The 72,089-nt window shown below is 30.0% G+C and overlaps 1 protein-coding gene across 3 annotated transcripts; it reads left to right on the forward strand.

The window, feature by feature from the left end:
- The first annotated feature begins 831 nt into the window (after positions 1–831).
- On the forward strand, positions 832–56,388 carry l(2)dtl (WD40 domain-containing protein denticleless). Of its 3 annotated transcripts, none has more exons than XM_035359261.2 (15): positions 832–1,015; positions 1,665–1,744; positions 11,064–11,103; positions 13,240–13,329; positions 14,407–14,589; positions 15,292–15,351; positions 21,065–21,159; positions 26,099–26,175; positions 28,930–29,036; positions 29,146–29,247; positions 31,349–31,461; positions 33,440–33,529; positions 34,824–34,932; positions 38,546–38,670; positions 52,126–52,263. In XM_035359261.2, the coding sequence occupies exons 1-14, from the start codon at positions 952–954 to the stop codon at positions 38,623–38,625; spliced, it is 1,290 nt and encodes a 429-aa protein (XP_035215152.2). In that variant the 5' UTR covers positions 832–951; the 3' UTR covers positions 38,626–38,670; positions 52,126–52,263. The 3 variants fall into 3 exon arrangements, with proteins under 3 accessions (XP_035215152.2, XP_035215150.2, XP_035215151.2); XM_035359259.2 differs by lacking the exon at positions 38,546–38,670 and adding an exon at positions 56,188–56,388 and having other exon boundaries at positions 837–1,015; positions 52,126–52,682; XM_035359260.2 differs by lacking the exon at positions 38,546–38,670 and adding an exon at positions 56,188–56,388 and having other exon boundaries at positions 837–1,003; positions 52,126–52,682.
- Positions 56,389–72,089: the final 15,701 nt, after the last annotated feature.

Consider the following 72,089-nt stretch of genomic DNA (forward strand, 5'->3'; position numbering starts at 1 on the left):
TGAGAAATATATTCAATCAGGATTAATTTCAGATAAGGATTTGATGCATTGTGCTGTGTAATTTTACAAATCCAAATTGAGATGTGTCAATCAAATCCAATCTCTCCAGGTGATCATTCAATCTTCGGTTGATAGATGTTTCAAAAAATTTTCCAACTGTAGGTAGGAAGCTAGTGAGTCGGTAACTAAAGGTCGGAGCTTTCTCTGACGTGATGACAATTCTGTGCTTCCACTAGGAGGGGAAATAACAATTACGGATACAAGCATTAAATATATTAGCCAGGAGTACAAAACTTGTACTATTGCCTGGTTACTAATTCCATCATAACCTTTAGATTTTTTGACTTTTAACTATTTGACAATTTGCTGAATTTCTCCTGGTGAAACGCTTGAAATAAAATTGATGTTTTCTCTGTCATCCAGATGCAAAACAGTTGAGTTAATTTCTTCTTCATGCTATAAATCAAAAGGTGAATTAGGTTGAAAGGTAATTTCTAGCGCGTTAGCTAAAACATTAGCTATGTCAGCTTCAGAGTGATATATAGTAATCATGTGATTGAAAAGAGGTGATTTGTTCGCTCCTTCTGCATAGAGCTTGCAATTTTCCATTAAGTGTCTGGGTCTGCTTCTATATTATCAATAATTTGTTCCCATCAGTCCTTACGGTAATTATGAATATGAGTGGAAATTTTACAGGTGTGGTAGTTTATTTCATGCTTAGTAGCAGGTAAGTAAATGTGGTAGTTTATTTCATACTTAGTAGCAGGTATGTAAAAGTATTTGCCGAAGAATGGGAAGGCGCTGTTCTAGCTCTGGTGGCAATGTGAACGAAAATATTCCTTACAGTTGGCAACAAGAGAATTAGAGCGGGCTATTCTGTTTTTCGTTTCAATGTTAATGTAAATTGTTCTTAAATATTTGAATTTTTCTTAATTGTATCATTTATTTAGAATGTTACTTCTTCCATTCTTGAATTGTCGACAAATTGGAGTGACTTCTCAAGGTACCCATGCATGTATGTTGGACAGTTGTAATTTCAATTTAGCTATTAGTATTTTTCAAAATGAGGAGTTATTTTAAAAACATGATCTGTACATTTAAATGAAATTTTATTTGGTTGTTTAATTTTTATTAATAAAATATCATTATTGTTTATTATATTTCATATGAAATGTTATGTTAAATTTTATATGAAATGCTAAATGTAAGCCAATACTTTTTGCTTACAATTATAATACTTTTTGCTTTCATTTGTTTACATTTTTTCTTATTTCACATGAAGTGTTAAATGTAAGCCAATACGTTTTCAATGAATTGTAGTGCTGAATTTAAGCATTACAGTTTAACAAATGTATGCTAATATATTTAAGACTTAGTTTCCTGTTTAAAATATTTACTTAAAAAAATCTTTTGCAATTTGAACTTCTCTCTTTTTGTTTTTAAACTTCATTTTAATTAGAGTTTTGAAACTTTTCTTGAAATATTTGAATCATTGTAGATTGTACATTTGCTGTGTATGGATAAAATAAAAGTAATGATTTCTAATACATTTTCAATTTTGTATTTAGAAATTTTTCTTAAATAACCAGATAACTCTAAATAGTTTTTCTTTTCTGACTAAATTATTGAAATTGTTCTTCTGATATGCGATTTGTTATTTGTAGCTTATAACAGATTGAATTCAGACAATATTCTATCCAGACTTGTTTGCTTAAGAAAGGATGTCTATACTATAACTGGAGAAGTAGGAAATCTCAGTTTTTTCTTATTAATTTTTATATTTACTTTCATTTTCATTAATGTATGAGAAAGTTTTGCAATATAATTGTAAATAATATGAAAAGAATGCATTTAATAATAGTATTTGCAGTAGGAATAAAGAAATAAGGATACTTTCAGATTATCCTTATCTCCAGTTTCATAATTTGGAAGAATTATATTTTTCATGCGTTTTGCAGTACATATAAGATGATGTATTCGAGTAGATGTGGATTTACATGCTCTATTAAACCATTGTTTCACTGAGCAATATCTGCCGGGTGTAAAAAATGTAAATATTGGCTGTATAATATTTTTTTTTTTTTTTTTTCCCCCTCAAAATTTTTTCTGGTAAAAGTTTACAATTGGGTGCCTCTTGTTTTTTGGCAATTCTTTTTTGATTCCAAGATCAGCACCAGGAAGGCACAATTTCAAGATAGCCATTAGACAAAATCGAAATAAAAAGTCAAAGAATTGCACAAACTGTGTCCATGTATACATCGATCTATTTTCACTTAAAAAAATCAAAGAATTGCACAAACTAGGTATTGTGAACTGCCTTAACTTTGTCTATGTACACATCAATCTATTTTCATTAAAAAAAATCAAGAAGCTAAAATAAGTTAAAACTATCATGGTAACCAAAAATGAGGTTTCATTGCCAAAATTTAACAAAATTTGTCGCTTATCGAATAGGCACCCAATTCTACACTAGAGCCTTTTTTATTTCTCAGAAAATGCTTTTTTTATTATTATATACGAACAGAATAGGGGGCTAATCTTTGGAATATGGTAACACGTAGTTTGGCGACATTTTGGTAAGGCGATAAAGATTACTAGCAGGCGAAAATTTTGCGACCAACCCTGCTACAGCAACCTGCTAGTTTTTTTTTTTTTTGGATTCCATTTTGTTTTCACGAAGTAAAGGCATGTTTTTTTTTTTTTTTTTTTTTTTTTTTTTTTTTTTTTTTTTTAACTCAGCATTTTTATACAACATTCTGCTAGCCGAATTACGCTTAATGCTAGAACTTTTATGGAACAAAAGTGCTTAATCATGATGGAAGATTACGTGTGAAATTGAGAGAAAGTGCAGAATCGCCCACTGCTTGCCGTGTTTTTAAGAATTGCACATACACGGTATCATCCATGTACACGTCGACCTATTTTCACTTAAAAAAAAATTCTAGAATTGCACAAAAATGGCATTGCTCACACTCTTGACTTTATCCATGTACACTGCTAAAGTCCTAGCTAGTAACCTCTTTCGGTTCAATCCTAGTATCCGGTGCACAAGGGATTTGGCGACTTTATGATGAGCAGTAAACGGGACATATACGATGAATAGTTAAATGGGTCATTTTGGTGTTGGCGATAATTTCAAAATCGTGCCAAGACTGCACCGTATACTAGGATTTTACCCCTTTATCGCCTTACCAAAATGTAGCCAAAATACCGGTTACCATATTCCAAAGATTAGCAAAAAAAAAAAAAAAAGAACCTTTAACTTCGTGAAAACAAAATGGCATCCAAACAAAAACTAGCTGGGTTGGTCATGAAATTTTCGCCAAAAAAATCACCAAGTTACCATAATCCAAAGATTAACCGAATAGGGTTATAGTGTAGAAGATGGTGCCCATCGGATTAGTGCCAAACATTAATGCTATTACCAGTTTTCTGGTAACCCTGAATAGACTTCGGTGAATCTTTACATTATGGTAACTTGGCGATTGTTTGGCGAAAATTTGGTGACCAACCCTGCTACAGCAACCTGCTAGTTTTGTTTTGGACGCCATTTTGTTTCATGAAGTAAAGGCATTTTTTTTTTTTTTTTTACTCAACATTTTTTCCAACAATCTGCTAGCCGAATTACGCTTATACTAGAACTTTTATGGAACAAAAATGCTTAATCATGACAAAGATTAGGCACGAAATTGGGAGAAAGTGCAGAATTGCAAATTGCTTGCCACGTTTTTAAGAATTGCACATACACGGTATCCATGTACACATCGACCTATTTTACTTAAAAATAATCCCAGAATTGCACAAAAATGGCATTGCGCACACTCTTGACTTTATCTATGTACACATCGACCTATTTTCACTTAAAAAGTCAAAGAAAATTGACAAAAATCCAATTCTTCTCTTTTAAAAAGGCGCTAAACAAATAAGTGGGTGATTCTGCACTTTAGCAGTGAAATTCTTTCTAAGTGCTTATTAGCTAAAATCACGACCAGAATTTTCCGGAAAATGTCGCATTACATATCTCATGATCTCTCATTTCTCTGAGACAAAATAATCTGTGATTCGAACTGTGTACTTCTCAGATTATTGCTAGTAACCTTTATCACCTTACCAAAATGTCGCCAAACTACCTGTTACCATATTCAAAAGATTAGCCTAGGCTTCTGTTTCTGGCACCATCTCCTTAATTGCAATGGTAGTAATTTTTTGTGACCCAACTTGTGTATTTCTTACTTCGTAAGTTTAATCTGATTGGATCCTCCGAGTTTAGCGATGAGGTGTGATACGTAAAAGTAGTACACATTTAATGTGCCCTATGTGTATCACATAGACCTCTTTTAGTAGTTGCGTGTGGGGATATTTTTTAAAATTTAACCACTGTTCATTCGCACTTAGCAGCTGAAAAAGGTAGTTAAAAAACTATCAAAACTAGTACTGCAAAGAGTTTTTAAAAATTTACGCTGATTCTTAATGTTGGACTTTGTTTTTGAAATAAAAGGTATTTTGGTACTTACGTATTATCGCAACCAGGTTGGCGCGATTTGTAAGTTTGAGTAAAAAAGTATGAATAGAAAGAAAATGTACATTTATTAATTACAGATAATTTTTAATACAGTTTTTGGTTGATCTTTACATTACGGTAACTTGGCGATTTTTTGGCGAAAATTTGGCGACCAACTCCCCTACAGCAACCCTCTATTTTTTTTCCCCGCCGCCATTTTGTCTTCACGAAGTAAAGACATGTTTCTTTTCTTCTTATCTACTGAACACTTCTTCCAACAATCTACTAGCCGAATTACACTTATGCTAGAAATTTTATCAAACAAAACTGCTTAATCATGACAAATATTCACTGCAAAATTCAGAAAAAGTGCACAATACCATACACCTTACGCGTTTTTCAAAATAACACATACACATAAACCATGTACACGCCGACTTATTTTTACTTAAAAAAACATCCCAGAATTGCACAAAAATGGCATTGCGCACACTCTTCACTATATCCATGTACACTGCTTTTTTCTCATAAATTCGAAAAATTTCACGAAAATACATGACAATTTTCTCAATCTTTAAACCCGGTAAAAAGAACATATATGAAATTACCTGATCGCGAAAAAGTATTTACCCTTTCCAAATATGAACATTTCCACATATAAAATAAATAATATATCCAAAAACTTTTACCTCTAAATCATCTATTACATTATACACGTCACCAACGAATTCATACATGAAGCATTACAAATATTTAGTATCAAATATTTAAATTATTTCCATGCACGTTTATTTCAACTTAAACGTAAACCAAATTCCTACAAGCATAAAATTCACAAAATAACTATCATTTCATTAAAATATCACTGAACCATGTACACGTCGACTTATTTTTACTTAAAAAAACATCCCAGAATTGCACAAAAATGGCATTGCGCACACTCTTCACTATATCCATGTACACTGCTTTTATCTCATAAATTAAAAAAATTTCACGAAAATACATGACAATTTTCTCAATCTTTAAACCCGGTAAAAAGAACATATATGAAATTACATGATCGCGAAAAAGTATTTACCCTTTACAAATATGAACATTTCCACATATAAAATAAATAAAATATCCAAAAACTTTTACCTCTAAATCATCTATTACATTATACACGTCACCAACGAATTCATACATGAAGTATTACAAATATTTATTATCAAATACTTAAATTATTTCCATGCACATTTATTTCAACTTAAACATACACCAAATTCCTACAAGTATAAAATTCACAAAATAACTATCATTTCATTAAAATATAATTAAATTCAAAAACACCACTTAAAATATACATGAGCACATACATTCAATTAATAAAAATTACCTTACAATCCTAATTACTTTAAACTAAATCATTGCTAATAACAATTTTCCCAATAATACCAAATTCCTTTCCACCTTACATTTCCAACAATGCATAAAAATAATTAAAAATACTAACTTACCTAATCTCCTTCAGAATCTTCATTACGTGGTGGATACACTTTTCTTCATTCTCTTTCAGAATCTTTAAAATCATACTTATCTTTCAAAGCAAGATACCAGGTAAAATAAATAACATAATAAAACATGTTTATTTCTCTCTCACACAACCTTAAAAAACATTTCTTACTATCCTTTTCAATACCACTAAATACCCATTTCGAATTCACTTTACTTACGGCCATGGGATCCAAAAATTCACAAACACTATTTCACACAACACAGAATAAAGCCAAATACAAAATTTCCAGATTTTTTCCCGATTTCCCCCCTTTTCCGATTAAAGAACCGTAATTCGTCCATTAATATCACATGACATATCCCATGATCTCGCATTTCCCCCACACAAAATAATGCGTAATCGGAACTCAGTACTGCTCACATTATTACCAAAGTCCCAGGTAGTAACCTTTATCGCCTCCAAAATGTCGCCAAACTACCAGTTACCGTAATGTAAAGATCAACCCAGTTGGTTATATTATTTTGTTTTAAAATATAAAATAGCAATTAAACCCTTCCGGTTTCGAATTTGAATAAGTTGCAGAATTATTTTTTCGGCGGAAATCTTTTGGCTATTGCTTTTAGTACTGATTGAAAACCGTCTTCGCCATTAACAGCTTGAGCTTGGCGCCATATAAATTTGATAAGGTATGAGTAAAGATGATGATGGGCTGTTCCTCTCTTTTTTTTGTTGCGCCATTTGGCTGAGCCCCACATGCGCTCTACATGTTGTGTGTGAACGCCCGTGTTGAGATCCACAAAGTTATATTTGTGATTAACAGTTCCATGCAGAAATCCACCATTTTCGAATTCACTTGTATTGTATCCTTTCCAGCAATCCGAATAAATGATGCTTCCTTCCTTGATATTTTCACAAATTTTTTCCACGAGGGTAACGGCGCTTCTGGTAGGTACAGTAACCAAAAAAGTAATTCTGCAAAAAATTAATTAAAGTATTTCAGGGCATTCAATCTAACCAGTAAGAAAAATAATTTCTTTACGAAAAACTACGCATAACACGTAGGGTTGCCATAAGTAGGGTCCCCAGATTTGGCGATTTATGCGAATTTTGGCCTGGTTGCATTAATACGTAAGTACCGGTATTTTAAATAAATTAAAAATTTTGCTTACTAAATATTTTTAAAAATATGCATAAATAATAATAGTAATATTGCAAAAGGAAAAGGATTTAAATATATATTTATTTTCTATCTGCAATCTAAAGTTTGGTACCTGCAAAACATTTTTCGGCTACACTTTGTAATACAAATATCTACAGCTAAATTTAAAATTGTTATTCGATGTAATTTTTGATGGTCTAAATACGGTATTGTTGGAAACTAATTATGCTGAACAATCGTAACTGCAAAATGTCTTGCATCTATTTAAAAAAAAATTATCAGATGCCCATGATGTTAAATGAAATTCACGTGTTTCACATTGTTTGCAAGACAGTACACACCTGTGAGAAATTCTAGGCTTATTGTATCTTGTTTTAAATTTTATCGCATAGCACTGAAATATTAACTTGCAGCCAGAAATTTCAACACAAATATTGTATGTAAAATATCAGTTTATGTAAAAATAGTTTATCAATCCTTCTAGCATATGTAAAAAAAGCAACACTAAAAGTGGAATGATAATTTTTCTATTTTTCTTTGTTTTTACCTGTTAAGAGTTTTCTTTTTTTACATACAGTTTGTTAAAAAATGTGATTTCTGATATAAAAAATAAGTTTTCAAAGAGTGTTTTAAAATTTGTTAAGCTATTCCAACTCTAAAAATAATTGGAACTTTATTTATTAATTTTATTTAGATATTTTAAGGTACTTTCTGATTATCTCCCCTCCAATTTTAAGTGTAAAAGCTGCTGTGTTTTTGATGAATTATTTTAGTGCATGTGTAACAGCAGAAATTTATATATGCCTATAACATACATTTGTATTTTGTGCTTTGTGTTTAATTTATATATAATACAGTCAAAAGTCGTTAATTCGGACACCCATAATCCGGATCTCAAAGCTACAAAATTTCTTACATGCGTCGCGTTTACATGTGCGCGTAAGACCTTTATGGCTGCGAATATGTGTGTGCATAAAACGTTTACGCATGCGCGTTTAATGTATAACGGACGGTATAAGCTAAACTAAAATTATCTAATTCAGTTAATGTTGCAGATTGCGTTGTTCCTTAATCTTCGAATTGGATCCGGCTTATTATTTTTTGCAGACTGTTAGAGCAATTTTATAAAAGTAAGCTTGACCTTTCAATTATATCAAATAGAATTTCCGATATATATTTGCTAATATGTAAAGGATCTAAAGCAAAAGTATGTTTTGAAATCCTAAACCTGTTTATCAATTTCACACTCATCGGCGGGGGGAACGCCGCGGCACGCAATGAATTGGAAGTTGATCTGTCAGCATTATCCTTATCTTCAGAGCAGATGTTTTTATTTTATTTGGCTTATAATTCCTTACTAAATGTAGTATTTCATCTCGATGTACTCCGTCATTGATATGATTTAAAACAAGTTCCTCCTCATTATAATTCGCTTCCGATAGTGAAGAAAGTGACAGAGGTTATTGAAAACGAAAAAATTTCGATTGACAAATTAGTCGGTATTCTCGACACAGCAATTATAGGACTTGAACAGTGGAACTCTGTAACTAAACAAGAAATTATGTCGGTTGATCTTTACAACATGGTAACTGGTAGTTTGGCGACATTTTGGAGGCGATAAAGGTTACTACCTGGGACTTTGGTAATAATGTGAGCAGTACTGAGTTCCGATTACGCATTGTTTTGTGTGAGGGAAATGAGAGATCATGGGATATGTCATGTGATATTAATGGACGAATTATGGTTCTTTAATCGGAAAAGGGGGGAAATCGGGAAAAAATCTGGAAATTTTGTATTTGGTTTATTCTGTGTTGTGTGAAACAGTGTTCGTGAATTTTTGGATCCCATGGCCGTAACTAAGGAAAAGTTTATCGGACACGTAATCAAGATTCTGAAGAAGATGAGGTAAGTTAGTATTTTTAATTATTTGAGGATATTATTTTTATGCATTGTTCTAAATGTAAGGTGGAAGTAAAGGAATTTGGTATTATTGGGAAAATTGTTATTAGCAATGATTTAGTTTAAAGTAATTAGGATTGTAAGGTAATTTTTATTAATTTAATGTATGTGCTCATTTATATTTTAAGTAGTGTTTTTGAATTTAATTATATTTTAATTAAATGATACTTATTTTGTGAATTTTATGTTTGTAGGAATTTGGTATACGTTTAAGTTGAAGTAAACGTGCATGGAAATAATTTAAATATTTGATACTAAGTATTTGTAATGCTTGCTGTATGAATACGTTGGTGACGTTTATAATATAATAGATGATTTAGAGGTAAAAGTTTTTGGATATTTTATTTAATTTATATGTGGAAATGTTCATATTTGGAAAGGGTAAATACTTTTTCGCGATCAGGTAATTTCATATATGTTCTTTTTACTGGGTTTAAAGATTGAGAAAATTGTCATGTATTTTCGTGAAATTTTTCTAATTTATGAGAAAAAAGCAGTGTACATGGATATAGTGAAGAGTTTGCGCAATGCCATTTTTTTGCAATTCTGGGATGTTTTTTAAGTAAAAATAAGTCGACGTGTACATGGTTTAGTGATATTTTAATTAAATGATAGTTATTTTGTGAATTTTATGTTTGTAGGAATTTGGTATACGTTTAAGTTGAAGTAAACGTGCATGGAAATAATTTAAATATTTGATACTAAGTATTTGTAATGCTTGCGGTATGAATTCATTGGTGACGTGTATAATGTAATAGATGATTTAGAGGTAAAAGTTTTTGGATATTTTATTTATTTTATATGTGGAAATGTTCATATTTGGAAAGGGTAAATACTTTTTCGTGATCAGGTAATTTCATATATGTTCTTTTTACCGGGTTTAAAGATTGAGAAAATTGTCATGTATTTTCGTAAAATTTTTCGAATTTATGAGAAAAAAGCAGTGTACATGGATATAGTGAAGAGTGTGCGCAATGCCATTTTTGTGCAATTCTGGGATGTTTTTTTAAGTAAAAATAAGTCGGCGTGTACATGGTTTATGTGTATGTGTTATTTTGAAAAACGCGTGAGGAGTATGGTATTGTGCACTTTTTCTCAATTTTGCAGTGAATATTTGTCATGATTAAGCAGTTTTGTTAGATAAAATTTCTAGCATAAGTGTAATTCCATTAGTAGATTGTTGGAAGAAGTGTTCAGTAGATAAAAAGAAAAGAAACATGTCTTTACTTCGTGAAGACAAAATGGCGGCGGGAAAAAAAAAAAAAAAAAGTAGAGGGTTGCTGTAGGAGAGTTGGTCGCCAAATTTTCGCCAAAAAAACGCCAAGTTACCATAATGTAAAGATCAACCATTATGTCTGTTTAAAAGAATTAAAAATGAAGTATTATCACATGAAACGAAGCAACTTAAACAACTTACATTGAAAGAAATGTTTAATAAAGCAAACAAATAAATATTAAGCTTTTTCTTTTTGTAAATTTTGATACCCTTTAGATCATAATTATTCTTTATTTCATAAATTACGGTTTCATATTTTTAATTTTGTAATTTCTGCATGCCATTATACCAGATTTAAACTGATGATCTATAATCCGGAATCGCCGAAGTCCCAACGAGTCCGGATTAACGACTTTTGACTGTATCTGTAATTTAAATTGTACACTATAGTTATTTGAAACTCTATTTGCTGTCTGTAAAAATGTAAACAGTTGCCAAATAGATTTTTCCCCCTCTTGTAAAATTTCTTGTTTTTCTGAAAATGCTTCTGTTTTGTTATGTAAGAACATAGCTGTACCTATAAGCTCTAAAGATAGCCAAACAAATGTTTTTTGTTAATGAGATGACAACTTTTCAAAGGGTTTGTGGAGAATTAGAAAGTATCTTTTTTAATATCATAAAATTTAAAATTTCTTTGTAAAATATGTATATTAATAATGTGATCATTTTATAGGAATCCGAAGTTCCACCTTTTGCTTGCAAATTTAGGAAAGGTATAGTTCTAATATTTTCTTCTTCTTCTTCTTTTTTTTGGGGGGGGGGTTAATATTTTAATTTTTTCAATTTCGAAGATATTTGAAAAAAATCAAGTATTCAAGTCTGAGACATTTGAGGCCCGGTGGTGCAGTGGCTAGAGCATCGCGCAGCAGCACCACAGGTTCGGGGTTTGAACCCCAGGCTGGGCAAGGTCGACTCAGCCTTTCATCCATTGATTTCTATCCCTTGGGTAGATAAAATGAGTACCAAGTTCGCTTGGGGACTAAACACTGGGGGTCCTGCGACAAGTTGACCAGGGCATATGGTTACGCACCCCGGGGCCCACTGTCAAGAAAGCAGATTTCGGGGCTATGCAGGCCTTGGCCCATTAGGACTGTTTGCGCCACTGAGTTTATTTTAGTTTGAGATATTTGTCTTAGAAAATAGCATCATGAAAGGGTTTATATATATTAATTCTGCAAATCTTTTAATGAATGAAATCCTTTTCCTAAAATAGAAGTATTTGAGATTGTATAGCTTTTAATTATCTGAACATGTTAAAATAAACCTAATTCCCTTGAATTTTTTTTTTAAAGGATAATGATTTCATTATTTTTTTGCTTTTAAATGAAGAAAATAAGATCATCTTAAATTTGATTAACTTTAAAAAATTTACTTGATGAAATTCAAAAAGTTTATAATCATAACTGTAAAGGACTCAAAATATATTTTACGAGTTATGGTAAAATGTATAGTAATAAAATTTTTTGAATGTTTTGAAAGCAGCTATATCTGCTATTCACTTGAGAATCATGCATATTATTACTATATCAAAATCCCATTTTTATATGTATAATGAAATGTGATATTAAATATTGGTACTATTTGAAAATTATTTTTAATTATTCCTGATATTAAGTATATCACAGAAAAAACATTATTGTTGATAATTAATGATTGAAAATTGAATATCGGAATAGCTAGAAGCATTCAGTATTCATGGAATCCTAGGATAGCCATTAATCAACAGAATGCAAAAATAATCTATGTAAATATAATTTTAGAAAAAAAATATGCAATTAAATGTTGTATTACATAATTAAATTTACTTAACATAAAAGTAAAAAGCATGGAAGGAATATGATAATTCAAGTTTGATTTCTGGTCTAAATTACTTTTTTTTAGTATTTGGCAATTTATTTGTTTTAGTTTATCATTTTATTTTTCTGTATGTAAAACATTCAATTCTTAGAAAATTGATTATGGATAATTCCCCCCCTTCTGTAACATTCTTATATTGTTTTAGGTAGGTTACTTTATTTGCCAATGCGATGTTGATTTGAATCTCGGTGGCTTTTATTTTTTTTCCTCTTTTTTTTTTTTAATTGAAGGATTTGATGATATGGGATATAATAATCAGACAAATAAATAAGAAAATACTGCAGTAAAGGAACAAATTTATAAATTCTGACATGCAAACATATATGTCACCAGGCCTTTTGTGCACAGTTACGTTAACTGTATTTCGAGAATAATGTTGCAATTTTTTTTTACAATAATATTTCTTTCCTTAATCCTGCTTTTTCTGTTGAAGATAAATTGAAAATCTAGGTCTTAAAAAAGGGTGCAGACAATGAAGTCTAGGTCTTAAAGACTGGTATTTATTATTGAAAATCTAGATCTTAAAGAAGGGTGCAAACAATGTAAAGAAGGGTACAGATTCATTAAAATAAGTTGGATAAGAATTAGCTAGCTAATGTTAGCTGGAAGATAGAAAGCATGAAAAAAAGATAATTTGTATTACCAGACCAATTATTGATTAATATTAATAACTGATTTTAATCTAACAACAGTTTTCGTTTTCTTTGTTATAAATGGGAGATACTATAAAGAATACTATTCATTATTAAATCTTGGTCATTCCTTTACTTTAAAAAATACAGTAGGGTATTAAAATTAACAAAATTAAAGTATCTTTGAGCTAAATGCTGAAATTATGGATAATTTTAATCATTAAGTATCCAGTCTAAAACTCTTCATTTTTCCTTATAAAATATTTTTTGATTTAGCCATTTAAATTGCAATTAGTAATTCATATTTTTTTAGTATGTGTGTTGAGAACAGTTAGTTTATATGGTTATTTGTTTTTACAGATAAAGATTCTGATTTGTTAGCTGTTGCATCTGAAGATGGTGACATTCTATTCTATGATACTAACAGTAAAGAGCAGAAATGTGTAAAATGTGAGCTCAATATGCGGTAGACTGGTATTTTTTTTATATAGAAAATTTTTTTTTTTTAAACCATTGTTCCAAACTAACATTGAATTACCTTTATTTGTGTATTTTCATTCGTTTAATATCAAATTTAGTCGGTGTGCATTTTGAAATACATAATGTGTATGTATTAAATTTTATATTGCTAGAATTCTTCTAGAATAATAATGTATTAATCATTTTAAATGCTTTGCTATCCAGTTTATTTAGAAATAATTCTTTTAGCTTGTATTTTATATTACAAAAATTTTCTTGCTGTTTATTAAATGTCACTGTGAACTAAATTGTTCTTTTCTCTATGGCTTAAGTACAGACTATGAAATTTTCAGAATACTTTATTTTTCTAAGTATAAAAATGGAATATTAATTTTTAAAGCTTTTATATTAAATATTTCAGCTAGGCAGTCTGCAACTAAAAACTGTAATTCATACTTCGGATATTGACTTACTTATCTCCTTCGAAGTGCTTCATTTTGTTCATCATTTTCTGAATGCCTTTTTTGTAATGACATTTGAAAGCTTTTATAAATCTTGGTGTAAAGGCTGAATGTTAGAAGTTGTATTTGCAAGAACAGACACAAATGTTGGATGGACTAAAAAATGGACATTATGGATGAACTATGAAAGGCTTTTTTAGGTATAAAGTCAGATATTCTGATACTGAAGAATCTATATTTTGCCAATTTGAGTTCTATAAGTGGTGGAGATTAGTTTAATAAACTGTGGTTTTTTTATTGGTAGTATGTATTTGTTTTGGTTCTGGAAATTTGAATGAGCAGCTGAATTTATTAACCAGTGAGTTTAATAAGTGGTGGGTACTGAAAATTAAAAAAAGTCTAACATTATTTGTGAAGCAATTACACAAAATTATTTTATGATGTAACTAAATTCACTTTTATGTAATTTTTTTTCTATTCATATTTTTTTTATTAAACAAAATGTTTGGATTGCTACATTCTTGTTTTTGGACAATATTTTATCAAAGTTATTTATACCTTCTGATTAAATGCAAAAGTTAAATGAAAATTTCCTGCAACCTTCCAGGTTTATCTGCTCATCGTAATGCAATATTTGATATATGTTGGCTTCCTGACAGACCTCATTTACTGACAGCATCAGGTGACCATAAAGCTGCTTTGTGGGATGTTTCTTCTTCTAGACTTATTACCTCGTTTAGGAAACATACAGCTTCAATTAAATCAATAGATGTTTGTCCTGAACAAAGTGGTAAGTTTAAAAGTTTTCTGTATTGAGTGTTTTATATTTTCTTTAAAAATAAATGTATGTAGGATGTTTCACTTTTTTTAGTGAATATACATACATGAGTCAAAATAAAAATTACAGGAAAAATACTGCATTTAATCAAATCTGCTTCATATTAGTTTCTTTCTACAACATGTATGTATTATTTCATAGTGGGTTTCTGAAATAAATCCCCCCCCCACTTCTAAAAAATACTGAACCTTTTAGTTTTTTTTTCAGAATCAATGACTATTTTATATCCCAATAGTAAAAAATGTTCTAATTTCAATGTGAAAACACTACATTATGAAAATGCAGACAATCAGATAGTAAGAAGTTAACTTGAAGGAAACTAAATTATAACAGATTTATGTTCTATAGGTGCAAAGAGTTAACATTAGTCAGATTTTGCTAAGAATGCAGTAGATAAAACTTTCATAGATTAAAGTAATTATCTCTGTAAAGTTTGTTTCACTGAAAAAAACAAAGAATAAGTCCTTCAATCAAAATCTCCGGTACCTAAATTGCAGTTAAAGTTACTAGCAATAGATAATGCATCAGTACCTAAAACTTTTCTATTTTTCTTTTTTAGCTTTTGATTTCAAACTGAATTTATCATAATTGTATTTAACTGGTTGCTTTTATTTAGAATTTATATTTGAAATAATTTAATGCTTTCTATTCTAGCAATTTTTGTCACTGGATCAAGAGATGGAGTTATTAATGTCTGGGATACAAGGGAAAAAAGTAGGTGTATTATTACTTTAGGGCAATACATATTTCTTTCACTGTTAAATAAAGCATTATTGATTAAAGTATATATTTTAGATGTTATGCATCTATGATTATATTAAGAGAATACATTATCTAATTTTTCCAGAAAATTTGAAAAAGGAACTTCGAAAATGCATTTTTAAGTTTTTTTTTCTCATTCTTAAGAGCAAGCTTTGAAAAAAGCTCATGCTACTTTTTGTCAGTAGATTGCACTGACTATTGCACTGTCAGAATTACAGGTTGCTACCTTTGGCAGGATTCTCGTCAAGGCCAAATGGAATTTTTCATCAAACAGAGTTAAATTTAATGACTGGGATAACCATAGCAACACCTCATAAGTGTGAAAGGAGTCTTAAGCTATGTTAGAATAGAATATTGTAGAACAAAAAAAGCCTTTTTGTTGGAGTAAGTTTCAAGGCAGAAAGAAAATATATTCAGTGATCATCTTAAAAAAATTATTATTATTCACTTGTTCCATGTTAAGCATTGCAAGGAATCATTATTTTCTATTTGTTCATTGCCTGCTGTTGATTTAGTAAATTTCATTTGCAATATTTAAAGTTGATGATTCACTTTTTGATAGGCATATAAACTTCAGGATATCGATTATTAATAATTAAAAGTTCCTTTTTCTTCTTTTTTCTAGAAAACATTGGTATAATTTTGTATTCTTGTCATATTTAGGAATTTGATCATTGAAGTATTGGACATTTTAAAATTTCTATCTCATAAAAAATAGTCAACCTTCATGTGTCATAATATCTTTAAACATGAATGATTCGATTGACACCTGTGAAACTGACTAGTCTTTCTAAAAACATAAACAAACACTAGTATTGAAAATCATTTCTTTAAAACAGTAATCTCCTTAGAAAATCAAATCATTTGACAATATGGATGATCCTCTTAGAGTATATTCTGTTCTGTAAATTGTTTCAGTTTAAATGATAAATGAATGATTGAAGATGATATTTTTGTCATCTTTACAGTAAAATAATAACAATATAAAATATGTCATGTCTGACATCACAAGAATTAGAGAAATGAAGACGAAATTTACATATATAATAAAAATTATTAATTAAATTAATGATATGACATGTGAATACATTGTATATTTAAGTCTTGATTTTTGCTTTTAAACCCTTCGTTAACAGTTGAAAGAAGGCTTACTATTTTCACTTGAATAGGAAACCTAAAATTCAACTCTTCAAAATAGGAAGTATTGCCAAGCTATGTGATATAGCACTTTTAATAAGGAATTAGCTGCCTGATCCATTGGTATGCAGTAAACATTGGTTAATGTGCCATAATGCCTATAAGTAGTTATACTGCAAACTATGCATTAGCTTAATTTTTACATGTATTAAAACAATTTTTAAGATCCATCAGTGGCAAGTTTGAAAGGTTTCAGATTTTAACAGTCACCCAAAAAGATTTGTTAAGGTTTTTTATGCTCTCGCTGAGCTCATAATTTACCAGTCTACTAGTGTACTCACTGCTGCTATTTCTTTCTTTCTTTTTTTCTTTTAAAGCTTTATTATTAAGCATAATTTTCTCTGCACTTGCACTACATACAGTTCAAAAACAAAACAACAAAAAATTTTAAAATAGTAGCATATGTTTAGTACTCCCAATATTGTGTTAAGTGTTGGCATAAATTTTTTCTGCCTTTTCCCAGTTTATTATATCAGTATTCAGTTTTCTTACTAAGATCGCTATACAAAACATTTTTTGTCTTTTTATTATTAATGTTTTATCTGTTTATTTATAAAATATCACATTCTTGACACGCTACATAAAATTTGATTCAACAGCAAAATCACAAAATATTTAAAAACAGCGTATCTTAACTCTCTGGCTGCTCAATTTGTGGACCGAAACCACTTCAAAAATTGCATATTTTTTTTGCATATTTTGAATCTATATTTATTGGAGAATTGAAAAATGCATTTTTACTTTCTAGAAAATATTTTGTACATGGATTTTTATAATGAGAAACTAAGTTGTCAGAAAAAACAATTTCAGATGTTATCACACCCCAAAAAATCTTTTTTAATATTTCAGTGGAATTACAGTTAATTTCTATTTATTGCATAATATAAAAAGTAATATTTATTGCATAATATAAAAAGTAAAATGTGTAAAATTTAAGAAAATATAAAGCGCTGAGGAAAAAATACCTTAGAAATGCAGTTTAGTCTGATAGAGTTCAAAACAGGGTTCAAGGCAAAGTCCAACTTCACAGTTTTTGTACCAGATTCAATAAATCTAACCAATCTAATTATTAATCTAATTAATAATTTAATTAAATAATCAAGATAATTGCTGAACGTTTTCTTGCAGCCATTTCTGTAAGAAAAAAAAGAGGCAAAAAGTGAAGTTTGAGTGCTCACGTGCCTTCAAATGCCACAATTTAGTAGACAACTAACAATATCTGTTGGCCAAAACATAGACTAAACGCTTAATACTGTATATAATTTATTTTAATGCTTAAACGGGGGAAAAACAGGATGCGCTCCTCAATAAAGGAAGAAAAACATATGCCTGCGGCATAAACAAATTTTGCTACATTTGAGTTGCCCGTGGAAATCTCGGGATGATCAGCCAGAGGGTTAAGAACTGCCAACAGACAGTTTCGCATGCTGGAGATAAAAGTGTTTAATTCCATGCTGTGAAGGGGCCAATACATGACTTACAATCAAACATAAGGAATTCCTGAATACAAATTATAGTGGATAAAATGTTTACTTGACATGTTGCTAGTTGAGCTTACAAGAAATGAGCATGTATTAGGTATTATGTATACTTTTAAAATCTGTGCATGTCTGTCTGTTTGTTTAGGGCATTATCTCCCCCAGAAGGGCAGGGAGTTGAGTTTTGAGAGAGGTACCCCTGGATTCCAAAAACGCGTGGGAAGCCATTTCGACCATTTTCATCTTTGTAAGACTTTAATTATCCAATATGTTAGTTAAAAACTCTAAAAACATTAATTTTCATCCTCATTTTTCCGAATAGAAACAGTCTCGCTTCCTGGAGATAAAAATCTACTTTTTTGAAAAGTGTTGCCACTGCTCGCTTTCAAATCATAGAATTTCTTTAAAAACATTTCAAGTTTTACAAAATATGAAAATAGCATTCTCAAACATTAAATGTATTATTTCCGATTCCAAAAATTCATGGAAAGCCATTTCAACCATTCTTATCTTCGTACAACTTTAATCAATTGAGATACTAATTAAAAACTTTGAAAATGCTAATTTTTGCTCACATTTTTTGAGTGGCAACATTCTTGCACACTAGAAATAAAAATCTGGTTTATTTCGAAAAGTGTTGCCACTGCTTGCTTTCAAATCCTAGAGTTTGTTAATAAGAAAATTGTAAGTTTTACAAAATATGAAATAAAAATAACATTGCCAAACTATATATTTTTATTGGTTAGACTTGACTTTAGGCTACCCCTTGTATTATCACGAAGTTGTTTCATTTACCGCCAAGTTGTTGTTCTGTTTATTGCCTAGTTGCTTCCTTTATGGCAACCTGAGTAGTTGATTTGTTATGGAAACCCTATTATGACGTAATCGTTTGCATTATTCAGGGAAATCTTGAATCTTGGGATGTTTTGTAAGGGCTTTTGTGTGTGGTTAGGAAATATATTGCTTGTTTCATTGTTTAGAAGGTAGAATGGCTGAATGTAGTAAGATTAATTTGAAGTTTCTGTACAATTTGGAATGAAAGGGGGAAAGAGCATTAATTGACTGGTGTGTGAATGAAGGTTTACTTAGTAGCCATTTTTGGGATAGTCCGGAATACGTAGGATATTTTTGACTCTTATTTTTGTGAATTTATGTGGCGACGCCGATATACAGATTCTAGATCAGATAATTTTAGGAAGTTTTTGGGTGCTGTTAAGGAATTTTGTGTGCCACAGAGGTAAGTGGATATTTGCTTTGTGTAATGCTTAAATGCATAATCCCTTTTAATGTTACTTTATTGTTTGGTTTAAAATGTAGTTTATTGAGATTATGTATTTTTTGTTTGCCTCTAGAACTGAGTGCTCCCTTGACTTTTTAAGTAAAAATATATTGATGTGTACATGGACAAACTCAAGGGAGTGTGCAAAGCCTACTTTGTGCAATTCTCTGATGTTTTTTGAAGTGAAAATATGTCGATGTCTACATGGATATCGAGTTTGTGCAATTCTTTGTCTTTTTATTTTGGCTTTATGTAGTGGTGATTTTTGACGCAAAAATCGCTGCTACACAAGCCAAAATAACAAGTCAAAGACCTGCACAAATTCGGTATCCATGTACCACCGAAAATCGCTAAGTTTCGCCAAGGGGTACCCTAAAATATACTTTTACCTTTTTATTATATAAAGTCATATTCTGACGTTGAAGAAAGCCTGTTAGTCTGGCTGAGTAAAAATAGGCGGCCAGTGCAACTCTGATTCAAAATCCGGTGATATCCACGTCCAGTGCTGATAACGACCACATGTTTCTGAGACTCCGTTGCCGATGCTTTATTTTTCTTCTGTTTTCCCCTTTCTAGTAATTTCGTTCTCCTGATGAGGAGGGACCTTTAGCTGCCCTCGAAATCGATTGTTTTAATATATGTACGCTAAATACAAGGTTGTTATTGCGATTTTAATTATATCTAGGTTGCTTATATTTGTGCGTGTAATCGTACTAGATGCCCTCCACAATTGGTTTATTTTTCCAGAATAGCATTTTGGCCTCCAAGTTAATGTGATGATATTTTTTTAATAGATTTTCAGTTTTATTTTGTTTTACTTTTGTGAAGGAGGAATGTAAATTAAGTACTAGGTAAATTTGTAAATCATGGATCAGTTTTAATTATTACATCTATCTAAAATAATTTTGTTTCATATTTGCACTAAATCTTTTATTTTGATTTACTGAGAAATGGTTGAATTGCTTATTACGGTTTTCTTGCCCCAAGAGATGGAATTAGGTAGGATAGTTTTTTTTTCCTTTTAAACTTTGGAATAACTTTCTCACAGTAAATTATAAATCTCCATTTTATTTCTAAACCTTTTAAGTCCAAAGGGGCTATTTGCCCAGAAGGACTATTAATTTTGTGTTAGCATTTTGCATTGATTCACTACAAGCATTGTTTCACTTTTCAGATTGTTGCCACCAAGTATTATCACCTTGTATTATATTTAAAGAAATTAAATAATGAAGAATCTGCATAAATGTATGTATGTTTCTCGCATTTTGATAAAACAACAGTACCTAGAGCCATAAAATTTTGAATAGCATAACCCTCCTGTGAATATGGGCATCTGGAAGCCCAAATTTGAAATTTGGAATTTGTTTTATTATCGATTTCATATTTTGTAAAACTTTAATGAATTTTTGATTAACAAACTCAAGGATTTCAAAGTGAGCAATGGCAACATTGCACATTTTTATCTCCAGTGCATGTGACTGTGTATTCTAAAGTTATGCTTATTTTAAAAATTATTTTGTGATATTGCTCTTGAATAGAATTTTATGGTTTAAGTGCAAAGATCAGAATATTTAATAAATAAAGGTCACACAAAATGTTAAAAAAAGGCCCCTTTGGATGTAATTTAAAATCTGAAATCTTTCAAATTTTTTTATTTTTAATTTTTTTCATAAAATTGTTTTTAATTTGAAATTTTTTATTCTTTATACAGAATGCACTATGCTTTATGACAAACCTGTCATCACTATTGAGAATGCGCACTGCAGGAAAACATTTCTTCCAATTAAAGGAAAAAAACACTCTTGTGTAAGCAAATTTTAACTTAAGTTTTAAGCTATATTCTTTGTTGAAATTTAAAATATTTTATAGAATTTTGAATTTACTTTTGCATGAACATTCTTTTATATTGCTGATAACTTTACAGTTGTTTGCAAATTTGTGTATGCTGAGGGACATTCACAGTTCCTCTTCCCATGTATATGGTGTATGTTGTAGAGAATAAACACATAGTTGAAAATTTATGTATGTATATTGGAAAAAGCATATTTTTTAATATAGTTTGTTTTACAAAAATATTATATTGCATAATACAAAACTAGAATACTTTTTACTTGAAGAGAACTAGAATCTTAACCACTGTTTCCATTTACTTAGAAATATTACTGTTGCCACTCATAAATAAATACATAAAAAAATCACTTCTCAATACCTGCCCTTAATTTTTATTTCCTTTATTAAATTCAGAAAGTTAAATCAAATTTATATTCTTATGCTTGTATTTTTAGTCAACAAAAACATTTGCTTTTAAATTTAATAAAGGTTTTATTATCCTAAGTACTTAAATTTGTTAAACTTCACTTTACTTAATGGTTTCTTAAACATAATTGCTGTGCTTTTTTTTTTTTTTTTTTTTTTTTTTACAAATGGCGGGCACTTGCCTGTAACAGCATTGGCCACTACTAAGCGGTGACCATTTTATTGTGGAGGCACCTAATAGGCAGCCACCATTACTTCCTATGAAGGGACAGGCAATTTTACATCGATGCCTTCTCTGGGATTCGAACCCAGGCCCTTTGGTATCCCAGTCAGTATCCCCTAACTACTTTACTGTCTGGGCGGCATTTGCTGTGCTATTGTCAGAAGTTAAAAGAACTTGTTAATGTTATATTCCTTAAGTTTTTCTGGTAAATAATAATACTTCAGTATGTTTACATCTGTTAAAATGTTTTGAATCAATTTAATTCAACTTTGATTGTTTTGATTATCAGTAATTAAATTACAATAGTTTTATTGGTTATTTCTTCCGAAAATGTTTTATATTTAAAAATTTTAAATTGAGTTAAAGAACTTTTATATTAAAAGATTTCTTTAACCCAGTTTACTGTTGCTGTATACTTAACTTCTATAGTTAATAAAGCAACTATTGGTTGTTTCCTTATTGCATAACTCAAGGATTTCCCACGTATTCAGTAGTGCTTTTGCATCTTTCTTTATAACTTGTATAATTTGCATCATAGGAAATTTCTAAGGTGTCTGTGTTAAATCTAAATTTAAGATATAATCAATAAGTTCAGCGCCCTGTACTTTTTTCCTGGTTGTGGCAATGAATATGTGGTTATTGCAAGTCTGAAATTAAAATAAGCTGGTTGATGAATGAGAAAGAATCTGTTCATTGTCATTGAAAAAAGCATCTGTTGCTTATTATTTGCCATTAATTGCTTAATTTTATGCTCAAATTTATCATTGAAAAATAATTATAATTATTATTTAATTATAATTAAATTATAATTTTAAATAGGTTTCAGTATTTATTCATTATTAATAATTAGGCATATTTTAAAAGGAAACATAATAATAATGAAAAAATTATTTAAAAATATTGAAATTTATTTATAAACTAATACAAATATTTCTAAAACAAAAGAGTGGAAATATTAATTCTTATGTCATTAACAACACTTTATCATCAAACCCAAAAGTGACACTGAATAAAATTTAGATTTGAATGCTCAGCTAAATTTTTTAAAGTTTTTTATGTTATGTTGTAGCATTATTCATAAATTTTATATAATATTCCTGTGATTAACCCCTTATCGTTTGGTTCATTCATTCTACTTTATCAAATTTCCTCTTTTATTTTGAGTAATAAGAGAGATGCTGATTTTACTTGGGTGTTTATTTATTATATTTATGAATAAACACATTTTTGGAATTTCAGGGCTTATTTGGAATATTATAATTGTAATGATAATGCTTAAATAAATTTAAAAAATAAGCAGTAAATGATCTCCTCGGTTACCTTGATGTGAATCACAAAATCGTTCAAACAATGCATTTAGCCTGAAAGTAATGTTTTTGTTAACCTCTTCGTGACGGCATGTTGGTGAACTAAAAACCCTCTACTGCAGACGTGTGTGTCATATATGCATCAGTCCCAAATGTCACTAGCAGCCGGATGATGCACTGGTGCATCAGCGCTTGAATTGATCTTCCAGACGGGTGTGACATTATATGCATTTTCAAACATGCATGTTCTTTTTGAATTTTTTAAAATCACTAAATGGCACTCTGTGTCCACTACAGTTAGCTTATTTGAACATATGCATTGTTGATCTTGTGTCCATGAAGTACTTTCTGATTCTGGCGAATTGTTTAGATGTACAAACAGATAATATAAAGTAAACAAAACCCAGCTGACATGCAACTGGCGTCGCATGGTATAGTTTCTGATGCTTCAATTCCCTCCCCCCCCTTCAAAGATTGGAAGTAAAGCTGTGATTTTAGGAACTCGGGTTTGTATACAGTTTGCATCTTCTTTAGAGAGCAGACATAAGTTTTTTGCACTGATAAGAGAGTTAAACTATTAGTGCAATGTCTAAGAGAAAGAAGTCTTTAATGAAAAAAGAGTATATTCGAATTGTAAAGCCCGTCAGTGTCCGTTCGAACCCGTAAAGGACAATTTTGAAACAGAAAACTAGATTTAAGCGAGAACAGCAATTTTGATACCGAAATTTTCTCAGAGACTGACTTGGAAGTTTGTTTTGCTTTCACCTCGCAATCCAACGGAGCAGTGGCTACTCCATCACGAGCTCGATCTGTTAGGTAATTGAAGATTTATGAATTTACAGGAATTACGGAATTCATAGAATGAAATTGACTTTTCAACATTTTTTTCACTTAATCTAATGAACATAATAGTTGAAGAAATTAATAATTTCTATGAACAAAAGATGATGAAAATCATCTTCATCCAAAATCAACATACTTGTGCAGATGTGCCTAAAATGAGGGGATTCATATTATTAATTATTTTGCTGGGATGGAATTAAAAAGTTTGACCTGAAAATGTGTTTCATAACTAATGAAAGAGACTAAATTATCACACACTGTTTCCTTTCTGAATCATTTATACTATTATATTTACTCATATATTTTGCTATTTTTTCCATATGTTTAGATATAAATTTAAATAAGTTTTTTACAACATTTCACCAAAATGAGTTAAATATTTTATTTTGTTTGATGTTAATTAAAATTTCTTCACAATCTCTTGATATTCTGTATTTATGATTATATTACTGTTATATATATCATTACAGAAAAAAAATTGATTAAAAAATATTTTTAATGAATTATTTTTAAAGTTAGGCTTAGCAATGTGAAATATTATAATAATTATAATCTTACTATTGCAACAACTCACAGTCTCCAAGGTGAGTTGCACTAAGCAACATGCTCTCACGTAAAAGGATTAACTGCTGATGCATGTATGATAGACTTGTTGTGAAAGATAAAAGAATGATGAAATAATGCATATTAAGATGAAATAATGCATATTAAGCAAACTATATATCCTACAAGGGACAGAATAAAGATAATGGGAAGAAAAGAAAAGAACAAAAAACTGTGAAATCTAATTTTATTCTATAGGGAGAATCATAAAAAGTAGCCTACCTCTAGTGATATTATGACAACGTGCAACACCATTTTTCTGACATGATGTACACAGATGAAGATAACAGGGAAAATAAAGCTGAAACATCATTTTATTTCAGGACAAAAATTTGCTGGACAGATGGACAGTCGGTAGGCAGAAAGCAAGGCATTGCAGCCACCTCCGAAGACACCAGTATTGAATGCAGGCTACTTTTCATGGGTCACCATGTGGTTTCCCAGCTTTATTTAATTATTTTGCTTATCACGTAGTCTTAGGAGAGAAAGGAATCTATTTGTGTGTTAATGTTTATTGGATAACTAATTATTAATAGTTGCAAATTAGCGACAGAAATGTTATGTGTCATAATTTGCAAAATCTTGCACATGATATAGATAGATATTAGAGTGCTAAATATGATGGATTAGATTTTAATAGTGAAAGGTGAAAATTTGATTCTCTTTAAGCAAATGTAACATTATAAAACACTATTTTAATGTAAAAATTCAATTTGAGAATAAAACTGCCCTTCTCTATTATATTTACAAATTTTTCTTTTGCTATCCATAAAAATATTTGAATACTATTTTGTTTATAATTGGTTACAAATCTGCATTCCCATTTAGATTAATATGTTTCATTTCATGAATGTATGCATTCAACTGAATTTGTGTTGTAAATTTAGATGAAATTTTGAATAATGAATTTCAGAATCAAACATATGGGACAGGAATTTGGAATTTTTCATGAAATTTTCTTTTTTGGAAATATATTGCTTGAATTTTAATTGTCTTGAAATTATTCAAGTTTTTGAATCAGGCATTCATATTTAATCATCCGACATAATCTTGAAGACTACTAGATTGATCTAAACAAATTTTTTTGTTATTAAGTAAGTAATGGCTGTTAAGATAAGAACAGAAAAAAAAAAAAAAAAAAAAAAATGATTACCATCTGTTATCTTGTCTTTCATATGTGACACCAAAATTCATCTTGGTTTAGTTTGAAGTAAGGAAGCGCTGTGTGTATGAAATTTTTCTTGAAATATGATCCAATGTGATATTTTTCAACTTCTGATAAAACATATATTAGCTTAATTAAGACACAATAACCCGCCGAATAAATACTAATTCAGAAGTCAAACAACAAAAATCAGTGTTATATTTTCAAAATTTTCACAGGAAAACCCATCGAAACTAGTCCTGTGAAAATTTTGTAAATATAACAATGATTTTTGTTGTTTGACTTCTGAATTAGTATATATTAGCTTGTCTACAAAACTTTGTTGAAATTTAAAACTTCTAATTTCAGAAAGATGTGAAGAGCAGTGTTTCATCAGTGGCTTTTCAAGACATACATAATCTTGCCTCAGCTGGTGTAGCTGATGGGTAAGTGTCTTTATGACCTTTGGTTTGTCTAAAATAAATAGAAAAAAATGGCTGAGAATAAGGTATAATTCTGAGATAAATACATAGATTCAATCTACTGCACAACTTGTCAATAGTCAATACATGAATGCCATTTTTACAACTTTAAAAATGTGCATGTAACACATTTTTTAAAAATTAACCACTCTATATTTAACTTAAAATGCATAAATATATATATATATATATATATATATATAATGAATAGTTAAAGATATGTCTTTTAAATTACATGCATATTTAATTTAAAATTTTATTACTTAAGTAGAAATATTGCTAAATTTGTTTTTGAAATGAATATTTGAAATAAAAATAATATAAAGGGAAAAATGGAATCGATAAACCTTTTATGTTTATGAGGCTTTTGGATTCTGATTTCTACAGAGAAACAAAGAATTAAAATTTCTGACACGGATGAGAAATATGCATATAATCTTCATTGAAAATATATATAATTTATTTTTAAATTACAAACATACAAATTACAGAATTTTTTTATAACAGTTCTTCATTTGCCTTCATTTTCAGTGACATTTTCTTCAAGAGTTTTCATTCCTGAGTTGTTCGAAATGGGGTTACAATCTTTTTTGATAATATTAAAAATTCTTTTACAGGTTGCATTTGATTGAGGTATTATTAAAGCAACATGGTCGCAATGTTCGGTATTTTGTATTTAATGCACTCATTCTATCTTTAACTTTGCAATATCTCTGTGTTAAACCAATATGTAAATCTGAAACTTGAAATTATCTGCTTGATGCATAGAAAACTCAATTTCTACTTAAGATAATTTTTATTAATAATGAATGAAAAGTGTTCACCATATAGTACATTTTAAGGAATGAATCATTTAGAGGAAGAGCATGTAGTAATGATAAAAGGCTGTACTGAATTGGAAGGAAATTCAATTCATTTTTCAACTGCACATTTAGAAAATAAATTTTGTTTTTGCACCAATCGCTGAATTTTTATTGACTTTTTATTTATTACACTTTTGAAGTGGAAAGGATGTCAGATTGGTTTCTGTATCATATTCAGAAATTACTGATGGTTTTATGAATAAAAGTTCCAACAAGGTTTCTTCTCAATTTATGCATGTAAGGTAGTTGAAGTGGCAAGTTAATATTTTCCATTATAAACAAAGGCAAAGTAATGTTAAAAAAAGGGTAAATATAATTTGGTGTTAAGAGATTGTAACTTTTTTTTTTTTTTCTACATTCTCTTTCCTTCATTCCCATTATCATTCAACTGAGGCCCACCCTCAAAAAAGAACTTATTATTTCCAAAATTCCTGTCAGACTTCTCTTCTTCTTTTTCACTAACTTCATTTTTATGCAAGAGGTGGCATGGACAATCTCCGTATGATTTCATCTAGTTGATGCATTTTAATAACCTTTAACTTTTCTTAACATTTTACTAGCATTAACTTTTTAAAAAATATATATAAGCAACTTTTTCATTCTAAATTTTTGCTAATAAAAGATTAATTTATGCAGTTAAAATTACCTTCTCTGATATTATTACAGCATTCTAAAATAAAAATCAGTTAAGAAAATATTAGTCCTTTTTCTTTGCTATAATATGTCACAAAGAGTACCAGTTTGTTATTACTCCTTCCATCAGTACTTAGAGCAAATGATGTATTGTACACTAATTCTACAGCAGTACATCCTGTAAGCATTTGTATGACTGCAGCACTTTTGGTGTGCCCACAGTTAAATTTTTATGCTATGGTAGAATCTGAAACTGTCACATTCAAAAATTGTTTTGAATGGTCCAAAACTGGAATTTGAAGCTGTATTCAATAAAAAATTGATTAAAATAGTATTTGGTTTTTATAACACCTGTTTCTTTATCTGTTATAAAGATAAATGTTATAAAAGAGTCTGATGTTTCTTTTGATTTTATTTCACTAATTTCTTTGTCTTTGAGAAAATGCATTAGTCATCTTTTCCATTGCACTTAAGTGAAAAATCTGTGTTTCTTGCATTGCCAATGTTCATGATTTTCTTTGATTTTGAAATTTTCTATTTATAGAATGAATTCGTTTCTATAAGCTTTATAATATGACTTTAAAATAGCCGTAACTTGAGGTAATGGTAAATTGCTGTTTATTTCAGGCTTTGCCCAAATCATCAGGCCAATTTTTGATGTGGTCAGTTTCAGGTTTTGCCCATAATGCACACATACACATCAGTGTTATAATATAATTAATAAAATGGCATTTAATAAACTGCCAGTGCAGTTAATTTATAATTTGATAATTATTATTAAGTGGCAGAACAATGCAAACATTTCTAAGGAAATTGTTAATATTGGAATTGAATTAGGATGTTATAATTATATTGTGTGATGAATTTAATTTAATAGCACATTTGCGTGTATGTTGCAGTTCTGCACTTCATATTTTATATGTGTTGCATAAATATTACTTAATACATTAATGCATAATGTAAAACACAGTAAACAACACTAATACACAACACTGAATGACACTTTTCGTTAAGAGAGTTATATCAAGGATTTGAAATCAGCTCTTAACTGGTTAAATCATGTTAAGGAGTTTATAATCTTTTACTGCAGTCAAAGTATCTTTGGGCAAAACGCAGTTACTACATATTTTGACAAATGAGCATTATTCTTCCAAAATTTATTTCATATCTAAAATATTTTTCTGTGAATTGATTTTTTATGACATTAAAATGTATATTTTAGGGTAGTGAAAATATGGGATTTGAGGAAAACTTACATTTCAAGCCATCTTTGTATACCAGCTCCTCGACATATGCTAGGGTATTCTGGAGCAAATGTTTCTGGCCATGGTAAATTAGTTAGTCATTGCTTATGTGTAGTATTACTTTGGCTAATTGACTTTTAGCTTTGATTAATATATTCTTTTATGAAAGATAAAATATTTAATTTTTATTTTAGGTTGCACAAGTTTATCTTTTGATTCACGACGTAAAATGCTGTATGCATGTAGTACAGATCATAAAATACATCGTTTTGATTGCCATTCCTATATCAAGGATGGTATGTTCTTTTGTGTTTTTATCACTCTTTCATGTTTAGACATTAAATGCTTCTTGAAACTTTACTTTTTTCTCCCCACTTTGTTTTCAAATTCCTTCTTTGTCACAAAACACATCTACTATAATTTTTTGCTAATCATCAACTTGAATTTTGTAGTTATGAATTTTATATAAATAACACAGTATAGAATGTTGCATCATTTGGCAGCTCTTTTGTTATATAAAAGTCTGGTTTCTCATAACTTAATTTATGTCTTATTCTTTAGATTCTTAAGTTAGGTAAGTAAGTCTTTAATAAGTTTTTTAATGTTTTCAGAGGAAAATGCCATATAATATGTCTTTAGTTAATAATTTTTTCTTTCATCTCTTCAAACTGTACACTGAAAATGAGATTTATGAATTATTGAACAAAATTATTAACCCTTGAAGTGGCCAAGTTGTATATGCAGATTGAAAAATCTTTAGCATGATACTTTTTAATACACAAGCATGCATATTGAAGTATGTCCAGGTAACTAAAGTAGATAGAAGAAAAGGAGTCAAGGTGCTAAGTCAAAGGGTCATTTTGCAATTATAATCAAGAAAATAACCATTTGCTTATGATCTTTTTGAGAAGTTTAGGATTTTGGGGCCAAACCCTTAGCTATCTGGAGGGTTAAGATGTTCTCATGGTGCAAAGTTGTAACATGTTTGATTTATAATCAGAAGTTCTGTGATTCAGATACTAGTGAAGGCTCTGTTTGTTGTTTCATGGCTCTGAAATGACATAATGTGTCTACAGTACATCTAAGATAAAATGTAATCAAAGGTAATTTATCACCACTTGGATTTTGTCAACTGGATCTTATCTTCTCACCAGTTGTCCTATAATTGGAGATGGAATGTAAGGAACTATTGCATTTCTGTGTATATGTATTTGTGGTATAAGTGGTAGCTCAGTCAGCGAGTAGTTAAATGATCCCTGGTTTGGATCCTGCTGACAAATCTAGTTTTGTGCTAATTTTTTATTAGTATGATATTGATGTTTTATTTAAATATTCTAAATTTTTTTGGGGGAGGGGGGTTCTTCAATTCTAATCAAAAATTACATTTAGTTTGTAGTACATATGCTTACATTAAAGAGTTTTTCCTCAAAAATATGTTGATATTAAAAAGAAAACATACATTTTCAGAACTTAGCAACTGTTGTAAGATTACATGTTGCATATATTCGGTAATTTATATATTAGTTAATAGGATACATATAACTGCTCCTCCTTTGCCATTTTGTAAACAAGAACTTCCATTCCGGAATTTATTTGTAATACTGTTAAAAACAATAAAGCTGTCATTTATGACATAATTTTGTTAAAATTAATGGTGGAAAAAATCCAGTGTTTAAAAGTTTATACATTTCATCGAAAAAGGAAAAATTAATGAATTTCATTTCTGATTTTGCTTATTACTTAGAGGAATGTATTTAATTTCTTTTGTAAATGTGTGTTTTTATGCATGTAAAATTAACTTTTAAGTTATACTTTTAAATAATTATATTTGTGATGACATTTTATTATAAATGTATTTCAGTATCAGTGACTGCAAATATTTCAGATGCACTAACAATCACTCCTGTTATTTGATGTAATTAAAAAATGAATTTATTTGGACTAATTTTGTGACATGACTGATTGCTGAAGAGAGGTTTAGTATGTAAATATTGTGTAGCAAGTTGTCTTAATTTGGCATAAATATTTAATTTGAAAGTTATTAAGGAGAACAACTGCTATTATAGTTATAGTAGTGATGCTTTGGAGATTCAAAAGCAAGTCTTTTTTTATCAAACTCGTATATGATTGGCAAACTTTTGTGTTTTTAAGTGGTACCATAATTATTTTACCCTCAGCACAGCCAGCGTGAACTATATGGCTAGACTAGAATTTTCTTAAAACACATCTGAAAAACATGGAAAGGTTAGGAAATTTCACTCTCCTGTTTATGTGGCAATCCTGTACACATCAAGCATTCATTTTGTTGAATTATTTTTATTTATTTATTAACTTTATGCTTACATGTGTGAGACTGAATTTAAAATTTTCTTGTTAAAAAATATTCATCTTTTACAGCATTTACATATGAAGGTTTGAAATGTGGAACTTATTTCGTGAAGCTTGCCTTAAGCTATGATGATCAGTATTTATTATGTGGATCTAGTGATGATGCAGCATACATTTGGAAGGTATTGTATCCATATTTCATTTTTTCTTATGAATAATCATGTTCTCTCTTAATGCATAGTTAATTTTTTTAATATTGTATAATTTACAAAAGTAATCTTAAGTATATTACAAAAAGATTTCAAAATAAAGCACTATAAATATTAAAATATAATTTTTTTTTTTTTTTTTTGCCTCAAAATATCTTAAAAAGAGTGTTTGTACATCTTTGTTCAAATTTGTTATTTAAATTTTTAGCATATAACTGAAAACTTTTAGTTTTAATTTTTAATAATTGTAGAATGAGCATTCCACATATGAATGTTTATGAACTTTAGAATTTTATTGTTAGTTGTAATGTCAGTAGTGATCTGTGATTATTTTCCTGACTACAAACTGCATTACACAAACTACATTTGTGAACATGAATACAAACTATGTTTTATTGATAATAACATTCCAAGATTTCTGTGTGAGAGGTGGTGTGGCTTTTGTTAAAACTGTTTAAAACAATAAATAAGTTACATTACTTTATGTTTGAGTATGAAGTAGCATAGCTTATTTTATAAAGCAACTATAGTAAACTATTAAAACAAAAAAGGGGTGTGAAATTGGCAAACTTTTGCTTGTGTTTTTTTCCATAGGTGACATCATAGATTTGCAACATCTTTTCTACTTGATTTTTGTTGTTGATTTCTTTAAATTATTTTATTGTATATCATTCTGAATATATAGAAGCATATCATAAGAGAAGCAAGTTAATTAATCCTTTGATTTTTATGCAAACCTTGACCATTAAGTTCCAGAATTAGTATGCTGATAAATATACATGACATTTATTCAAATACTCTTTATCTGCAAGTCTAATCCTAGTTATTGAATTGTATGTTTTATAACAGTTCTTTTGTGAAAGTTTACTTTGAAAAATATAGTTTTTATGCTTATTTGCAAGCTTAATAAATGTTTCCACTGAACTCTTGAAAATTCATTTGATGTTTAATTTAATTTAATAATTATTTATCTGGGGTGGGTTCTGAGGGTCTCTTACCCTCTCCCCTATCACTAAACCACACCCGAGGGCTTTTGACCCACCATGTATTTAAAGTACCCCCATGCCGTAAAGGAACTATACATTTACAAACATCCATGCCTTCTTTAGCATTTAAACCTGGGCCCTTCACTACCACAGTAGGCTTCCTTAGTCACTATACTGCCTGGGCAACATATAATATATATTATCTTGTTTAAATTTCAGAATCAATGTATTTAAAAATTGTTTTAATGAAAGATAAGGATACTTTTCAATATGACAGAGGAAAATTAAAATGTTTCATTTAAATGTTATTTTTCTGAACAAAATTTTAATATATTATCTTTATTTTAATATGATAACATTATTATATTTGTTTAAAAAGCTCTCAGGGATTTTGAAAATCATTGAATTAAAATATTTTATAGCTAATTTGGTTTTAAAATTGCTGGAAAACCACCAAATTTGATGATGCACAGTAAAAGAATTCATATCCCAAAGAGAAAAGAACTTGTTTCTTATGAAGCGAAGAGGATGACTTCACACTGCTATCTTTAATGTCTGCCAAGAATGTAGGATTAAAATACAAAACTAGTGACAAAGTGTCAGATTAGCGCAATTTTTTTGCACTTATATTTACACACCCATATATATGACAAGAATGAGAAAAGAATTTGATGTGTAAGATTGTAAAACTAAGACAATTTTCATAAAAATTACCAAAAATTCATGAAGAATATTTATGAAAGGAGAATGACATTTCTGTTTATTTTTTTTTACTACAATCTAATTATTTTAAGAAACTGAAAGGAGCTTAGAAAACTTATTTTTTTATATGATGGTGATAAATAATTTGCTTATTAGAATAATTGCAATTGCATAAAGTTTTTAGTCTAATGGTGAGTTAATATTATTTTTTAATCTTGAAGCATAGTTAAAAAAACTTTTCACCTTATTTTGTTTCTTTCCAGACCACTAAACCAGGTTTGCCCGTTTTTGAATTACTTGGCCATTCAGCTGAAGTTACATCTGTTACTTGGAGCCCATATGATGTTACAAAGGTATTAAAAGAAACTTTAAATGCTCTGTTGATTATTAAATTTCCCAAACTATTAAGATGAGCTATTAAATACATATTTATGGTATAATATTATCTACCTAATAATATTACAGAAATATAGTACATTATATTAATAATATTATGCAACTATCAAAGCCATATTTATTATATAAATCAAGGTTGGCCTAACTTCAGGTTAGTAAGAGCTGCACGTTTGAATTCAGGAATGTTCGAGAGCCGCATCTAGGTTTTCTAAAAGCCACAAGTTCATATTTACATCATTATAGAAGTAGTGGAGGAGGTTTTAAATAGAAAGAAATCCCTGATAACTTTGTAAAAAGAGTCTAAACTAATTAATTACTTCTTTTTGGACACTGAATAGTTTAAGTTTACCATATTTCATACATACAAGCCACACAAATTGACTGCGAGAGTCGTAACAGACCTGCGAGTCGCACTTTAGCCACCCCTGTTATAAATAATTTATGGTAACAATCACTTTGACTAATGAAGTGTAAACAAGCTAACTAGCTGTTGAAATATAACTGCTGCTATAGTGTTTAGAACTGAGAGGTTCAGATCTTCAGTTTTGAAAAGTTTTATGTTATAAACTATAGATATCTGAGATCACAAGTATTGACGGAATTAGTGCATATAAGAGATGACTGTGCTTATAATTCCCATTTTGATACTCCTTAAATATGTTTCGTAATACCTGTAATTCTGCTGAGAAAAATATCAGTATATGAAGATCCAATTCTTTGAAAAGATTGTTACCTGGTGACCTACAGACACATACCTAGCGAATGATTTGCATTTTTATAGCCTGCAGGTTATATATATATATATATATATATATATATATATATAAACGCTGATAAACAAAATAACAATTAAAGCATGGGAATCTATGTGTACTTGGTATGTGGGACATTGCTATTGTCATGCATATCCAAAAAAATTTGTAAAATACATGGCAGTTCTCAAGTTACTAAAATTTGTGGTATGAATAATTAGAAAGTATTTGAAGCTTGTGATTATACAAAATTGTTTAAATGATTAGAGCAAACATTTTATAAAAAAGTTGCTTATAAATATTTTTAATTATTTCTATTTTAATATGTGTGAATTGTGATAGAAATATAATTTACATCAATTTGTTGTCCTTTGAAATTTTTTTTTAAATGTTTTTTTTTTTTTTTTTTTCTTTTTTCACTTTCCTGCTTTGTAAAGTTGTATTTCTTCTTTGCAAAATATTCGTTTGAAATTCTAAAACTGTTCTTTCAATTTTGCAGCTTGTTACCTCTGGAGATGATAATAAAGTTTTGGTTTGGAAAACTGCTAACTTAGAAAGTATTACAGATGACAGTGAGATAGTTTCATCTTGTGCCTTATATTCTAAAGGTATGTCAAAAATGGTATAAAAGTTGTTTCTGTTGCCTAAATTCTTCTAAACTCCTAAATTTATTAATAATTTCTTTAGTTTTTTTATCGATTTTTGTTCTTGTTTTATACCATATGACTTTTTGGAGGGAGGGACAGATAAGATTTGAAATGGATATGTAAATTGTTTCATATTTCTACAGATGGATTTATTGCTTATATTTTTTTTTTATCCCACTTTTCAATGGCCACATTTCAAGAAGGGCAAATGGTCCATTTTTAATTCAAACTAAGTTTTTAATAGGATGAACCATAATTTTTTATATTCTTAAAAATCATAGATTAAATATGTCAAAAGTAATTAAATTAAATATCTTTCAGCTGTTATATAAATGAATTTGAGTATAGACAAATTTATTAATAACAGTTGAAGGATGCATAATACATGCAGTCAAATAGCAATTATGGAAACTTCATGTTAACCCGCGAGAACTTGCACCAGATATGATGATCCATTTTCATTCAACATTTTTGTTATTAGTTTTTCAGAAATTTGACATAGTGCGCAAATTTTTAAAATTTGCATATTGAACTGTGCCCAAGTAATTGAGGGTGTATTTTAAAAGAAAATGAGTCCAGGTATAAAATACGAGGGGAATTTTAGTATCATAGTCAGATACTTTTCTCCTGGCAATTTAGGAGAAATTTGGAATTTTGAATCCCCTACCTCCCCCCCCAAAAAACTTGGCTAGTTGGAGGGTTAAGCTTTCTGGTAATATATATTAATCTAAAAATGACCTTGCATGTATTTTTTATACATATATTTATGCAATTATACAATATTTATGCAATTATATATTACTTTATATATTTATGCAATACACATGCACAGTCGAACTTTGCTATAACTAACTTATGGTTGGACATATGCAGTGATTTGCTGTATCCAACTTGATAAGAAAAGTCGATTATATGACAAAAGTATAAAAACGGTGTTTTTATATTTTTTTGAAAACAAGTAGTAAAAAATAATGATGAATTCAAATTTTGTGAAGAACATCCAAAAGAGAACTTATAAGGATAAACAAAATTTCATTCTCTTAAAGATAAATGATTTTTGTAACCCAAATTCATAAGATTCATTACTTCCTCTTTGAGTGGCAAAAATTTAAAATTTCCAACATAATGTTAGCCTTAAGTAGAAGTCTGTCTGATAACTTAATCAAAAGAACCCACTTACATTCTTTGTTTTAGTGGCATCAAACTGGCAATCTTATGCGCCCAGAAATATATTTCCTGTAAATTAATTAGCATTATTTTGACAAGAACTGAAGAAAAAGTTTAAGATTTTAATGGTATTTAATCCAATTTTACATTATTTTCATCGCCAATGATCGTAAGTAATACTCGGGAAATTCTAAAATTGGAACCAATTAATTTACACTTCAATGTAAATATTAATCAAAGGTCTGAAGGTACAGATTTGATTAACTTAAATTAGTTCTTGTCAAAAGATAATTACCTCAATTGTATAGTCTCCTTTTCTGGGAGCACATTTACATGGGAACAGCTTTTCCATAGTTGAAAATTAACAAGTCTATAAAAATTGACTATGAATATCTACAATTTGTGATGAAGATACTTTCTAGTAATTTTATGAAAATGGAAAATGCCAGTGAGGTGTAGCTGAAAGATGTAATAAGAAATAAAGTTTATAATTAGATATAAATATATACATCATAAAATACATTTTATACATACATCATAAAATATGTAATAAATAAAAGAAAGATGTCTTTCTCAGGAAGTTTTTGTATAATTTATTTTAGTTGAATTTAAAAAAGTAAGTTATTTAATGGTTACTATAATATATTAGAATGATATGAATAAATATCAGTTGAAAAAATTTTGATATTTAGCTGCCACTACATTTGGATTACAAAGTATGAAAGTTATAAATTTCTTGCAGGTACCGACCTTTAGATTTCTGGCAGAAAATAAGTTTAAATATGAGTTTTTTTTCTTGCCTCATTTTTATATGTATATTTTGACAAATTGTAGCAAAAAACTTTGTTTTCTTACATATATGTTACCGGCAATGTATAAAATCCAGCATTTGTAGAATGCCTAGACATTTTATAGAATGCGTAAAACTGGCCGGCAATGTATAAAGTGATTAACACACATTGCCTAAGCATTTTATAGAATGCCAAATGACAAACTGGCAATGTATGAAATACACGTGCAACTCTTTTCCAATAATTAACAGAAGTTTATAAATGATGTAAAAAGGCCAAAACGACTGCTAAGAGGAAACAATGGGATTATTAGTTGCTGAATCACTATGATGTAATGTGTGTTGAAAACAAAAGTAAACTCATTTATCCAGTGCCAGCTATTTCATGTTACTTGAATTCATTTGGCTGCTGGGGACAGAGACCATGACGGAATGTTGAAGAAACTTTAAACCAAATACATAAATGTTACACGGAATGATATTGAACGACCTTTTTGCCAGAAAGGGGCATTATTGTAAAATCTAATGATTTTTCTGAATTTAATTTGCATTGTCAGGCAGATCCTGTTTATTTTCCAGTCAGATAGGGAATATAAATTTATTATGGTGTGGAAAGGTCATCTCACTAATTTTTATTTTATGCATTTAGAATAAGTTTTTTAATAGCAGTTTCATTATTTTTTCAAACTAACTTTTGTATTTTTCAGGAATGAACACATTTTAAATAATAACTTATCATGACCTTTTTTTCATACTTTGTCTGGAGTGCATTTGTCATTCTATAAAATGCCTAGGTATTATATGCGATGTCTAGGTAAAGTATATAATAATTCTCATATTTCATACTTTGCCTAAAAACACTAGGCATTCTATAGAATGCTGGTGTTTCATACATTGTCGATAACAGATATATATATGTATGTTTTAAAATTTCAGCCTGTAAACTGCTTTCAGATCGGGAATCTGACCCATGTACAGTTTTGAGTTTGAAACAACTGACATACACCACAAACAAAGAATGCCATGCAGTGTCCTAAGATTTGTTTATCTTGTGGTTGTACTTTTAAATTGGGTATTACACTTGTTTTGTGTAGACTTTATTTAGAACACCGAGAAAAGTAGGGTTGAACATAAATGGAAAGCAATGTAAAGGTATTTTCCTTTGTGAGTGTTAAATGGATCCTAACATTCTAAACGTGAATACTATTAAAGATAGTAATTTTTGCATTAAAACTTACAGAAATCCTAGAAAAAATATGATAAATACAAAAACGTTTCAACAGAAAATATCCATGTAGTTTGTTATATCCAATTTTCATATCTTTGGAAGTTCGCTCTTGGATTGTAAAATAATATTAAGTATATAAGAAATTAGACAGGACCAAAGTGTTTGTTTGTTATATCCAGGGATTCCTTATAAACCAGGTTCGTTATAGTTGAGTTTGACTATATTAGATACTATATTTACTTGTGTATTTTCCCCCTTTGCATATTTCCCGCTTCTTACTAGTTGACTTATTTGGGAATTTTTGGGTATATGAGTTCTGCTTAATAAAGCAATAATAGAGTAGAACTTTAAGAAAACAGGGATATCTAATACTTTTGATGGTTCTGAAGATCATTGCGCATGGGAAGATGATGATGATGATGGCTGGGAGTATGAATCAGATGACACAGACAGTTCCGGCAGCTATTGAAACATTTGAGACCTAAGGAGTAGCAGTGGACAACAATCAGAGGAGGTGAGATTCAAGATACAGGCAAATGGAAATTAAAATATCTTGTTAGATACTGTAATATTAATATTGTTATGTATTCTTATTGGAATATGGGAATAAAGTTTACCTATAATTTACTCGGGACGATAAATGCATCCACTTTCGGTTTTACACTGCACCATTCCACTGCATAGAAGAGCTTGCTAATTCATAATGAATGGCCGATTAATAATGAACATGCCAGCTTCACGATACGTGAATTTATTTTGCACACACACGTAAAAAATAATAATAATATTTTACAGAAGAGAACTTAGCAGAATATGCTGGTTCGCACACACCACACCTCTTCCTTTTGCCTCCTTCACTCAACTGCCCATCTTGTCGAGTTTCTTTTGCTGGCACTTCTGCATCGAAGTCCACATTTGGTGAAATTCGCCTTCTTGGCATTTATACATAAGTTTTGAACCTTCCACGTCCCTCCTTGGGAAGCGTATACATCTGCTTAGAGACCATACACACAGTCGAAAATCTAAGTTCGTTGTTTATGAATCGCTAAGTTATAGTAAGATTGTATCAGTTTCATCATACCTGTTTCACTGTACATGGTTCAATGTACCGGTTTAATTGCATCCCTGCACACATACACACATACAAAGTCCTACCCTAAATGTGCCATTAATTTGAAGTATACAAATTAAATATACAAAAACCTTTACATACCCAATACTTATATATGATAATATAACAAAATTCTTAATTTTACATGTAACAACATTTACATTAAGACACACAATACTACATTAATTATTCATAAATATGTAATAATTTCTTTCAATACAATACAGCTATCAAGATAGCTAACAAAAACAATAACAAAGTTTCCTTTAAAAATATTATGGAATGACTTGTGAACATACAACAGGAATAAATAATCTGAAAAATGATGGCTCGGTATGAACCACACAACTCAACTCGCTAAACATATGTTGATGCAAAAGATTTTTTACATTCATAATAAAGAAATAATACACATATGATTGTCCTCTCTTCCCAGATATTTCATTTTTGTAGTAAATAAAATTTTATTTTTCAGCAATGTAATTATGTTCTTCACAAAATAATTTTCTTGTGTTAAACCCACTGAAGTACGACAAGTGAAAAAATGCAATATAATGGTCATTTGCTACAACTTCCAACCTCGTTGTAACTTTATGTAGTAGAAACGGTTAAAAATCTATGACAAAGGGAGGCCCAACGACATACATACAAGCAATTATGGGAGATAAAACTGCCAAAATATTCAGCCCCTTTCCATCTTCAAAAGCAGCTTCCTTAGCCTTTTCATTGATCATCAGCTTTGCACACACAAGACTCCGAAGGAAAATGACAGACTCTAGTGGTATCGGATGTAACAAGTTACATCAACAGTAATTATAAGGACAAGGACAATAGCAATAGTAATGGCAAGAATTTCACCCGTGGATTACGGACTTGGTACTTGGCCAGATAACCATTTCTTAGCTGATTATGCTCTGAACCTGCAGCAGTCTGAAATATCGTAGTTGCATCCTGACTAAAACCAATATCATTGTGAGCTCTACTTTATTAAACGTATTAGATTTCAACTTAGTCATTTTATATGAAGAAGCATTTTCCCAGTCTGCAATTTTCTCCTGTACTACTTCTCCTACCCCACGCCACACTCCATTTTTCTTTTCCACTTTAAAATAACGTTATTCAAAGAAATCAATTTTACATCCATTATCTAATGGTACAGTCCAATGAATCTGAAATCGATCAGAGTACATGCTCACATTTCCTCCAGGGGTAATAAATTTTGGAGGTTCTGGAGTCCATTCAGCAGGCATAACAATTTGCTTTTCATCACTCCATTCACCAATACCAACCTCATTTCTTGCAGCAAAATGGAATTTGTATGCTGTTCGAGGCTTTAAATTTTCAAGCACATATGGGAAACCTTCATTCAACTATTGGTTGATCATAAGGCTCAAACAACAAAGGCACAAATGGGAAGTTCCCCATGATCAATCAATTTAAAATTAATTAAAAAACTCTCATCTCAACACACTAAAAGGCACACTCTTGTTTTAGGAGATTATAAAAATTCTGTTGTCATTCTCTTCTTTCCATCAATTAGCTATAAAGTAGCACACATTTTGCAGAAATTTAACTTTCGGGTTGTGTATTCTCCCATCAACAAAATTCCGAGTTCCATACTCAAGGACCCCATTCTGGATATGAATTCCTGGGGTATTTATAGGATTCCTTGCCAGTGTGGTTTAATTTACATTGGCCAAACTAAGAGAGCCTTAAAATTTCACGTCCAGGAACGTGAGGCATATGTTAGAAAAAAGGAAACACAGAAGTCTTCTGTTGCTCAACGTTGTTGGTCCGAAAATTACACTTTCAATTTTTCTGCTGCCAAAATTATTCAAAAAACATTTTCCATCGGGAAACTGGATTTTCTAGAGGCATTTCACATTCAAAAAAATCTTTCTGTTCTAGTTAATGATCCTAATTCCAATCCATCTTTGCCTTCGGCCTTTAAAGAAATTATGTTTTAGTTCCGGTTTCATCAACAGATGGCACCACTTGCTTATTCCTGTCCAGACTTTCTTATCTTATCATTATTTCCTATCTTGTTCATTTGCAGTTTTGCAGCTGAAGATGGTGGTTTGGTAAAACCATCGAAACTAGTCCTGTGAAAAGTTTGAAAATATAACGCTGATTTTTGTTGTTTGACTTCTGAATTAGTTTCAGACAATGCTTGATATGCAGTGCTACATATCAACATATCACTCACTAATTTTTTAGACACTGCGCAAGTTATCGGTACCTCGTCATGAAAGCCATCATTGATTTTCATAGGAACCATTCTTAACATTGCAGTTTCAGCTTCCAAAAATGTAGAAATAATTTAAATTTTCCCCTCTTTGTCGTCACAGTCGTCAGGAACCAAGTCACTCCGAATCACAGATATTTGAGCTCTGGAGTTTACTACTTCTTGAAAGCTTATCTATCCACACTTTATTCCTACCCTGTTTAATTTATCAAATTCGATAACATTCATTTCAGCCAAAGGTGACATTAGAACAGTAATACGGGCAGAAAGTAACTCAACATCATTTTCTTCACTCGTTGTTGTTGTTTGTATTAATCCACCTGGTGACTTTTCTACCTTAGATTTGGTATATTGTTCCTTATGGGACGGACAGGCTCTTGCAAAGTGCGTTTCTTCACCACAGACAAAGCATTTAGGTTTTGAAACGAATTTCAGTTTTGTATTAACTGAAATTTCCTTTCGAATTTGTGATTTTTGTGGATTATATGTATTGTCATTTCGATATGTGTTGCTGATTTCGCCTTCGCTCTTTAAAATTTGATGGACCAACTGTATTTTGATTGATTCCACAGACTTCCTGTTCTGAAGGTTCACTAGCCCAGTTGCCATGCCAGACATTCTCTATTAATTTATTACTAGAAGCATATCTCCTATCATTCTCTCTCATGTTCTCATATTCGTCTAACCAATTGGTTAAGTCGGATGGAAATACGATTTTAGCCCAATCTTCTATAAAATGACGTTTTACTTCACTCGATACTCTGCTTTTTATTTGATCCGATATCATAAGATTCTTTAATTGTTCAAAGGTCGTAACTTTTAAACCTGTAATCCATTCTTTGAAATAACTCTCTATTTCAAATGAAAAATCCTTTCATGTTTTATCATGTGATTTGAAAAAATTTTTGATGGAATTTTTCAGAACTTAAATTTTTTAAGAAGGTCTTTTACGTGTTCGTAATTCTCAGCTTTATCAACAGGTTCACATGCTATTAATTGTGCTATTTCATAAGGCAATAAGCTCAAGAGATATGAAACCCTGTCTGTGTCTTTTACGTGAGCTCTACTAGCCTGCCTTTCAAATAAGGTTAAATAAAGGCTTATGTTTCCCTCTTTTAGATTGAATTTCTGCATTAACTTCCGAAGTTCATAATGCGATCTTATGTTCTCATCAAACTGCCCCAAATAGTAAGTTGCTTCCGTGTTCTTACTAGCTGTTTCTATTCGTAACTTCTCAAGTTCGAAATCCATTTTCCTTTTTGATTCTTTTGTTCTTAATGGTGTTTAATAATTCCACTACAAAATTCTCTTTTTGCTTTCTATAATTATCCTTTTTAAGTCTATCACTTTATATTCTGGAAGTACCTTCTCCTCAAGTTCCTCAGCTAAAATTTTTAAATCTTCCTTTTCAGCTTTACCCAGGAGAGCCATTCTTAACACTTTATAACAAGTTTCTTACTAATAACCAAAATTATAATCACTAACTGAACTTAAAGTGTGCGTAACGTTTTACAACTTGTAACAAAACACAATCATATACTAAAATACATTTAAAAGTTTTACCTTTAACTTTTCTTATCTACTGTCTTTACAACATTGTTATCTTTACAAACCTTTTAGTTTCTTTATATTTCAATTTTACCATGACAATATTTCATTTATACAATTAAAGCATTCTTAATAATAATACTATAATCATCAATAATTCTAAATAATAAATGGCAAATTTAAGTAATATACCAAATTATCCAACACTTTACTCAAAAAATATTAGCTTTCACATTTAGAATTCGTACAATTATTACTTATTCACACCAAACAATAATAACTCGTATATTTAACTTTAGAAGAAACCACTGTAAAACATTCTCAGAAGTAATAGGAATAAATACATTATTTTTATTAATTTCAGAAATAATCAGAAGTAATATCTATAATTTATCACAATTTTAATGAATACAATGGCTAACTTTAACAATATTTCAACACATTCATTTAGAACGTTCTCAGGGGTAATACTTGCAACTTATTAGAATTCTAAAATGAGTAAAATAAAATGGCAACCCTTACGATATTTCAAATTAACTAACACTTTGCTAAAAATAATATCAATTTTACAACATTTGATATGATTTGCAATTATATTTATTCATATTATATAAACCAAAAGTAAATATATTTTATTTAGCATCTAAACCAGAATTAACAAAATGGCACAATAACTGAAATTATCGTGTGCAGGAATACTAAGAATTTAATTTCTCGCCTTTCAGATTTCCTCGGGTATATAATGATTTCTTTTATCTTGCCGGAGCTGTGGCAATAAAGTTTAACTAGAATTTACTCAGGACGATAAACGCATCCACTTTCGGTTTTACAATGCACCATTCCACAGCATAGAAGAGCTTGCTAATTCATAATAATAAATACCGATCAATAATGAAAACACCAGCTTCACGATACGTGAATTTATTTTGCACACACACATAAAAAATAATAATATTTTACAGAAGAGAACTTTAGCAGAATATGCCGGTTCGCGCACACCATACCTCTTCCTTTTGCCTCCTTCACCCTACTGCTCATCTTGTCGAGTTTCTTTTGCTGGCGCTTCCGCGCCAAAGTCCACATTTGGTGAAATTCGCCTTCTTCACATTTATATAAGTTTTTGAACCTTACAATGGGTTTCTTTTAAATAAATAATATTACAATAATTACAGATAGTTTGTTCATGAATACTTTTAATTTATAGTGTTCTTACCATAACCAGATTCTTCAGAAATTGAATTATTTGCATAATTTTCCCCTCTTGATTTCATATGATAAAATAAATAAAAAAGGAGAAAATATGCAAGTAAATATGGTATATGTATTCGAGAGAAACCAATACACAATTGTTTGAAGGGTTTTCATTTGTTTATTAGTGGAAAAGTTACCTTTAAAACATTTTTTTTTAACTTTTAAGGATTATTTTTATTATTCTATTGGATTGAACTTTTATTTTTTTACAATCTATGAAGACTATTAAGTTTTTGTAACAATCTGTGTCTTATTTTAATATACAGAAAGTATTTCCGAATTCAACTGACAAATTCAGAGGATTGGTAGTAGGCATCAAGAGGACTAAAAATTACTATAGAACATGAGGTAACAAAGCATATTTAATGGACAAAAACTGCAAAAAATAGATGTTGAGTTGGCAGTGAACCTATGAAGAGAGTGGCCAAGCAAATGTACGAGGATCAGGAACACTGCGGTTATGAAGTAAAAAACATTCTCGAATGCAAATTTCTAATACATATGGGGAAATAAAAGCAGCAAGCAAGTATACATTAGTGGAGCAGCACAGAATTTGCAGGTGTTAAACTTCATTCTGAGACAACATGTCAGGTTACGTGAACAAGGAATATGCATCTGATTTACGGCTGAGCAGTTTTGAATGGACACCTAGCACAGAGGATGTACCAAGAGCAATATCCAAGGAGGTGTTTTCTGAAACATACCGCCATCATGAACATCGATCAACGGCTGCAGAAGACGAGAACCTTCCGAATAATGAGGCATAATGCAGGACAAGAATGTAGAATGCACACCTGAAACAGAAAACCAAGTATTGCAACAGTCTGCCGTTTCCCTGTGGACCAATATGTGATAAGTTGCAGTTGAACTGGGTATTCTTTATAAAACTGTGTGGAAGGTTATGCATGCAGAAAACATACACTTCTTCCACATGCAGAAGTTCCATCTTGTAGGTGATGCCGATTGCTTTCTTTAGGTAAATTTCATATGCTGGATGCTTGATGCCATACAGAATGATTCACATTTTCTTGCCACTGTTTTTAATCTCTGATGAAGCCTGTTTCATGAGAGAAAGTGTGGTCAACATGTACAATGTGCATATGCAAAAAATCTGCACAGCACAGGCTTGTCAAAAATGAAAGACAAGTTTGGTATTAGAATTTGGTCAGGGATTCTCAGAGATCATCTGTTAGTATCAAACCTTCTGCCTGAATGCCTCAGTGCTACAGAGTACCTTGTTTCCTGTAGTAGGTCTTTCTGGATTTGATATAGGGAATATCGGCCACTGTGCGGCAAAATTGTGGTTCATGCACGATGGTGCACTAGCACATTTTGTGACTGCGATGCATAACCACCTCAATGCTAGATATCCTGGGAAGTAGAATGGGCATGTTGGATCTGCTGCTTGGCTTTCATGCTCCCCGGATATCAATCCCTTGGATTTCTTCTTCTGGAGCCACATGAAATTGGTTGTATATCAGATGGCTGTGGATATATTAGAGGATGTGACAGCATGAATCATTGCATATCAGCACATCAGGTATGTTTGAATGTATGCCACAATCCTTCATCCGTTCGTGTTGGCTGTGCAGTGATCTCTGCAGCCACAACCTCAAACAATTCCTATGAAACTCTCTCGCTATCCCCTATCTGTTGTGGAACTGTGATGCACTGAAATCCTGCTTTACGACAAATAAATGTTCTTTTACTTATTATCAGCCCCTATTGTTCCATTTGACATTATACCCTTCATAAATATTTCTGCATTTTTTCTACCACTAAATGTGATTTTTAACCTTATGTTCTTTGGCAGTTTTTCATTCCCTACTTATCACCACTTTGAATTTGTTGGTTGAAATTGGAAATACCATGTATATATATGTAGTTATGCAGTCAAATACTGAAAATAAGCCGACCTGAAATCTTCCAATTCCTGAAATCCGCATTGCCTCTCAAAATATAAACATTCAGTTTATAGGTTCCGGAAACCGCAACATTGAGTACGAAATATCGAAGAAAAAATACTTACTGAATAATGACGTCATAATTACTGAATAATAATGAGTCATAACGGAAATACCAAATTATTGACACCATAATAAAAGTTTCCCCCCCTCTAATCTGCATCGAGGTAAGAAAGCAGACGATTCACTTAACTCTTCTTTCAAGTTCACGATTCATGTTGTATTTTCTGACCTTTGTTATTTCATGAGATTATTTGGTGCTGCCTTCTTTTTTTATCCGGATATTTTGTGAATAAATTAAGAATATTTTAAATTTCAGCCCTTTTTAATACAATTACAGATAAGAAACACACTCATTTTACTGCTTGCAACGTTGAAAGACATAAACACGTTGCATTGACGGTAATGCAAAAAGTGGAAATTCTGCAAAAGATGGAAGCAGGTGCTATTCCTCGGTTTATAGCAGAATCGTATGGAATGCGACACGATTGTGTATGATATACGGAAAAATAAAGAAAAGCTGTTGAAATTTTACAGCAACAGTGATTCTAACATCGGAATCTGAAACCAGAAATCTTTGCATGAGGCGAAATCGGCAAACCTCGATGCTGTGTACATATAATAATACAATGAATAACATAATCAATTTATGTAATAATAATTTAATGCATATAATAATTTATTGCTATAATGTATATAATAATTTAATTAAATGTATATAATATGCCTTATTTATTTTGCACTTTTAGTCTGAATATTATGATTAATCTTTTCTGTCCTGAAATCCGCAAAATCCTAAAATCCACACAACCTCTGGTCCCAAGCTCTGCAGATTTCTGGACTTTTATTGTATATGTATGTACACACACATATATATAATATGTAATTAAATTTTTTTAAAAAATAATATAATCATGCCTAATAATATTTTGTGCATTAAGCTGCTGAAAAACTATCAGTAAAGGCATAAAGTAAGAAATTTAGATCCAATTTTACAAAAAAAATTGAAATTCATAAGTAATAAATTTAAAAAAGGCCTATAAATGTGTAAAAGAATTTACTAAATGTTAAAACCAAAATATTTCAAACAAGTAAAACCCTAATTCAAAAAATTAATGAACAAAAAAGAATGTGAAAGAAGAGGAATTCAGTCAACTTCAATGCCTCCTCAAGGAAGAGGACATTGAAAGCGATTAAAATCTCTCTTCCATAAAAAATACTTGCTTTTCTGTATCCAGAATTAGCCGATGAACCATTCGATCACTTTCGAAATTCTGGCCCCTCCCCATAGCAATGAAAAACAAAGCTAATTCATTTTATAATTTAAGTTTTCAATTCTTTGGATTAAGTTCTCTTTGTTTCAAGGTAAAAAATGTTGATATGAATTTACTTTGTTTTTTTCCTTGCTTTGGATAGGGACCAGAGTTTTCGGGTGTACTATTATAATTAAAAAAAATACATTAGAATGGTTACAGAAAAGGATTTTTTATGGAAGAGAGATTTTAATCGATTTCAATGTTCCTCCTCCCACACGAAGAGGCATTGAATTCATCTTCTTTTACATTCTTTTTTGTTCATTAATTTTTGAATTATTCCTTGCTTTGGGGAGGGGCCAGAATTTTCGAATGAACTATTATAATTAAAATACCGTAATTTTGGGTAGATAAGCCATGGCTTATAATTGTTTAAAAGTTGAAAATTTAGGTCTGTGCCATCCATATCTGAGGGAATTATTTTTTCCCTTAAAACAGTAGTTCAGGTCGTAAGTTATGCACAAGCGAAACGGATAAGCTAGAATTTCCTGCAATTTTTTAACCTCGGATTGCACTAAGGCAGTGCAATAAGTTCAGACTCTCCTAACTAAGATAGATGGCATTCTGTGTAAAAACACCATAATGCATGTACTTTCTGCTAAACTCCATAGTTGCCTGTGTTTTCCTAGAACTTTTTTTTTGTTTTTGCAATGGAAACAGCTACGTTTACTTGCCAAGTGCTGTGTTCATTCTTACACGTTTTTACTGCTTTGTAGTTTGCTTTTTGTTTACCTTATCATTCGTGCTTTAAAAATGTTATTACGACTTCTACTCGAAGAAAAATTTATGCAGCTGCTTTTAAGTTTTTGGCGGTTAAGAAAGCGATTGAAATTGGAAATTGCAGTGTGGCTAAAGAATTTCAAGTTAACGGGCGATGCATTTGGCGGTGGGAGTCCGAACAAGAAGAGTTAGAGAAAATGCCTAAGAATAAAAGATCTTGTCGAACTGGTGTCATAGCCTGGCCTATTTTGGAAGACAATTTAGAGAAATGGACAATGTAGTAGAGAGAAAGTAGATTATCTGTGTCAATATTTAGAATTTGCCTTCGAGCAATGGAGCTAATTAGTGTTTCAGGTTCACGAAGCAAAAAAAAAATTATCTGTCAGGACCAAAACAACAGTTGGACAAAAGCTTCTCGTAGACCGGCTTGGAAAAAAAGGTAGCTTTTTTGGAATACATATCTAAGAAAATTAAAGAACAAAATTTGAAAAGAAGGCAAATCTTTAATTTGGTTGAAGTGCCCATTACTTTTGACTGTCCTCCGAGCAGAACTGTTCAATAGGTGAAAAAGCTATTTCAGTATTAACAACTGGGAATGAAAAGACTTCATTTACTTGTGTTTGGGTTGTGCTGCCCATAGAGAGAAGTTAAACCCTTTGATAATTTTCAAAAGAAAACAATTAGAAAGGAAACTTCCCTAAAGGGGTTATTATTTGCGCCAACGGAAAAGATGAATGTGCGAAGAAGTGATGTTGTTTTGGCCGAGAGAAATTCATCGAAAAAGGTGCTTTTTTTCAACCCCGAGGACTCATCGTTCTGAATTCAATGAGGATCATTTAGCGGATATGGTCAGGTCCAAAGCAAAAAAAATTAGCATCGATGTCTCAATAATACCAGGTGGGCTTACAAAATTTTAGAGCCGCTGGATCTCACTATCACTAGAATTTTCAAGCATGAACTACGAAAGCATTGGGAGGTATGGATGCAAAGCGAACTCTATTCTTTCACAAATTCTGGACGAATGAGAAAAGCTTCATGTGCAGGTTTTATGGGGCGATAAAAGCATGGCAATCAGTCCGAGCTGATACGATTGTATCAGTTTTCATTAAATTGGAAATCATCGAAAAAGAAAATGAAAGTGAAGATGGTGATGTTGAAAGAAGTGATTTAGAACAGAAATGATAAAATTGGACTTGATGGTCATTTGTTATATTTATTTAATTCTGACTTTGACTTTCTGATTTGAGTCGGAATTTGAAGTTTTTGCATAAATAAATGTAGTTTAAATTTAATTAAAAAAAGTATTTGGTAATCTAATTTATGTATTCTTTTCATAATATGGCAATTTATGGTGAAACCCATAAAAATAATACAGTCAAAAGTCGTTAATCCGGACTCGTCGGGACTTCGGCGATTCCGGATTATCGATTTTTCCGGATTATAGATCATCAGTTTAAATCTGGTAAAATGGCATGCAGAAATTATAAAATTAAAAATATGAAACCGTAATTTACGAAATAAAGAACAATTATGATCTAAAGGGTATCAAAATTTACAAAAAAAAAAAAAAAGAAAAAAAAAAGCTTAATATTTATTTGTTTACTTTATTAAATATTTCTTTCAATGTAAGTTGTTCGTTTTTTATGTGATAATACATTCTCTTTAATTCTATAAACAGACATAATTTCTAGTTCAGTTACAAAGTTCCGCTGTTCAAGTCCTATAATTGCTGTGACGAGAATACCCACTAATTTGTCAATCGAAATTTTTTCGTTTTCAATAACCTCTGTCACTTTCTTCGCTATCGGAAGCGAATTATAATGACGAGGCATTTGATTTAAATCATATCAAAGACGGAGTACATCGAGATGAAATACTACATTGAGTAAGGAATTATAAGCCAAATAAAATAAAAACATCTGCCCTGAAGATAAGGATACTGCTAATAGATCAACTTCCAATTCATTGCACGCTGCTGTGGAGTTAAAGATAAACAAAGTTTAGATAAACAAACGTTAAAGTTTAGATAACCAAAGGATATGCCTTTATCTATTTTTTGCAGCACTTCCACTTTTTGTTTAATGGTCTCCGAAAGATACTTTCGCTTTGTATATTTTTTACATATTAGTAAATATATATCGGAAATTCTATTTGACATAATCGAAAGTGTAAGCTTACTTTTATAAAATTGCTCTAACAGTCTGCAAAAAATAATAATCCGGATCCAATTCGAGTATTAAGGAACAAAGCAATCTGCAACATTAACTGAAATAGATAATTAGATAATTTTAGCTTAGCTTATCCTGTCCGTTATACATTAAACGCGCATTCGTAAACGTATTTTAGCACACGCAAATTCGCAGCGGTAAAGGTCTTACGCGCATGCGTCAATGCGACGCATGCGCAGAAAGTTTGTAGCTTTGAGGTCTGGATTATAGATCATTCCGGATTATGGGTGTCCGAATTAATGACTTTTGACTGTATCTATTAGAAATCATCAGAGTTCGTTTTCAGCAAGTTCAAGGTAAGATGTTTCTTTCTTATTTATATATTACTGATTATACTTATGTTGTGCTATAAAATGATATCGATGATTATTACATCAATGTGGCAGGGAATTGCTGAATGAATATTAAGTGGCACGTTTTGGAATGCTTTGCTGCCGCACAAATGGCAGTGCGCCTTTTCTGATGAACTTAAAATTTTTTTTAGTCAGTTATCACGTGTGTGATGTATTTGCCAGGGCGGCTTATCTACTCGAAATTGTGGTACATTGGAATGTACCGTAATTCTGTACTAACTGCACCAGTGGATCGGCTGCCTTGCTTTCGGTGGAAGGAAAGAAAGGTACATTGTAATGGTTAATCAGCTAATTCTGAATATAGAAAAGCAAAGATTTTTAATGGAAGAGAGGTTTTAATTGATTTCAATGTTCCTCCTCCTGACAAAGTGGCACTGAAGTTGGTTGAATTCCTCTTCTTTTACATTCTTTTTTTGTTCATTAATTTTTTGAATTAGGGTTTTACTTGTTTGCAGTATTTTAGTTTTAATATTTATTACATTCTTTTATACATTTATAGGATTCCAAAGAGGATGCTTAATAGCTACATTGGTTATTTTTGAAATTTATTACTTATGAATATATATATATGTAATAAAAATGAGTTTAAAAAATTCTAGTCCATTTTACAATACATAATCAAGTGCTCAAGCTGCTTAAATTAAATTTTAAATTGCATGAATTTACAAATTTACTATTCCAGAGACCTAGGAAAAATTTTTGAAAAATTAAAAGAACATAAGATTAAAATTACGTAAATCAATAAATTTACTACTCTCTAGACCAGGGGGAAATTCTAAAAAAATTTTTCTTTGGTTTAGGGAATAGTACATTTATTGATTTTTTGTAATTTAATATATATATATTTGTATGAAATATTTTTTAAAAAACTTCACAAACTACCTAATGTTAAGATTGGATAGTGCAACCCTTTTGAGAAAGATGTTATCGAATTTACTTATTTAGGTTTATTTGTTGTTCCTAGCGTAATGATGCTAATTTTTTTTTTCCATTTAAGGAATGTTTTAGTTATTTTGTTAAGGTTTTTGCCTTTTGTGTGATAAGATCGTAAATGTGATTTTTTCACGAATAAGATTTTATTTGTGAGGTTTTGTAAAAGCTTTTACTTCTTGTATTTATGTATGTACATGTTACAGTTATGACTATTAATGAGTATTATTTTTTAAATAAATTTCCCATGTTTGTTATTTTATACCTTGCTTATTATTGTATTTAATTTAACTTATTTTTTTCTAGATCCAGTTTTGAAATCAAATAAAGAAGATTTAGTTTTATTTACTCCCAAAACAAAGTCATCATTGGACAGATTATCAGTAGTAACTCCTTGCAATTCTCATACCAAAGTCATAACAAATTTCTTCTCGCCTATTACATCTTTCAAAGTAAAGAGTGATCTTGTTAGTAAAAATATTGATGACAAACAGCAGACTACTGTTAATGACTTGACAAAGGATAACTGTGTCCTTACAAATGAATCTTCAGTATCAGAAATTTGTACTCAAATTTTATCTCCTTGTAAGGTATTGAATAAGAATAATATAATGCCTGCTTTTTCTTTAAAGCAAACTGATAAAAGGAATGAACTACAGAATAAGAAATCTCATATTAGTCTTGTTGTTCCTAGTTCTAGTCATAATAATGATAAAGAAAATAATAAAGAAATTACATATATTGGTACTATCAGGGAAAATACCCAGGCACTGAGCATAAAGAGAAAACTAAATTTAAAGCAATCTGCTTCAAAAATCAGGAGAACATCAAGTAATTCCAAGACCAAAAGTAACTCCAGAGTAGTAAGTATATTCTTTTTATCATGTATAGTTTATCTTCATTGTTAAGATTATTTTATTTGAAAAATCAAATTATGTGCTGAAAGGAATAAATTATCAAACTAGAAGAGAAACACAATGCTGCTAAATTTAAAATTAGACATCTCTTTGTGGGGAAAGGGGAGGCACAACCTCAAGATGGCAGAGACTTTAAATAAAACTCAATCAAACTGTGGTTTTGAAGAAGAGAGACTTCTCTCTAAATGCTTTCAATATTAAAAATCTATGTCAACCTGTGTTTGCTTTTTTGTCTAATTTTAAATTATAAATCTGTATTAATATACTGTTTAAAATATGTAATAAGTAAAAAAAAAAAGAATATTATTATCTAAATAATTTTTTTCTGTGAAATGATGAACAGTTTCTTTAAAATTGTTTAACATATTGCAGTTCTAATTAGATATATAGATAAATAAATAAATATTTAACCTTTTCATTAATAGCTAATTAAACATACATTTAGTAATTAATGAAAAAGGCAATAAATTATTTTTGCTAGCATTTTTATGGAGGGGAGCCTGAGGATAGATAAACCATGTTATATGCAGTTACTTTTGCAATTTCACTTGTCAAGGAGCTGTGGAATGCTGTGAATCATATATTTACCATGGAGATATATTTTGAAAATAATGGTTATATTTTAAAAATATTGGATTCAGCAAATATTTATTGATGGTTCAAATGACATTTCATTATTGGTTGGCATGGCAAAGTTTCCAACCATGACACAATGTTTTTTTGTGGGTACAAAACTTTAATTTTCAAGATATGCATTAAAATGAATGCCAATCAAAACCTAAGAAATGCTTGATTAATGAAGACTATTGAAGCCACTAGGCTTGCACTTAATCAAACTCTCAACACTCTTTGATCTTTCATATACCTACTGTCTATTATTCTGAGAATTTTAATGAAGTGTATTTTACATTAGAAATTATAATTTGCTTTACATATATGCAGGGAGTAAAATAGAATATAACCATATATGCAGGAAGTAAAATAGAATATATTGTTTACTTAGTGGAGGAAAAGGTGTTAAAACATTACCATATCTGATAACATTTTTGTTAAGTGCAAGAAACACTGAATTGTTTTTTACTTACTCAAAGTGGTTACTGGGATATTAAAATATAACACAGACATATTAAAATGCTAATGTTAATGTAATAACAATCTAACATAAAGTATTGCTAACAAAGTCAATCAAAAATTTCAGTGGAGAATATTTTTAGTCACTTTATAACTTGTAATAAATTCATTTTCTTTCTCATATATAAAATACTGAAGGTAATAGCTTAAAATTTTCAGTCCATTCTGTCAGCTAATTTGTTTATTTTAGATATCTTCTGACTGACTGCTCAATTTGTGGACCGAAAATTGTGTAATTTTTAAAAAATTGTGTAATTTTTTTTGCATATTTTAAATCTATATACATTGGAGAATTGAAAAATGCATTTTTCCTTTCTAGAAAATATTTTTTTTTTATAGATTTTTATCATGAGGAGCTAAGTTGCCAGAAAAACCAATTTCAGATGTTATGACCTAAAAATTAAAAAAAATAAATAAATAAATTTCAGTCAAATTACAGTTAATTTCTATTTATTGCATAATATAAAAAAAAATAAAATATATAAAATTTAAGAAAACATAAAGCACTGAGGAAAAAATATCTTAGAAATGCAGTTTAGTAGAGTTCAAACAGGGTTCAAGGCAAGTCCAACTTCACAGTCTTTGCATCAGATTCAATAAATCTAATTATTAATGTAATCAATAAATCTAATTAGTAATTAAATAATCAAGATAATCGCTGAATGTTTTCTAGCAGCCATTTCTGTAAGAAAAAGTGGAGTTTCAGCAGTAATACCACATACCTTCAAATGCCGCAATTCAGTGGACAATTAATGATATGTGTTGGCCAAAGCGTAAACTAAACATCTAATACTTTATATAATTTATTTCAGTTGTTAAATGGGGGGGGGGGGAACGGGATGCACAAACACATGCCTGCAGGATGAGCAGATTTTGCTACATTTGGGTTGCCCTCCAGGGGATGAGCAGCCAGATGGTTAATCTGATTAATCGTGCACTCTGAAAAAATAAAATTTAAATGTGTCATATATAGTATATAACTACCAAAGGTATTTTTCATCCAGTCTATGAAGTTTCTACAGCATTGTTTATCTTATTTTTTAATTAAAATTATTAGGAATGAAATTTGTTTCAAATATTTCAAATACATGAATGCCATCTTAACTAATTTCATGTTTCGTTAGCCAAAACACCGTAATTCTGTATCGAAACCTTTTATAGTGAATATGTAGACTGCATGAATATCATTGCAGATAACTGAAATATAAAACAAGGTGAATGATTACATTTATTTTAATGAATTAATGAAATTTGAAATAATATGTAGATTTGCTACTAAAGGAATCTTAACATAAAGTATTGCAGTTTAAACCAGGAATACTTTAAACTAGTATTCCTGGTTTAATAAAATTAAAATCAGCATAAAGTAGTATATACTACCACTCAAAAAAAAAAAAAAAAAAAAAAAAAAAAGCAAGCAATAGGCAAATCATTGTAAATGAAATCAAACTTATTCAATGAATTTGCATATTTACAAAATAAGTTTTTGTGAAAATATAAGACCACATATTAAAAAAATATAGCAAGTAAATGAAAAAAGATATTGTGACAAAGATACTCAAAACCAAAATTTCACTTTAATTTGAATTTCAGTTTTATTTTCAAGCAACTGTTTAATTTTCTGGTATTTAAAGCTTTCGAAATAAAGTACAAAGTCCGTAATCCGAACTCGTCGGGACTTCGGCGATTCCGGATTAGAGGTTTTTCCAGATTTCCAGAATTAGGTGTCATCAATTTAAATCTGGTAAGATGGCGTGCAGAAATTTTACTATTAAAAATATGAAACCGTAATTTATGAAATAAAAAGCAATTATGATCTAAATGGTATCAAATTTTACAAAAAAAAAAGGCTTAATATTTATTTGTTTACTTCATTAAACATTTCTTTCAACACGTGCATGTGTAAAGCATACGCGTGCAATGTATGCGCATTCTCTACGCACATGCGTAAAGTTTGTAGCTTTGAGGTCCGGATTATAGATCATTCCGGATAATGGACGTCCAGATTACGGACTTTGTACTGTACAATATTTCATTGAAGTACTTATTATATAATTACTCTTTTTCAAAATATTTTCTTTTGGATGCCTTTCTTCACATGCTCATATTCTACAATACTTATTGAAAAGTATGTTTTTATTCTTCTCTAATTTTTTTTTGCATGCAAAGGAGTATTTATGTGAATTATTGAATGTTTTTTAAGTATTTTTAATTTCTGCCTAAGAAAAACGATATAAACTGTTTATCAGAATTTATGGTATGTATTAATTTTTAATTATATCTGTAATATTAAAAAAATTATATCAGTTTTTATTTTTAGGTGAAGAAACAGAGTTCTGCTGCTGATAGAACTTTGAAGAATTATTTTCATGTTGAAATATCACCAAAGAATGATTGATTCTTTAAGTATAATTGTTATATGTAAAAAAACTTTATAAAGTGAGATTCCTCCCACCATCTACTTCAGTAATTTATGTTTGTAAATGTGCAAGTATTAAAATAAATATACTTTTGAAGTTTGGATTATTTACTTTTAAAATATTGCAGTTATTGTAATAGAAGATATATAATTTACTCAAGATTTCTTGTATTTTGCGAGAAAACATTTAACATGTAATTTCAAAATTATTTTTGAAGGTATTTATTTGCAGTTTTGAGTGTTAATAGCACTGAATTTTAAGCAAATTATTTTGGGGGGGGGAAATCGTTTTTAGCAGTGAGTTTGAAGTAGGGAAAGAGTAAGATTATTTTACTAATTGCCATCAGAAGCAAAAATTTACACATATATGAACTGATAAAATTTTTTATCCTGAAAGGTATATTATATGAAATATTTCATTTTGTTAAAAATATTAAATAGTCAACTGTTTTGAATTATATGGAGTTGAGTTTAATGATGATTGTAAAACAGAATATTAATTAAACTGGTAATTTGTACTAAATACTACTAACAATAAAAGTATATATCACTTGGATAGAAGAGAAAAAGAGGGTAAAAAAGTTTGTAAAACTATCCTTAAATTTTGTGGATTTAATGCAGGATGATGAATCCAGAGAAGTCTTTGATATAATTAGAAAGAACTGTCTTCTTTTGTAAATGTCTTAAGAAAATAATTGTGTTAAATATATGAAAGAAATGATTTTTCAGCATCTCATTTCAAAAGGATAACTGAATGAGTTTGGTTTTTAAAATGCAGTAAAAAGTAATATAATTTAAGATAGAGAAAATATATGAAATTCATATCTGAAATGGTTGTAAAAATTTATTCCTTAATTTTTATTTTTGTGTAAGAAAATTTGGATGTGAAAAATTTATAATCTTACTTCCTTTAAAAAAAAACTTATTTTATGTGCTGTTGTTTCTTTTCCAACTATGATAATCTTACTCCATGTTTAATATTGAAAATAATAATAATATTTGTTAAAAATAAGTAACATTGAATATTCACCATCCAAGAAATACTTAAAAAAAGTAATCGATCTTTAAAAAATCTGTTTAATGTTTTACTTACTGTATGCAAAAAAATGCAAAGTACATACTAAAAACGGATAGTTTTCATTTATTAAAAAATCAAGTGATTGTAGAATATATTATTTTAATCAGATGTAATATCCATTTTATCCTTATTCAGATTTGAATGTATTTCCCAACAATAACCGTTTCTGCACTAGGTACATGTATGTGTTTGTTTTAATAAGCTTTTACAATAATATCTAAGGCATATTTTGCAAATGCCAATTAGCTGCCGGTTTTACTGGGAGACTCCCAGATTTTTTTCACATGTCCTGATATCTGTAAATTACATAATATCCTGGTGTTTAATTTTAGTCTTTAATAAAGAAAAAGTTTTTCGGCAATAAATGAAGTTGTGCAAATTCCATTCCCCAACCTTTAGTGATTTTCAGCATAATTTCTCTTATTAAATTTTATGTGATTTAAATTATGACATTTGTAGAATGTTTTAGTAAGATTCAACTGATGTTTAATTAGTTAAATAATTTTTTGTGTTAGATCAGTATTAAGTTTATGAACATAATAGTATGCACATTATTTTCAGCGTATTTAAAAGTATTTTGATAAATAAAGGTTTTTCTTCATTATCCAGGATTTTCCCAATATATAAGGATAAGATCTTCTTAAAATATTAGTCAAAGAGAATAAAATTTAGAATATCTGATTAAATTTTAATATAGTTTATAACAAAATCATATTATAAATAGTGCAAATGTTTGGATCATGCATTATAAAGTCAAAATAAATCAGTTAATAGTTCCTTTGAAATGGTGTCATTGTGCATCATTAAAACCTCCTGGAAACTCCCAGTTTTTATGTAAGAATCACAGGTTTTCATATTTCAAGGTTGGCAATTATTATATGTTTAAAAATCTTATGTTAAAGTCTAATCTTATGTTAAAGGGATTGCATTATGGTACTATTTTTGTATGATTTATTTTCTTTTCACATGGTAATTGTGAAATTTTCATGTTACTATTGTATTACTTGCAAGTATCATTTTCACATTAAAAAATGCTTGTTTGCTATATGTTTTTAATTTCATATTTTAGATTTTTATTTATATCTTAAATGCTTTATTGGAACCAGATTAGGATAGTGATTATTAATTTTTATAAAAGGAATGATAGCAGTGACAGTTTTAAATGAAGTGTGGATGAAAATATGATTCTGTGAACTTTGTTCTGCAGATTTCTGGATATTTATTTTCTAATCCTTTTTTAATTAAAGACTTAAGCTTTCGTTTGTAATAAAACATTATTTTTTATATTGTGTTTCATTTTAGAAAATGAACGTTTGTCACCAGGATAATGTTTTGAAACATTTATTGATCCTAAAATGGTTTCTTGATTTTGTAAATGCATAAATAAACACACAAGTAACCTGGAAAGAAAGGAAACAAATCTGAATTATTGTGGGAAGCTATAAATCAACAAGAACAGTTTTGTTTTGGCAGATTGTTTTAAATGGATAAATGTAATAAATCATCTACCCAGGAAATTCTGCACTTTGCAGCATTAACTGTTTTTCTAAATGAATAAATAAAGCTATCTTGTATAAATAAATATTTAAAAAAAGCAAGGTGAATTTAATTTTTTGTAATATTTAGCATTCTGTATGTGTTAAATTATGAATAATCCTCAAAAGTACATTTATTTGGCAATTTATTTTTGTGCATCCAGGTACAATATAGACGAAAGGCACCTAGTGTGGAAGGCTACATGCAATAGACGCTATAAAGTTTGATTTTAAAACTGTAATAAAAATGTTTTCTGGATAATATTTATTGGTCAAAATTACAAAAAAGACAAAAATTTATTGTTGATGTTTTTAAAATTATTTGCATGTTTTGAATGATTTTATTTCCATATTGAAGTTTAAATAATGTAATTTGTATTATAAAGAAAATGCATTTGCACTGGCAGCTATAAGCAGCATAAATGTATGTTTATTTCGTCATAAGTATAAATTCTGAGTTTTCTATTGTAACTTTTCAGTTAACTTTGATAAAACTAAGCTAATTTTATTAGTTAACTTTGTAATATAGTGTTTAATTAAAAACAGCATTTCTTTTATAGCATTCTGTTTATATTATAGTTGAGTGTTTCTTGCTTAAGACAATTTTGTACCTTGAAATTCTGAATAAATGTTTTTTAGAAAATTTAAACGAGTCATTTCCGGAATTATAGTGCTGTAAATAATTTGGAGTTAATAACAGTTTTATGTTAGACATGCAGTATTTCAAGTAGCACTGCATACTCATTCTGTTAATTATTCTTCATTCTGTTAATTATTAATTAATTTAGTGAGAATTTAATGAAATTTTCATTTTAATATAAATATTTTAGAAATTATACAATTTTCACAATTAGGGAACATTTCAGTATTTAAATAATGAAATGTGTTTAGATATCGTGTCTTTGATGTACAAGTTATTTTTCATTTTTATGAAATTGACTTTATTTTACTGAAGCATTCAAAGAGTCTTGATGTTTTTTCCTACGATTAATAAAATTTTATTTTATGAAAGTTTAAATCCATTCTATAAAATTCTAATGTGATTCGAAGTCAATATACAGAAAATCATACTCTTAAAAGAACATCAAATAATAAGCCACATTAAAAGAAAATTGCTACTGACGAAGAGGAGCTTAAAATACCTACTAAAACTCACAAGTGCACATTTTCTGAATCAGAAGTATTTTCTCCTGCTCATAAAAGCAAATTTCAGGATCTATCAGGAAGAATATCGATCAGGAAAATAATGAAGATAATACCTATTCAACCAAAGGAAACAGCCACTCGTATTCTTGATGATTTATATGTCTTATTGGGATAAGTTAAAAGAAGTCGTAGAACTATAGAGTCAAAAAGGGAAATAGAATCAAAAAGGTAAAAGGCAACTTAAAGGGTGATACACTTAGAGTGCAAGATATTAACGATTATCATACAGTCACCAAAATGTTTACTGAATACGGTGTGCCCTTTCACACCTATAAAATAAACTCATAAAAACCCATCAAAGCTCTTATTAACCCTTTAACTGCTTAAGACGTGTTTAAACGTTTTTAGAATTTCTTTAAAAATGCTTAAGACGTCTTTACACGAATTTCAAATCGAACGAAAAATGCTTAAGACGTGTATACACGAAGCCCGAATTTCGCGAAGATTGCTTAAGACGTGTTTAGAGGACGCGATCTGGTCTTCCTTCCCCTACCTTTCTGCAGGCAGCTGTCAGTTGACACAAAGGTCTTAATAGGGTGTGAAGTCTCTTTGAAAAGAGCACTTTAGGAAAAAGTCCTTAGAGTGAAGTATCTTTGTCAGACAGCAGGTATGTATTATCTGTGTGCCGACTAAAAGTTTGCGAAAGAAGATAAATTGTTTTACAACTGTTTGCCTTGTGGTACTTTATACAAATGAAAGTCAAACAGGATCCGTTGTTATAGTACATTGCCGAATTTTAGTAGAAACAAGAAAAAATAAGAATTGTAACGGAGGACGCCTTTATGCCTATATGTTATAGAATCAAATATTTTATTTTTGTATTGAAAAATGATTACAATTTCTGATTCGTCAGGAAAAAATATAAAATGTTGCAACCAGCTTTCTTGTTTGCCTTCGTATTTCAAATGTGCGTTATTATTATGATATATTCTTCTTTTTACATTCTTAAATGTTAAAACTGTGCTTTCAGCATGCCTGAGTTTTGTACTCGTATGTGTGGCTCTATGCTCCGTAGAAATGGCGAACTGACATATAAAAATTATATGAATGTTGAAAGGAAGATATTCTACTCGAAACTTCAACTAAATGGAATAAATGAATACGCCGAAGGAATTTCTAGAAATATTTGTTTTAAAAATTTTATTATTAAGATTTTAAATCCAAAATGTTTTGAAATATAAAGAAAAAATATGTAATCCTTGAAACATTTTTGGAAAGAAATCTATCGATATAAAATCTCTTAAAATTAATGGTGTAAATGAATTAAAACAGTTAGTGTACGGAAGGGTTAGATATACTCCGCACAAAAAATTACAGTCAGAAGATCAATTAATTAAAGATATGGATTAATTACATTAAAAGAATTTAAAATAAATTAACATCTGTCCAAATGTCAATGCTAACAGCAATAGCATGAATGAAAGTTATTCTTTAAATTCCGAACTTAATTCATCCGTCGGTACGCAATGATTGTGTCTTTGCGATTACTTTTCTTATAGATACTACACAACCAACTGTATATATACTACACAACTTATAGATTACACACTTATAGATACTACACAACTTTTCAACTAAAAGGCCGCCAACGAAGTAGCGGTAAAATCATTGAATACTAATAGTTTGAAGCGGGTTCAAATCCTGACGAATGGATTGCCTGCATACCAGTTTTAGCGAATTTTTGCTGCCCATGTTTAATGTGAATATGAGCCAATTTTAGTTAGCTTTTCATGATGACGTGCCTTGACTACGAGTCCTCGCTCGGGTTGTGTTTGGTTTGGCTTGTTAGATTATTAAGCACGTGAAGGCGATCTGTCTAAGGGAAGGTATGCTTTTGTGACAGATTTTCTAAGGGAAACAATCTCGCACTACAAAATGTTAAAACCATAAAAACGCCCATGCAATCAGCTTGTTCATGGGAGTTTGAATGCAGGTCAAACTACCAGTATGTTAAGAGAAGCGATTTCAAGAATGTTTAATTATTTTATTTAGTTTGTCATAAGCTAAATAAAATAATTAAACATTCTTGAAATATCTTCACATTACTGAAATGGCAATAACTTCGAATTATACTATGCTACCACTTTTCCTCTAATATGAAATTTTGAACTTTTCCGTTATCGGTTCTTAACGATAACGGAACTTTTCCGTTATCGTTAAGCCCACCAGCGACTGAGCGGAGTCTAACGGAACAACTGGTGGTTCTGTCCGGGGTTCGAATCCCGGCAAACGGGCTGGTTTCCAGGATGATATTCTTAGTTTTCCATATGTGTAACGTGTAACAAGCCAATTTCCGTTAGGCAGTCCTCGAACGAAGGCATCCTTCGCCTTAGGCAAATAACCATCGAGTACTTTGTCATAATCAAATAAACCTTTATCCATAACATGCTTCAAATATTTGAAAAGTTTATGCGCCAAAGTTGGGCCCCGTTGAATGAAGTATGTTGTTTATTTTTTCTTTGTTTTTTATAACAACAATGTTCTTGTTTTCAGAATCTGAATTATCAATAAAATTCTTTTAATAATATGCGATTCTATTTTGTTTTTTTGTTTAATGAAAAATTAATTTAAGCGACAAACCTCTTACATTTAGAAAAATTTTCGATTTTCGAAATGAGTTGCTGTCAAAAGCGCATCTTCTCGTTGCTGCATATATTTATTTAAAGCAAATTGCTTGGCGCGTGTGCTTTTATATTTGAAAAGATTCAGAGAATTTTCAACAGAGAAATAAAGTTATTAATTTTACTGAATTTTGTGGATTCTTTGTGTTTTGAGGTAAAAGTCAAACCATCAGATATGTGACAACCTTAAAATAAGGGTATATATAATCAGGATTTTGCGGCCAGACATTCCCAGCGAAATACATTACAAAAAATTATCTATGTAGAATTAATGTATATTCCGTTTAATATTTTAATTTATCAGTGTTATTACACATCAGTTTATCAGTGTAAGTTATATCGAGTTTTAGTTGTGTTCGATATAAGAATTTTATTTGGTTTATATAAATCCGATTCGTTTAATAATATTATATTTATTAAATACTATTTATTAGGTTTCCAAATCAGTCAAACCCAATCAATGGCCTCCTGGCTAAGATATCTGATTATCGCTATTTCGACTCATATTCGAACCCAAACAAACGAACTGGTTGAATTTTGTGATTTCCCCTATGTGTAACATGAGCATGAGTACGTTTTACTTAGAAAGTCGTCCATGGAGAGACATTCATTGCCTTCGGCTGATCGATCTCGTTTCCTTTGCCATACTCAAAAAATCTAAAAATTTTTCAAAAAGACTAACAGATGCATATAACAAAATAAAATTAAGTAAATGCATATAAGAAAACTGAAGTAAATGTATATAACGGGTAAAAAAAAAAAAAAAAAAAAAAAAAAAAAAAAAAAAAAAATGAGGTAAAAACAAATTTTCAATTATTTTTCAATACAATAGTTTTTAAATTGCTTGTTTTCAAATTTTATTTCATTTTTATGTATGTACTAATATACAGTGTATGCATGCGAAAGTGTGCTTCTTCCGCATATTCATATATATTAATTAAATAAATCTGATTTGAAAATGCATGCACTAACGCACTATTCTCGTAATTTGAAAAACACTAAAGTATTGTCTGAGAAAAATATTTATAAAAAAAATTAAATTTCGTCTCCTTACTCGGTGCTGTGTAAAAAATTTAAATAAGCTTATTAATTTTTTTCTTCTTTATTAAAAAAATTAGTTTCTTTTCATCTATATATGAAAAATAACAAAATCTTGCTGTCAGAATGGAAATTCTTAAAAATATAAAACTCGTTTTTTTCGAACAAAAGTTTCTGAGAAATTTCTCTAGGTCAGCAGGTAGTAACAGGACCACTGACTGCTTTGTTTGAAAAACCCGTTGAAGTGGATGATTTTCCCCCAAAAGATTTTCTTTAACAAAGCAGATGCGGTACAAATGGCTTTGCTGAGAAGCGTTCGTATTTGAATAGCTTGAATCTTGAAAGCTTGAGTTGGAAGAGGTTCCCGAAGCAATCAGTCAAACAGCAATAAAATTTGTTATAGATATTTCTCTCTCTCTCTCTGTGAGTTCTTGAAATCTTGGAGTGGGTGAAAGTTTATTTTGTTTTACATATATAAGGAAACTGCATGTAAAGCAAAATAATTCAAGGCACCCATTGTATGTTAATCATTGTACGTCCCCCAGCTCTTCGGTTGGGTATTAAGAAAAGAAATTCCTGTACTGCTTTTGTATTATTTTTATATTACCTCGTGGTAAATTTTTTTGTTCTTAAATTTCTCTCTCTCTTTTCTTATAATACACAAGTACTCTTTCAAATATGGCTGACCTATGAACCTAAATTTTTATACTATAAAATTTTATATAAAAATTAGCCGTAATCATTAGATACAGCTTTGTGTATATTATATTCTTGAATACATGCCTGCAATTAATACTAAGAATACTATTGATAAAATTCGTGATATAATTAATAATGAAAATACTGTTTAAGCTAAAAACCGATTTGAATCTTTTTTTCATTATAGGGTAACATGAGCCAAACAATTTTCGTTAGAAATATACAATTATGCTAACTTGACACATCAGATAGAAAATATTTTATCGTCATCATCGGCTATGATAAAAAAAAGATTTATACGCTTAAGATTTTGGATTATGATAAAGCACACAGGACCTATTTGTCTAAGGGAAAGGAAGTCTTCAGGGTAGATTTTTTTTTTTTTTTTTTTTTTTGTGGGAAACAAACTGTTAATTCACAATCAATTGTACTTATGAAAATCCCCTAAGCCTCCCATGCAGCCTCTAGAATTAACCGGTGCTCAGCTACCTTACCGCTAGGAGACTAGTTGGCTTTCTGAACTTACGTAATATCTATCTGAATTTGAATATTTGCATAAAATACGAGCAAAATAAAATGACACATTGTAAATAGTACATTTTACTGAAATAAAACTTTCTTTGAAAAAGGAAAATTAATTGTAAGGAATAAGATGGATGCATTTAATTAAACGGCGCGCAATAACAGCACTGATCATATGTTTCGTATAGGAAATCATTTTCTTCGTGTTATCGTATAACGGAAAATATCCACAGATTATATTTTACAGTTTTTGAGAAGCCATGGGTTATCTGCTTTAAGAGAACAACTTCGTGGGCAATTTTCTAAATAAAATTAGCTTGAATTCACGTTACGCATCGGGAAAATCATAAAGACCACAAGCAGCTAAACTGTTCGGTTACCAACAACAAACTACCAACATCCAGCAATCTTATTCACTGAACTATAGTGAACTTAAACTAATGTTTGTATATTATTAGTAGTATTAAAATAACGAAAATATTTATTCTAATAAAAATTTTTGTTTGAATATCCTCCCTAGTAAGGTATTTCCTTTGGTTGGAGATTTGTCAACAATAAATGCTATGTTCAAACAAGACATTTATTTAGAGCATAATGCTTCAAAAATGTATGCTGGGATCCCTAGAAAAAAAATATCGCCGGAAAATATATGTCCGAAAAAATATTTAATTATTCATATTCTTATGATTAATTATTAAATAATTAATAACTTTTATAATTATTAAATGAAATGCTTATTTATACTTTACCAAATGTACAGCAACACTCTTTCTTTACAAAAATACCATATTGAATAAATTATATTGTAAGCTAATAAGTAACAACATTGCTTTGTTTAATTAGGATACAATAACAAGCCGAACAAACATTAAATTGGAAATGAAACAACAAAAATCAGCGTATATTTTCAAATTTTCACAATCTAATTTTCATTATATCTTATCTCGTTCATTTGCGCTTTTGCAGCTGAAGATGATGGTTCGGTAAAACCATCGAAACTAGTCCTGTGAAAATTTGAAAATATAACGCTGATTTTTGTTCTTTGACTTCCAAATTAATTGTTTTGTTTGTTATTAATGTGTCTCATCTTTCCTACTTCAGATAAAATTTACTAGTGTTTCTTGGACAGGAAAGCAAGAATTTTTATTCTGAATCAATAAATTTATGATACACTGAAAACGGTTTCAAGTTATAATTCCCTTTCTGAATATCTTGAATGTATATGAAAAAGTAAAATGCAAATTTAATATTAATATTACCACCCTTAAAAAACACCCAAATGTTTCGCTTTTTAACTACGTAATAACTAAGGAAAAAAGAAATTATTTAAAATAATTATTAGTTGCATGCAGTTGAAGAATATAGGAAAATGCTGAAGGTTTTAAAGATTTTTAATTAATGACAAAAATACAGAAAATCGGAAATAATACGAAATGTTTCAGCAATATCTCAGAAGGAATGAAAGTTGCACTAGATATTTGTCAGAATATAATTTTAGTGATAGCAGTTTAATCAGTCTGCATTGAAATTCCGTTGTTAATCAGTGACATACAGATTTAAGTTACTTAGGTTAAAAATGCGTAATAATTTAAAATATAACCGGGTAAATTTTAAAACCAATTTATTTGAAAACTAGCAGCTTCGCTGCGAGCCTTCGTCTGGCTTTTAAATGTACCGGAAAAATGGCTGAAGGGAACTCCAAACGTTAAATTTAAAAACTGCGTAGGATTTTACTCTGCAGAATAACTTCATAAAAAAAGTTATTACGTATAACAAAATTAGAATGAAATAAGCAATATCCCTTAATACAAATATTAATTATCTTAATAAATAAATTAATCAAATTCCCTTTGCAAAATCTTAAGAACTCAAATGGTATAAAGGAGGTTAAGAACTTTGTTTCCTAAAAAAAATCAGTCAAAACTTTTCAATATCTTAAAAACAGTGAAATGAGCAATAAATAAAATAAAGGAATGCAAAAAACAAAAAATTCTGAAAAGCAAAGTATAATTAATGATATTTTATCTTATGTTTTCAAGAAAAAAAATTACAATGAAATAAGCTATATCTCTTAATACAAATATTAATTATCCTAATTAAAAAATTAATCAACTTTCCGTAGAACAAAAATCATGCAAAACTTTTCAATATCTTATAAACAGGGAAATAAGCAAAAAATAACATGAAAGCAACTCAAAAAACATAAAATTCCGCTCAGAATTTTACTCCACAGAACAACTTTAGGTACTTTTCCGTCTCGCCGGCGCAAATCTCGCTAAGCAGACTTTATTGGCGACAACATACCGTATACAAGTATACACATAAAAATGTTAACAAATGTTAGTTCTAAGAATTTTTTTATTTTGGAGGTATAAACATTTGAATATCGTTTAAAATTTTGTAAAAAGCCAATAAATAAAGACAATAAATTTGTAAAAAGATTGTAATTTAAGAACTTACTATGCTTTCATGATTCAACATCCTGATTCGCCGTCTTATATCACGTGACCCCAAGTGATCTCATCTCACATAAACTAAGCTACAAAAATCTAATTCTCTCAGTAATTATCTATATTAATTTCAAGTTAAATCTTAATATAGAATAAAAGTTTAAATGCAAGAATTATTTAAGTTCGTACGAATAGCTTATTCAGAAATTATGTAAAACTGCAGTGTTTTACTTCGCTAGAACATTCTGATTAGAATTGATGAATTTAACCCCTGATTTCTATATTCTGCCTTCTATATTTCTGCCTTCGGATAAGCGGTGTGATTGCATCCTAATTGACTTATTTATCGCGAATGGCCTTAGGGCATAAAATTGAACTATCTGGTAAAAATTCTATGTAATTATATGCCAGTATTGAAAGAAACAATCAATCTGATAAGAAACGACTGCTACTTGTTTTGAAAATGAGGCGTAAAAGGTTACCAGCGAGGATATTCCATTTGGCACCAGTTGTACCATTATTGGCAACTTTATCGCCTGCGCCGGCAAAACGGAAAAGTACCCAACATTATCCAAAAAAAAAAAAAAAAAAAAAAAAAAAATCAATAAAAATATATTATATTTATATAAAAATGAAAATGAAATATACCAATCTCTTAAAAACAATGACATAAGAAATACGATGAAAAATTGTTGCCAAACCCATATTTCTAAAAGAATGAAACTATTCAAAATGATGCGATTTCATCAAAAATCTATCAACAACAAGACAAGACAGGAAAATTGTTGCCAAAATCACATTTTTAAAGATGTGAGATGTGAGAAGTGTACTCGGAAGCTTCATTTAAAAAATCTTTTAAAAATACAAAATATTATCATTTTTCCAAAATTCTTTCTGTAAAAGCATTCGCAAGGATGAAAGTTTAACGTATCCAAAACTCAAAGAAAAATAAACTGTACATTTTTAAAAATTAATTTTTTTAGAAAAAAATCCCATTGAAAAAGTGTTAAGCTCCCTTTGTTAAATAAATTCGTATTTAATCGATTTATTGAAACACGAAATTTATTTTAAGTTCGTAAAATAGCTAAGTGCCTACGTTTCATGACGATGTAAAAATGGAGTGTGTAGAGTAAAATCTCGCTTTCCTATAGCCCCATTATGTTTCAAAATGACACGATTTCGTCACAAAACATGAAATAAAAAAAATTCGAATTCGAATTTCGAAAAAATCGCTTCGAAGTGCACTGGCTCTTGTGTAGATATACCTATGTACCAAATTTCGTAGCCGTGGGTCTATTAGCTTACGCGCAGCGCGAACGAAAGGCGCACACACAGACAGACTCTTTCTTTTATTATATGTAGAGAAGATATGTAGAGATAAGATTGTTTAAGGGAAGGAAACTTTTAAGTTTCGCAGCTGTACCCTGACCCTTAAGACGGTCATCACGGAGAGTCTAGCCTTTTGCAATTCTCTTGAGAGCTCACATCTACCGAACAATATCTAGTGTAATCAATCTCACTTAGCGGAATCATTGAAGTAAAATTCTGGGAGGGACGGCAAATAACAAAAGAACTGCTTGACAATTTCAGAGGTTTAGGGTTATTTTCGCGACATTTTACGGGAAGTTCGGTCCAAAACTAGCGACAGTTTTAAAGGGATTCGCAGAAAATCACTCGACAGGCTAAGGGTTAAGAAGCTATTCAGAAATTCTAATACTGAATTAATGAAAAAGGAACTTCTGGATCAAGACATCCCCGTATTAAAAACGACTAATGACTCTTTACAGTGAAGGAATCAACACTAATTTACCGCTATTAGAACAGACAATACAGTGTCATGACAGCAAGAAAGTATTCGATGTTAAGTCTCTCAGAGGCCTTGATTGTTTTTGTTGCAACGTACAAATCAAAACCAGGTCTCCTGCAGTGCCATAAGTGCCAGCGGTACGGGCACACACGAGACTTGTGTAATTATAAACCTAGATGTTACAAATGTACAGGGCCACATGAAAGTTGATTACGCACTTATAAAAAAGATGAAAAACCTGCTACTTGTGCTCTCTGTGGTGGCAATCATGTCTACTCATATCCAGGTTGCAGCAAATTTCCTAAAAAATCTAAAAAGACTGAAGAAAAAAATGAAAATCAACAGAAAGAAAATGCTCCCAAATTACAACTTAATCAAAAAGATTTTCCTGCCCTTTCCGGCACAAAGAATGAAGAACCGCCTTCTAATCAAAACTTCTGGCGTAAACCGATAGAAAATAAGCCAAAGGAAGGACCCTGGTTGGCTGAAATATCTAAAATATCTGGTTTTAGATATTGAAAGGAGCAGATGGAACTTATTAATTAAAAGCCACATCAAGTTTGTCAAATTTGATCCCCCCATACGAGTAATGTGCAATTTACATCTGCCATAATATACAACGGTTTAAACGAAGTTTATTTATTTCAATTTATGATCCGCCCTCGAATATTATCATGGATAGAGATTTGAACATCCTCACATCTACAAATTACCCTACAATTATCGCCGGCGATTTCAAGACAGCTAAATAGAAATGGCTCCATGCTTAATAATTATCTGATAAATAACGATATCCCTACCAGACTTTATTTCAATGGACAGATTACAATTCCTAGAAATTGTGTTATTGAAAAACATCCCTCACACTCCACAGCTCGAAGTATTAGAGGAATTATCCTCTGATCACTTTCCTGTGAACTTTGATTTTTATAGGTTTTACCTACCCCTGCCTAGACTCGAAGAAGTCTATACCAGCCAGAGAAAGGCGTCCGCCAGTTGACTAGTCAGTTGTTGACCTGCTACAGTACTGTGGCTGTACTCTTTCACGTTGGTGCGTTGTCTTGTTTGTAAGTGCGTTTCGTCGTTGACCACGGCTTCTAAAAGAAAATGTATTGTATTATCGTTAGCGAATAAACTAAACATTATGGAGCAATCAGATAAAGGAGTTATGGGTCAACAATTGCCTGAGATGTGCAGTTTTGGACAATCAAGGATTTCAGACATTGAAAGGAGCAAATGGAGCTACTCGTCATGGATGGCGTGTAATTTTTCAGACCCTGTGTTTCAAATTCTAAATGATGATGAACTTATTGCAAGGGCGAGAGAAGAAAGTGTCGAGGAAGAAGATGGCCTTAATGTCTTAGTTGAAGCAGACTCGGGATCATCAGCTAATGAAGCGTTTGCCGGCCTTGAAACTCCATTGAAGTGGATAGAGCGTCAGCCCTAGTGTGACCACATGCAACTTCTAATTGTCAAGCCGATGCGCGACTTGGCTTCCCGAAAACGGAAGAAGACAGTCGAACAGCTTACTTTGACCTAGATGTTCAACAAGCAATGACTTTCAGCACCTGTAAGTACTGAACAATACGCTATATAACATGTTCGTAAAAGTGTTGCCTTTTCATTTTAATTAAATAAAATGTCATTTTTTCCCAAAATAGTTTTCCCTCCCATTTTCAACATGCAATAATTAATTAAAGTGTTCGTAGATCCTTTCCTAGAAAAAAATCCAATTATCAGAATGGGTTCCGATTGATTTGGATATTTGGAGTTCTGCTGTATATATAATGCTTTACCACTTCTTTCAGGTTTGTTCTGCCACTATAGCGCGATAATGGAATTATCACGTCTTAAGAAAGCGTGAAGCTAGGAGAAAATTTCCGGAGAAGCGAATTTCTCCTCTTCCTACCACTGAAGGTTTCCTAGCCGAAACAGTTTCGCTGGAACCAATGTACCAGCTACCTACGTAGGCCATAAATTTTCTGCCTTTTATAAATAGAAGCAAAATATAAATAAATAGGTAAATTTAACTATATACTTGTAAATATATTTACTAAGGCTCCATTCAAAAAATTACTTTGCATTTACGCTAAATTAAGTTACTGCGAAACTGAATTCGGTGAACTTTCTATTTGTATTATTGCCTTATATGCCTATTTAAAGATGAATATATTCTTGAGTTGCAAATAATGTTGTGTTTTCAATTAAATTCTGACAATGTTCTTAACCAGAAACAGTACTTTTAACTCTTTATTGGTAGAAATTAAAGCTGTTGCTGTATATTTTAATAAAAATCAAATACCATTATTATAATAATTGGGAAATGTAACAGAAGAGTAGCAAAGTACATTACTTAAAAGGAATTTAAAATGTTTTTCATGAGTTTCACATAGGTTTAAAAAGGTTGACTACTCTTGCTCTAGTCTATGAAACTGAAAATACCATGGGAAATTGCAAGTGCTTTGTAATTATAATTACAACGTAACTGCAATTACATTGTAATTGTAATTACGTTTCACAATTAAAGTGTAATTATAATTACAATTTAATTGCAATTACATTATAATTGAAAAAACAATTACATTGTAACTGTAATTACATAATTTAAGTACAATTGCAATGCAATTGCTGGTACATGCTCCAGTTACAATTTAATTGTAATGGCTATTACATTTTGTTCTGTCACAAACAGTAGGATCTTTTACATTTTTTTATCCGATGTTTTAAAAATTAATTACTACACCTTACAGCAGAATATCCGGTAATGCTATAAATTTCCAACAAAATACTTTAATTTTCTCTTTATTATAATTAATTTCAAAATAAAACTTAATTATTTAATTTACC

This window comes from Stegodyphus dumicola, chromosome 4 (genome assembly GCF_044657685.1).
Source record: "Stegodyphus dumicola isolate Sdum_Otavi_A_Nest chromosome 4, ASM4465768v1".
Lineage (NCBI taxonomy): Eukaryota > Metazoa > Arthropoda > Arachnida > Araneae > Eresidae > Stegodyphus > Stegodyphus dumicola.